The 58,068-nt window shown below is 43.9% G+C and overlaps 1 protein-coding gene and 1 pseudogene across 4 annotated transcripts; one reads left to right on the top strand and one right to left on the bottom strand.

Annotated features, from left to right (window-relative positions):
- Positions 1-12,077: 12,077 nt before the first annotated feature.
- Positions 12,078-36,329, top strand: ZFP1 (ZFP1 zinc finger protein). Of its 4 annotated transcripts, none has more exons than XM_034940710.3 (4): positions 12,078-12,330; positions 12,588-12,954; positions 16,608-16,665; positions 33,341-36,329. In XM_034940710.3, exons 2-4 carry the CDS (start codon positions 12,727-12,729, stop codon positions 34,420-34,422), a joined length of 1,368 nt encoding a protein of 455 aa, XP_034796601.1. In that variant the 5' UTR covers positions 12,078-12,330; positions 12,588-12,726; the 3' UTR covers positions 34,423-36,329. The 4 variants fall into 4 exon arrangements, with proteins under 4 accessions (XP_034796601.1, XP_008953141.1, XP_003829578.1 ...); XM_003829530.5 differs by lacking the exon at positions 12,588-12,954 and adding an exon at positions 30,391-30,517 and having other exon boundaries at positions 12,086-12,330; XM_057299971.2 differs by lacking the exon at positions 12,078-12,330 and adding an exon at positions 30,391-30,517 and having other exon boundaries at positions 12,888-12,954.
- An 18,706-nt stretch (positions 36,330-55,035) lies between these two features.
- Positions 55,036-57,335, bottom strand: LOC100973387 (small ribosomal subunit protein eS4-like; annotated as a pseudogene).
- Between the last annotated feature and the right edge of the window lie 733 nt (positions 57,336-58,068).

Raw genomic sequence — 58,068 nt, forward strand, 5'->3', positions numbered from 1 at the left:
AGTTGTTTTTTGCAGGGGTACTCGTCGACAGTCCTACTATGGCTATACATGTATACTGGAACAATAGTCAATAGGTGGTGAATGGTAGGAGCCAGGCTTCTCACTGGTTGACTGAAAATTTACAGTTCAGTGAGAAAGGAGGCCAGAATGATCCACATGATAATGAATTACAATTGAAGAATCAGTAACAACTCATGTTTAACTTAATACAGATACAGATAATTACATATAGAACTATTTATAGATATAGACTGGGCATTGTGGCTCAAGCTTGTATTCTTAGAACTTTGGGAGGCTGAGGCAGGAGGATCACTTGAACCCAGGAGTTTAAGACCAGCCTGGACAGCATGGTGAAACCCCATCTTCACAAAAAAATACAAAAATTAGCCAGCCGTGATGGTGTTCACTTGTAGTCCTAGCTACTTTGGGAGGCTGAGGCAGGAAGACTGCTTGAGTCCAGGAGTTCAAGGCTGCAGTGAGCTATGGTCATGACACTGTGCTCCAGCCTGGGCAACAGAGCAAGACCCTGTCTCAAAAAAGAAAAGAAAAGGAAAAAAAAGGACCCTGTTTGTAGATATATGTATATGCACACCTTAGTATGCATACATATATTTCTTTGCTCTGTCAGCCAAGGGGTTCTAAAAATAATAATAATACCCTAAGAAGCAAGGAGCCCACCCGGGGCCAGCATTTGTGTTTCTAATGCCAATCTCCAGTAAAGGAACCAGGGGTCCTTGGAGAAAGGGCTGATTTTAGGACAAGGGGAAGGAAATATATGAGATGGCCCTGGATTATCTTGTAATGTCAGAAAGTAAGAGAGTGTTCACACACACACTGATGGGGCGTGTCAAAGGGGCCCAGGAGTCACCTGAGAGAACTCCTAAGGGCCAAAGCTAGAACACTTTGATTGACAAACTAAGTAGAATAATATTGGGTTATTCCCCAAAGTTAAGTATTCATGAGTCCATAGTGATATATTAATAAGTAACTGAGGCTGGGTGCAGTGGCTCACACCTACAATTTCAGCACTTTGGGAGGCTTAGGTGGGAAGATCACTTGAGAGCAGAAGTTCAAGACCAGTATGGTCAACAGGGAGAGAGACTCAGTCTCTACAAAAAAAATTCTTTTTTTTTTTTTTTTTTTGAGACCAAGTCTCGCTCTGTCCCAGGCTGGAGTGCAGTGGCGCGATCTCGGCTCACTGCAAGCTCCGCCTCCTGGGTTCACGCCATTCTCCTGCCTCAGTCTCCTGAGTAGCTGGGACTACAGGCGCCCGCCAGCACGTCCGGCTAATTTTTTTTTGTATTTTTAGTAGAGACGGGGTTTCACCGTGTTGGCCAGGATGGTCTCGATCTCCTGACCTCGTGATCCGCCCACCTCGGCTTCCCAAAGTGCTGGGATTACAGGCATGAGCCAACACGCCCGGCCCCAAAATACTCCTTTAATGAGCTGCATGCAGTGAGGCTTAGGCAGGAGCATCACTTGAGCCCAGGAGTTGCAGGGAGCTAGGATTCCATCACTGTACTCCAAGCTTAGGTGGCAGAGTGAGACTCTGTGTCCAAATAAATAAATAAATGATTGAATACATTAGTAAATGGGGAAAAGAGACAAGCCTCACCTGCAGAATTCCAAATAAATTATTTAGATACCTCACCCTAAAGGCAGGGTGACATAACCTCCCACTTCCTTTTTTTTTTTTTTTTTGAGACGGAGTCTCACTCTGTTTTCAGGCTGGAGTGCAGTGGTGTGATCTTGGCTCACTGCAACCTCCACCTCCCGGGTTCAAGTGATTCTCCTGCCTCAGCCTCTCAAGTAGCTGGGACTACAGGCGTGCGCCACCACACCCGGCTAATTTTTGTATTCTTAGTAGAGACGGGGTTTCACCATGTTGTCCAGGATGGTCTCTGTCTCTTGAGCTTATGATCCACCCACCTTGGCCTCCCAAAGTGCTGAGATTACAGGCGTGAGCCACCGCGCCCAGCCAACTTCCCACTTCTTAAACGTGGACTGTGCAGAGTGACTTCCTTCCAAAGAGTACAGAATAAAAAGGACAAACAAAAGGAGTAACTTGATAGTGGAGACACACCTTCAGCAGGATGATCAAGGTCCATATCAACACTCATAAGCCATGTGGATAGCATGTACCTTTACTGGGTCGAATCATGTCCTCCCAAAGCTCACATCCTCCCTGCAACCTCGGACTGTGACCTTATTTGCAAATAGTGATTGCAGATGTAATTAGCTAAGATGAGGTCACACTGGAGTAGAGTGGGCCCTTAATCCAATATGGCTAGTGTCCTGATAAGAAGAGGTGAAGAGAAATGGACCCCGGAGGGGAGAACGCTACATGAGGGAAGTGATGCAGAGCCAGCCGCAGCAGCGAGGGAAATCCCTGGAAGGCAGGAAGAAGCATGGCAGGCTACCCCCTGCGGCTTTCAGCAGCAGCAGGACCTTGCCGACACCTTGCCTTTAGACTTCCGTTCTCCAGAACTGTGAAAAAATAAATGCATGGTGTTTTCAGCTGCCCAGTATGTGGTCCTTTGTGATGACAGCTCTAGGAAATTAATGCCAGATCCTTGCTATGATGACGTAATGGAAGTGGCACTTTACCTCTAGGATCTTCCTCCCCAAAACCCACAACTCCATTCTAATCACGAGAAAAACATCGGATACATTTCAATAGAAAAGCATCCTGCAAAATACCTATCTAGTAATCCCTCAAAACTGTCAGAGCTGGGCCCGGCGCGGCGGCTCAGGCCTGTAATCCCAGCACTTTGGGAGGCTGAGGTGGGCGGATCACGAGGTCAGGGGATCGAGACCATCCTCGCTAACACGGCGAAACCCCGTCTCTACTAAAAATACAAAAAATTAGCCAGGTATGGTGGCGGGCGCCTGTAGTCCCAGCTACTCGGAAGGCTGAGGCAGGAGAATGGCTTGAACCCGGGAGGCGGAGCTTGCAGTGAGCCGAGGTTGCGCCACTGCACTCCAGCCTGGGCGACAGAGCGAGACTGCTTCTCAAAAAAAAAAAAAAAAAAACCGTCAGAGCCAGTCGGGCCTGGGGGCTCACGCCTATAATCTCAGCACTTAAGGAGGTTGAACCAGGAGGATTGCTTGAGCCCAGGAGTTTGAGACCAGCCTGGGCAACAGAGAGAGAGACCCCATCTCTACCAAAAATAAACAAATAAGTTGGGCATGGTGGTGCACACGTGTGGTCCGAGCTACTCAGGAGACTGAGGTGGGAGGATTGCTTGAGGCCAGGAGGTGGAGGCTGGGATTACAGGCATGAGCTACTACACCTGGCCAGGAGATCCCTCTTGATAAGAGTGGCTTTGTTTACATGGAGGCCTTGGACAAGCCAGGTGGTTTATACTTAGAGTCAGCAAAAATCATAGAACCAGGAAGAAGAATGGTGATTGCCAAGGGCTGGGGAAGGAAGAAATGGGAGTTAGTGTTTCATGGGTAGAGTTTCAGTTTTACAAGATGAAAAGAGTTCCAGCGATGGATAGTGGGGATAGTTGCACGATATTTTTGTGGATGTATTTAATACCTCTGAACTGTATACTTGAAAATGGTTAAGATAGTAAATTTTATTACATATGTATTTTACCACAATAAAAAAAGTTGAGGCTGGCCAGGCATAGTGGCTCATGCCTGTAATCCTCCCATTTTGGGAGGCCAAGGTGGGAGGATCACCTGAAGTTGGGAGTTCAAGACCAGCCTGACCAGCGTGGAGAAACCCCATCTCTACTAAAAACACAAAACTAGCCGGGCATGGTGGTGCACTCCTGCAATCCCAGCTACTCAGGAGGCTGAGGCAGGAGAATCTCTTGAACCTGGGAGGTAGACGTTGCGGTGAGCTGAGATCACGCCATTGCACTCCAGCCTGGGCAACAAGAGTGAAACTCCATCTCAAAAAAAAAAAAAAAAGTTGAGGCCAGATGTGGTGGCTCATGCTTCTAATCCCAGCACCTTGGGAGACTGAGACAGGAGGACCACTTGAGCTCAGGAGTTCGAGACCAGCCTGGGCAACAGAGCAAGATCTTGTCTCTACAAAAAGAAAAAAAATTGAAAAACAATGCACTGTCCCCTCAACTCCTGCTATGACCTCCTTAGCAATGAACACCATCTGACATGCTATATATTTTACTCATTGTTTATTCTTTTTGTCCCCCCAACTACAGTGTAAGCTCCACCAGGACAGAGAGCTTGTGTCTTAGTCACAGCCGTGCTCTGGCATGGCGCCTGCCACCAGCAGCTGACAAACTTACCCAAGCATTGCAGCAATGCTGAATAAAGGAGTAGAAAATAAAAACAGTTGGGGGAGGCCGGGCACGGTGGCTCACGCCTGTAATCCCAGCACTTTGGGAGGCCAAGGCGGGCAGATCATGAGGTCAGGAGATCGAGACCATCCTGGCTAACACGGTGAAACCCTGTCTCTACTAAAAATACAAAAAATTAGCCGGGCGTGGTGTTGGGCGCCTGTTGTCCCAGCTACTTGGGAGGCTGAGGCAGGAGAATGTCATGCATCCGGGAGGCGGAGCTTGCAGTGAGCCGAGATCGCACCACTGCACTCTAGCCTGGGCGACAGAGCAAGACTCCATCTCAAAAAAAAACAACACTTAGGAGAAAAGTCTAAACTTGTCATTCAGAACCTCACAAAAATAATCATTTTGAAACCTGGCAAGGAGAAGAGAATCATTGCTAATATTTGGCCAAAAATTGTTCTTAAACATTGACTTTCTCCAAAAATTGTTCTTAAACATTGACTTTCTCTGGTTCACAGTGCAGAAGAAGGAACAGAAAATCGAGTGAAAAAGTTGATTATACAAATTGGATCATTCTTTTTTTTTTTTTTTTTTTTTTTGAGACGGAGTCTCGCTCTGTCGCCCAGGCTGGAGTGCAGTGGCGCAATCTCGGCTCACTGCAAGCTCCGCCTCCCGGGTTCACGCCATTCTCCTGCCTCAGCCTCCCGAGTAGCTGGGACTACAGGTGCCCACCACCACACCCGGCTAATTTTTTGTATTTTTTTTAGCAGAGACGGGATTTCACCATGTTAGCCAGGATGGTCTCGATCTCCTGAACTTGTGATCCGCCTGCCTCGGCCTCCCAAAGTGCTGGGATTACAGGCATGAACCACCGCGCCCAGCCCAAATTGGGTCATTCTTGTCATATCCAACTAAATCAGAGTTGAGAGGTCAGAAAAAAATGCACTTAGGGCACATAGCACTTACTCCAAGAAATAAATTATCTGTGTGTAGTGGCTCACGCCTATAATCCCAGTGCTTTGAGAGGCCAAGGTTTGGGAGGATTGCTTGAGACCAGGAATTTGAGACCAGCCTGGGTAGGATAGGGAGACCCTGTCTCTGCAAAATAAACAAATTAATTAAAAAAAAAAAAAGAGAGAAAAAGAGGCTGCACCATGGTGGCTCAAGTCTGTAATCCCAGCACTTTGGGAGACTGAGGCGAGTGGATCATTTGAGGTCAGGAGTTCAAGACCAGCCTGGCCAAAATGGTGAAATCCCATCTCCATTAAAAATGCAAAAATGAGCTGGGCATGATGATGGTGGGTGCCTGTAATCCCAACTACTTGAGAGGCTGAGGCAGGAGAATTGCTTGAACCCAGGAGGCAGACATTGCCGTGAGCCGAGATCGCGCCACTGCACTCCAGCCTGAACAACAGAGCAAGACTCCATCTCAAAGAAAAAAAAAAAAGAGGTTAGGCGCGGTGGTTCATACCTGTAATCCCAGCACTTTGGGAGGCCGAGGCAGGCGGATCACAAGGTCAAGAGATTGACACCATCCTGGCCAACATGGTGAAACCCCGTCTCCACTAAAAATACAAAAAAAAAAAAAAAAAAAATTAGCTGGGCGTGGTGGTGCACACCTGTAGTCCCAGCTACTCAGGAGGCTGAGGCAGGAGAATCATTTTAACCTGGAAGGTGGAAGTTGCAGTGAGCTGAGATCACAGCACTGCACTCCAGCCTGGTGACAGAGCAAGACTTCGTAAAAAAAAAAAAAAAAAAAAAAAAGGAAAAGAAAAATAAATTTTCTGTGAGGCCAGCTGCTGAAACGTCCTGCTGTAACCCTAAGACCAGTTGGACCTAGTAGCTGCTGAAGTGACCCGCCATGACTCTAAGACTAGTTTAATCTACTGTTGTCACTCACCAATCTGAGCTTGCTAGCTCCCAAAAGCGTCTCTAGCACCAGTGAGCTTCTTTCAAAACAATTCATAATATTTCTCTTGCTCATAAAATTCCCAAACTTCACTTAATTCTTCTGACATACTGAAGACTACCCAGTCTATGTGGATGCCTCATATTGCAATTCTTGCTTCCCAAATAAAACCTGTTATTTTATTTATATTTTTATTTTTTGAGATAGAGTCTCACTTTGTCACCCAGGTTGGAGTGCAGTGGTGCGATCTCAGCTCACTGCAACCTTGGCCTCCAGGGTCAAGTGATTCTCCTGCCTCAGCCTCCCAAGTATCTGGGACTACAGGTGTCCATCACCACACCCAGCTAATTTTTATATTTTTAGTAGAGATGAGGTTTCACCATGTTGGCCAGGCTGATCTTGAACTCTTGACCTCAAGTGATCTGCCTAGCTTGGCCTCCCAAAGTGCTGGGATTACAGGCCTGAGCCACTGCACCCAGTCCCCAAATAAAACATTTTACATTTAGAGATTCATTTCTATATTTTATTTGACTTTGACAATTGATATACAAAATTTAACATGGTTAGGAAAATCCAGACCATATAGAAATTCCTTAGAATAAATAACCCAGTGTTTTCAACAACTAAATGGCAAATAAAAAAAAAGATATAGAGGGGAAATGTATATATGAGAAGACATCAAACCATCTGAGTACGTGGATTCACTGGGCCTGAATTTTTTATTTTGTTTTTGTTTTTGAGATGGAGTCTCACTCTTGTTGCCCAGGCTGGAGTGCAATGGTGTGATCTCGGCTCACTGCCACCTCCGCCCCTCGAGTTCAAGCAATCCTCCTGCCTCAGCCTCCCAAGTAGCTGAGACTACAGGTGCATGCCACCAGGCCCAGCTAATTTTTTTGTGTGTTTTTAGTAGAGATGGGGTTTCACCATGTTGGCCAGGCTGGTCTCGAACTCTTGACCTCAGATGATCTGCCTGCCTTGGCCCCACAAAGTGCTGGAATTACAGGCGTGAGCCACTGCGCCCAGCCCTGTTAGTTTTTTATGTGTGTAATATTGTTATTACATTTAAAGTATGATCTACAGACCCTGGGGTCTCCAAGCCCTTTTCTGGGGATCCAGGAGGTGAATCTTTTTTTTTTTTTTTTTTTTTGAGACATAGTCTCACTCTATTGCCCAGGCTCGAATGCAGTGGCATGATCACAGCTCACTGCAGCCTCAACCTCCTGGGCTCAAGTGAACCTCCCACCTCAGCTTCAGAGTAGCTGGGACTACAGGTGCATGCCACTGCGCCCACCTAATTTTTGTTTATTTTTTTGGTAGAGATGGTTTTGCCATGTTCCCCAGGCTTGTCTCAAACTCCTGGGCTCAAGGGATCTGCCTGCCTTGGCCTCCCAAAGTGCTAGGATTACAGGCATGAGCCACCGCACTGGCCACCAGTGGTGATATTAATGTAGTTGTTTGATACTGTATAATAAAAGGTGTCAACATTTAGAACCTCTGCATGAGCTGGCCAGGTCAGCAACGTGTTTCTCAAAAACACCCGCTACACTTTCTCTTTATTTTTCAAGGAAAATTAATAGAGGACAATGTGGTTGTGAATTTTAGAAGGTCTTGAAAAGTACAGCCCACACACGTGGTGCTTACTCAGTGCTGTTACACATAAGGCGGTAAGGGGAATTTATCTTGTGTGTATGTGCGTGTGTGGGGGGAGTTCTCCATTCTCTTCGTATAGTTCAGTGTTTAGTCTTTTTAAAATATGCATAGTTTTTTACAAAAATAGGATTACGCTGCACATATTCTTGTGTGATCGGTATTATTTCAATTTCTCAATGAAATAACCCCCATGTGGGTAGTACACATTATCCTTTTTAGTGTTTCCCCAAATTCTCCTTACATATCACCACAATTTATTTTACGTTTACCTACTAAAAGATTTTTAGATCCTTCCCAAGGTTTTGCAAATATAAATGGCAATGTGAGGAACATTCTTGTATATACATCTTTCCATAAGATTATAGGTTATGGTAATTTATAATTTTTAAATGTTGGTATAATAAGATCTTCAGAAAAATTTGATGTATACACTCACATCAGAATGTTGTATATCCATCACCACTTTCTCCTTCCAGAACTTTCTCATTATCCCAAACAGAAACGCTATACCGTTTAAGCACTAACTCCCCATCCCTTTTTATTCCAGTCCCTGGTAACTCTGTTTTACTTTCTGTCTTTATAAATTTGCCTATCCTAGTTACGTCATATAAATGGAATCATACAGTATTTGTCCTTTTGTGTCTGGCTTCTTTCTTTTTTTCTTTTCTTTTAAGAAACAGAGTCTCATTCTACTACCCAGGCTGGAGTGCAGTCGTGCAATCATAGCTCACTGCAGCCTCGAACTCCTGGGCTCAAGTGATCCTCCTGCCTCAGCCTCCTGAGTAGCTGGGGCCACAGGCACATGCCACTACCTCCAGCTTGGCTTATTTCACTTAGTGTATTTTCAAGTTTTAATCATGTTGTAGCATGTACCAGAACGTCATTCTTTGTTATGGCTGAATAATATTCCACTGTATCCATTCATCAGCTAATGGACACTTGGATTGTCTCCACCTTTGGATATTGTGAATAATGCTGCTATGAACATTGGTGTAAACACCTTTCTATGAACCTGTTTGAGGATATTGTTTTAATTAAAAGCAAGCTGCTACCACTACATACCTATTAGAATGGCCAAAATTCAAGACACTGACAACAAATGCTGGTGAGAAATTGGAGCAACAGGAATTCTTATTCATCGTTGGTGGGTGCAAAAGGATGCAGCCACTTTGGAAGACAGTGTTGGCAGTCTCTTACAAAACTAATGATATGGACAGGAGGCAGGAGGGCGGGATTCCTGGTGAGGGTTCTTACCCTCAAGCTTGGACCCATGGCCCTAAATGAGAACAGGCATTCCTGTTTTCACGCCTGTACGTTGCCTTTTCCAAGACCATTGTGGCCCACCCTGCTCTCTATCCTGTGCCCATAAGAACCCCAAATCCCAGGCTCCACAAACAGAAGAGCGGCAGAGGGGCAGAGTGGCAGAGCGGCAGAGGGGCAGAGTGGCAGAGCAGCAGAGCAAGGTGGTGGAGAAGGAGAAAAGAGAAGAAGCAATTGAGCATTGAAGAGGTAGCTGGATGGTCAGAGAGGAATTTGGCCAGGGACAGCAGAACTCCAGGGGACGATTATCTTCCCACGCCATCCCCTTTCCAGCTTCCCATCCTGCTGAGAGCCACCTCCCTCACTCAATAAAACCTCTGCATTTACCATTCTTCAAGTCCATGTGACCTGATCCTTTCTGGATGCTAGACAAGGACCTGGGTATTAAGAGGGCAGGGTGTAAAAGGCTGTCACCCTCACTCTCCACTGAGCTGGTTAACGCTTAGCTATCCATGGATGGCAACTGCTAGAAGAGCATTAATTGTAACACACGCCTAGATGCTACCATGGGGCCAGAGCCCAAAGGTGCTCATCCTGGCCCTGGCACCCACTTGCCTGTGTGCTCCCCCTCCCATAAGGGGTTTTAGCACAGTGGCTGAGTAAGCTAGCCACAAGTCCCGCGAAGGGGTCCAGGGAACTCTCCTGTCTCATTAATATACTGTTACCACACAATCCAGCAACCATGCTAATTTTTTTTTTTTTTTTTTTTTTTTTTTTTTTTTTTTTTTTTTTGGAGACGGAATCTCGCTCTGTCGCCCAGGCTGGAGTTCAATGGTGCGATCTCGGCTCACTGCAAGCTCCGCCTCCCGGGTTCACGCCATTCTCCTGGCTCAGCCTCCCGAGTAGCCGAGACTACAGGTGCCCGCCACCACGCCCGGCTAATTTTTTTTTTTGTATTTTTATTAGAGACAGGGTTTCACTGTGTTAGCCAGGATGGTCTCGATCTCCTGACCTCGTGATCCGCCCGCCTCGGCCTCCCAAAGTGCTGGGATTACAGGCGTGAGGCACTGCACCCGGCCGCAACCATACTATTTACCCAAATGAACTGGAAACTTATATCCACACAAAACCTGAACACAGATGTTTAGAGCACCTTTATTCATAGTTGCCAAAACTTAGAAGCAACCAATGTATCTTCAGTAGGTGAATGGATTTAAAACACTGGTACATGCAGACAGTAGAATATTATGCAGCACTAAAACAAATTGAGGCTGGGCACAGTGGCTCATGCCTATAATCCCTGCACTTTGGGAGGCCAAGGCAGGAGGATTTCTTGATCCCAGGAGTTTGAGACGAGCCTGGGCAACATGGCAAAATGCCATCTCTACAAAAAACCCAGGCATGGCTGTGCACGCCTGTAGTTTTAGCTACTTGGGAGGCTGAACTGGGAGGGTCACTTGAGCCCAGGAAGTGGAGGCTGCAGTGAGCCATGATCGCACCACTGCACTCCAACCTGGGTGACAGAGTGAGACCCTGTGTCAAAAAAAAAAAAAAAAAAAAAAAAAAAGCCAGGGAAAGACATGAGGGAAACTTAAATGCATATTACTAAATGAAAGAAGCCAATCTGAAAAAGCAACATATGTATGATTCCAACTATATGACAACCTGCAAAAGGCAAAACTATGGAGACAGTAAAAATATCAGAGATTTCCAGGGGTTGTGGGATGGATGAATAAATGGAGCACAGATGATGATTTTTTGGGGGGCAGTGAAACTATTCTGTACAATACTGTAATGGTTACATGCATTTGTCAAAACCCATAGAATGTACAACATCAAGTGAACACTAATGTAAGCTACGGACTTTGGGTGCCAATGATTTTGTTTTTTAATTTATACTTTTTGAGACAGGGTCACCCAAGCTGGAGTGCAGTGGCACAATCTTGGCTCACTGAAACCTCAGCCTCCCAGGCTCAAGTGATCCTCCCACCTCAGCCTCCCGAGTAGCTGGGACTACAGGTGCGTGCCACCATGCCCAGCTAATTTTTGTTTTTTTTTGTTTTTTTTTTTTAAGAGATGAGGTTTCACCATTTTGGCCAGGCTGATTTCAAATTCCTGGGCTCAAGCAATCTGCTTGCCTCAGGCTCCCAAAGTGCTAGGATTACAGGTGTGAGCCACTGAGCCTGGCCAGGTGCTGATATTTAACTGTAGGTTCACCAATTTTAACAAATACACTGTTCTGGTGTGGGATATCGACTTTGGGGAGGTTGTGTGTGCTGGGGGGACATGGGTTATATGGGAATTCAATGTATTTTCTGCTCAAATTTTGCTGAGAACCTAAAACTGTTCTAAAGGATGAAAGGAACTGAGGGTGAAGGGAAATGGGAAGATGGTGGTCAAGGGGTACAAAGTCTCAGTTATGCAAGATGAGTAGTTCTGGGGAGATGCACAGCTATGTGACGATAGTTGACAATATTGTATACTTCAAATTTGCTAAGAAGATAGATCTTAAGTGTTCTCATCAGACAAATAACTATGTGAGGTGATGCACATGTTAATTAGCTTGATTATGGTGAATATTTCACAAATGTAGATATCGTCAAGTTGTACATCTTAAATATATAGATCTCAACAAATATATATACCTCAACAAAGTGGCCTGGGAAAAAAGGGAAAAAAGCTAGTTGCAGCACATGATACCTTATGGCCAGTTTTGTAACAACAACAAAAAAATCAAAGTGCGAACTTAATGTTACACGCAGTTAATCTTTAGAAAGGGAGATTATGGATACTTTCATTTTGTACATACATTCTAATTAAATACAGTTATAGATTATTTGTGTAATGTTTAAAAGCCAAGTTGTTGTATTTAAGCGGGAGGTGGTGAATTGTAATTCACGACCCACTCTGGGAAAAAAGAAAACAGTGCGGGCTAAGGAGATTATTTTGGTCGGTTCATCAGACCGCCTAACAAGGCGAAGACTTTCCTGAGAGTCCCTAAAGCCGCGGCCCCGGAGGCTTGTGGGAAATGTAGTCCCGAACGTGGATGGACCACCCCTCCGAGGACCCTGGGAACGGCGCGCGCCCCTGTTTCTGCGCATGTGCAGTGCTGCGAGCGCGCCGGTGGCCGCCCTTCCCCCACAACCAGCGGCGAGTGGGTGACAGAGCCCCCGTCTCCGCGCGTCTTCGCCTCCCTGCGCCGTGACCCGCTGTGGCACTGGGCCACGCGTGGAGGCTGCGCCCCTCCAGGTACGAGAGAGGCTTCCAGGTAGCTCCGTGCGGCCTGGGGCCGAGGGGAAGGAGATGAGGGATGGGCTCGTGCCCGCGCAGGGTGGGAGCCCAAACTTCGGCTACTCGTAGGCGGCAGTGACCCTCAGGGCGGCGTCCGGGGTTGCCCGGCGCTCGCCTCTGAACGGGGCCGGCGGGGCACGCCTGGCCGAACGTGCGGGGGCGGGGACGGCGGAGGGAAGGGCGGCTATGAGGCTTCGCCTTCTTCTCTTTGTCAGGAGATGCGCCTCCGACGGGCGGCGAAGGGCTCGGGCCGCGCGGGAGCGAGTCCTGGAGCCCCGGCGGGCGCGCGCGCGCGGGACGAGGCCCCGCCGGGGCGTGGTGGGGGTGTGGCCTGACACACCTGGCCACGCCCCGATGCCCGGTGCCTCGTGGGTGGAGGAAGGACTGGAGCCTGGTCAGTTGCCGGTGGTGAAGGAGAACCGTGATCCCTTTGTCAGAGGGTCTTCAGTGAGGTGTCCCCCTGATCCTGGCATCCACCCCGTGACTTCCAGCGTTATCATCTCCGTCGCTATCCCAGGAACACGGGAGGTTCAGAAGGGGAAAGTGATTTCCCTAAGGTCTCACAACCCGGTGGTACTTTATGTGAGCAGCAGATATTTTTTCATTTATCTTTTGATTTTACTCGCTGGTAGATTTTGCCATGTATACGTTTTGACGTTTTAAATTTCTCTCGGGTGGAATTTACTGTTTTTTCCGTTTGGGGCACCCAAAATTCTTCACTACTTTGAAATACGAAAGTTTTCCCATGATTCTGGTACAGTCACGCTCTGCATAACAGTGTTTCTGTCAACGAGGGACCTCATGTTAAATGGTGGTCCTATGTGATTGTAATACTATATTTTTGTATTGTACCGTTTCTTTTCTTTTCTTTTTTTTTTTTTTTTTTTTTTTTGAGACGGAGTCTCGCTCTGTCGTCCAGGCTGGAGTGCAGTGGCGCGATCTCGGCTCACTGCAGCCTCCGCCTCCTGGGTTCAAGTAGTGCTCTGCCTCAGCCTCCCGAGTAGCTGGGATCACAGGCGTGAGCCACCGCGCCGGGCCAGACACAATTTATTGATGTAACTGTTCCTCTAAATACTACTTTAACTACATCACTCAAATTTTTATATCTTGTATTTTCTTTTTTGTTGTTGTTTTTGAGACAGTGTCTCACTCTGTCACCCAGGCTGGAGTGCAGTGGCACTCAGCTCACTGAAACCTCTGCCTCCCGGGTTCAAGCAGTCCTCCTGGCTGGGATTACAGGCGCCCGCCACTACACCTGGCTGATTTTTTATTTTTAGTAGAGACTGGGTTTCACCATGTTGGCCCGGCTGGTCTAGAACTCTTGACCTCAAGTGATTCTCCCGCCTTGGCTTCCCAAAGTGCTGGGATTACAGGCATGAACCACTGCACCCAGCCTTTATATTGTGTTTTCATTACCATTCAATTCAAATTTTTTTAACTTCCCTTGTGACTTCATTTTTTACCCTTATTTATTTAGATTGTATTGCATAATTTCCAAGTTTTTGGAGATTTTCCAGATTTTTTTTTTTTTTTTTGAGACAGAGTCTCGCACTGTTGCCCAGTCTGGAGTGCAGTGGCAAGATCTCGGCTCACTGCAAGCTCCGCCTCCCAGGTTTACACCATTCTCCTGCCTCAGCCTCCCGAGTAGCTGGGACTACAGGCACCCGCCACCACACCTGGCTAATTTTTTTTTTTTTTTTTTTTTTTTTGTATTTTTACTAGAGACGGGGTTTCACCGTGTTAGCCAGGATGGTCTCTATCTCCTGACCTGGTGATCCACCTGCCTCGGCCTTCCAAAGTGCTGGGATCACACGCGTGAGCCACCGCACCCGGCCCAGATCTTTTTATATTATTGATGTATAGTTTAATTCTGATTTGGTCAGAATACTGTGTTACAAATTTCAATTATTTTAGATTTGTTGTGGTTTGTTTTTGTATTGTATTTTTGTTTCATTTTGTTTTAGTAGACTCCTGGTCTCAAGTGATCCGCTGACCTTGGCCTCCCAAAGTGCTTTACAGGCGTGAGCCACTGCGCCAGGCCTGTTGTAGTTTGTTTTAAGGTCGAGGATATGATGATCTCTCTGGGTAACTGTTTCGTGTGTATTTGAATAAATATTGTGCTGTTGATCGTAGAATCTTCCTTGATTGATTGATTGATTGATTGATTGAGACAGGGTCTGTCTCTGTTGCCCAAGCTGGAGTGCAGTGGTTCAGTCACAGCTGTCTGCAACCTCAAACCTTTTGCCTCAGCCTCCCGAGTAGCTAGGACTGCAGGTGTGCGCCCTAATCCTTTTGCCTCAGCCTCCCGAGTAGCTAGGACTCAAGGTATGAGCCACCACACTCGCCTAATTTTCTGTATTTTTTGTAGAGACGAGGTTTTGCCATGTTGCCCAGGCTGGTCTCAAACCCCTGGGCTCAAGCATTCCACCCACCTTTGCCTCCCAGAGTGCTGGGTTTACAGGCATGAGCTACTGTGCCTGACCCTCTTTTTCCATTCTTTTATCTTTTTTTTTTTTAATTTCCTGACTCCTACAACTGATCATCCTTTTACTTTGAATGTAGCTATGTTTTTATATTTAAAACAAACTGCTTATAGACAGCACATGGTTTGGTCTTACTTTTTTTATATAATTTGACCTCTGTTATTTAATTGGTGTGTTTATGCCAATTATTTATATAGTTGTGTTAAAATCTACCATCTTGCTGTTTTTTTTCTGTTTTTCTTATTTGGTCTTTGTTTCTGTTTACCTTTTTTTCTGTCTACTTTTGGCTTAAGTGGGTCTTTTTTATAATTACATTTTATCTCCACTGTTGTCTTATTGTATATTTGTAAAAATTTAACAGAGTTTTTGGTTGTTACCCTAAAGTTTAGTGGAACTTTAAAGATATCATACTGTTTTATGTCAATATACTTGGAACATTATACTCCCAATTTCATCCTCCCGTCTTTTGCATTATTGTTGTCATACATGTTGCAGAATATTGACATATGCTGTAAACCCACAAAACCTTGCTACTATTTTTGCTTTAGATAATCTTTCACAGTGATTAAAAGCAAGAAAAAATATCTATTGTGTTGATCCTCATTTTAACCATTCTCAAGAGATTTTCATTTATTTGTGTAGATTCAGGTTTTTGTCTGATGTCATATTTCTTCTATTTAAATAACTTCATTAAACATTTCTTCTAGTGCAGCTCTACTGATAATGAATTCGCTATGTTTTTGTTGTTTGAAAAAGGTTTTTTACTTCATTATCATTTTTGAAAGATATTTTTGCTGAGTATAGAATTCTTAGTTAATAGTTTTTTGCTTTAGTTGCTTTTTTGTTGTTGTTAAAGCACTTTAAGGATGTCACTACTTTGTTTTCTGGCTTAGTTTCTGATGAGAAGGTGGCTTTGATTCATTATCTTGATTTTTCTATGTATAATATGTCTTTTTTCCTCTGGCTGCTTTGAAGATTTTAACTTTGGTTTTCAGTTGTTTGGATACGATGTGTCCATGTGTGTTTTTGTTTGCGTTTAGTTTTTGATATTTTCCCTGTTTGGATAAATTGAGTTTCTTGGACCTGTGGTTTGATATTATTATTTTTGGAAAATTCTTGTCCATTATGCCTTCAAATACTTCTTTTCTCCTTTTGGAATTTCAATTACATGTTTATTAGACCATTTGATATTGTCTCACAGCCCTTGGATGCTCTATCCTTTTATGTTTTTCTTCCATTTCTCTTTGAGTTTCAGTTTGACCTATCTTCAAGTTTACTGAAACTTTTCTTAGCTCCTTTGTCTACTAATGAACCTGCTGAAAGATCAACTCTGTTACTGTACTTTTCTTAGCATTTCCATTTGATTTTTTCTTGCAGTTTCCGTCTCTGCTGAAATTCCCTATTTGTTTATTCATGTTGTCCACCTTTTCTAGTAAAGCCTTTAGTATATGAATCATAGTTGTGTTAAATGCCCTGTCTGATAATTTCAGCAGTTGAGGGTTCTATTGATTGTTTTGCCTCTTTTGATAGTGGATTATCTTAGTCTTGCCTTTATGGGTGTCTGATAATGTTAGATTGAAGATAGGTGCTGTTAGTATGATCTTTTCTGCCCCTTCTGAAGAGGCAAAGGGACTATCCCAGGAGGTGGTATTTTCCCAGGTGGTCTCTAGGGATTTCTAAACAAGTCATTCTAGGAGTTGTAAGGCAGGTCAGACCTTTAATAACAATGCCTTCCTTTTTCCTCTATTCCAGTTCTGCCTTCATAGTTCTCTGCCTTTGCCAAAAACTGCAGAAAATGAACAAATCCCAGGTGAGTTGTTTGTTTATTCCCCATTTTGCTTTTCAGTGCATTTAAGGAAGTTTATAAGGATCCAGAAAATGAAATAGAAAAGTATGAATAAGACACAAAGGAAACATAGCAAGAATAACTAATCAATACCAGCAGCCAAAAAGCAAATTGAGTTAATTAAATGTCTTGCATTGGTTATGAATACCAATTATTTGGTTCTGTACATTAGGTCTGAATAAATTTTATGGACCTTCATATAGATGGTGTTTTGGACAGCATCCCCAGAAACAACCAACTTTGAAAGGGTTATCACTTTATCTGTGGTTGTTTCATATAACATTCCTCAGTGCAAGTGCAGAAGATTATTGTATGTATTTGGTTTTTCCAGTCAGATTAGCCTAATGTCAGAGAATGCAGTAGATATGTGGGTTTGTATTTAAATTCCCCCACCCAAGCAGGTACCACTGTCATTACTTTCTTGTGTAGCTTTCCAGAGCTTATTTGTACATAATTACACGAGTACAAATAAAAGCACAAACGTAAGATAGCATGTTAATCATACTGTTCTGTTTATATGCATTCTGTTTTAATAGATTTCATTTTTTTTTTAGAGCAGTTTTGGGTTTACAGAAAAATTGAATGGGGAATGCAGTGTGTTCCCATATACACCCTCATTCCCAACCCCTACCCCCAGTTTCCTTTATTATTAATATATGCATTAATGTGTATATTGTTACAGTTGATGAGCCAATATTAATACTTTAAAGACCATAGTTTACAGTAGGGATCACTCTCTGTGTACATTCTGTGTATTTTGACCAATATATAATGACATGTATCCGTCACTATGGCATCATGCAGAATAGGTTCACTGCCCTGAAAATCCCGTGCTCCGCCTATGCACCTCTCCCTCTGTCTCCCTAAGTCCCTAACACCCACTGATCTTTCTACTGTCTCATCTCCCTAGTTGTGTCTTTTCTAGAATGTCATATAGTTGGAGTCATGCAGTAGGTAGCCTTTTTAGATTGGTTTCCTTCACTTAGAAATATGCATTTAAGGTTCCTCCAAGTTCAAGACCATCCTGGCCAACACGGTGAAACCCCGTCTCTAGTAAAAAAAAGTACAAAAAATTAGCCAGGCGTGGTGGCGGGCGCCTGTAGTCCCAGCTACTCGGGAGGCTGAGGCAGGAGAATGGCGTGAACCCAGGAGGCGGAGCTTGCAGTGAGCCGAGATTGCGCCACTGAACTCCAGCCTGGGCAACAGAGCGAGACTCTGTCTCAAAAAAAAAAAAAAAGAGAAGGTTCCTCCAAGTCTTTTCTTGGCTTGATAACTCATTTCTTCTTAGTACTGAATATGTCATGATGTGATGTACCACGGTTTATTTATCCATTCACATATTGAAGGAACAGATAAACTTAGTGGCTTCCAAGTTTTGGCAATTATAAATAAAGCTGTTATAAACATCTGTGTGCAGGTTTTTTGGGGGCATGTTTTCAACTCAGTTGGATAAATACCAAGGCCCCTGGATCATACACTAAGAATATAATTAATTTTGTAAGAAACTGCCAAACTCCCTTCCATGTGGCTGTACCATTTTACATTCCCACATTCTCACCAGCAATGAATGAGAGTTTTTTTTTTTTTTTTTTTTTTTGGTTTTAAGGAGCGGAAAGTTTAATAGGCAAGAAAGAAAAGAGAAGGCCGAAGGAAGAGGCTCCCCTGTACAGAGACAGAGGGAGGGGGGCTCCAAAGCCGAGAGAGGGAACCCCCTGAATGAGACTTTCTACGGCCCTGCATCCTCACCAGCATTTTGTGTTGTCAGTGTTCTGGATTTTAGCCATTTTATTTATTTATGTTTTTAATTTTTATTTTTTTTGAGATGGAGTCTTGCTCTGTCACACAGGCTGGAATGTAGTGGCGCGATCTTGGCTCAGTGCAACCTCCACTTCCCAGGTTCAAGTGATTCTCCTGCCTCAGCCTCCCGAGTAGCTGGGATTACAGGTGCGCACCACCATAGCCCGGCTAATTTTTGTATTTTTAGTAGAGATGGGGTTTCACCATGTTGATCAGGCTGGTCTCGAACTCCTGGGCTCAAGTGATCCACCCACCTTGGCCTCCCAAAATGCTGGGATTACAAGCGTAAGTCACTGTGCCTGGTTATGGTTTGTGTTTCAATCTCTTAATTATGTGATTTGATTTTGTTTTGTTTTTGAGACAGGGTCTCGCTCTGTCACCTAAGTGGGAGTGCAGTGATGTGAACACGGCTTACTGCAGCCTCGACTTGCTGGACTCAAGCAATCCTCCTGCCTAAATCCCCGCAAGTAGCTGGGACTACAGGCACATGCCGCCATGCTTAGCTAATTTTTTGTATTTTTTTGTAGAGATGGAGTTTTGCCCTGTCGCTCAGGCTCATCTCGAACTCCTGAGCTCAAGCAATCCATGTCCACCTCAGTCTCCTAAAGTGCTGGCATTACAGGTGTGAGCCACCGTGCTCAGTCCAATTATGTGTTTTTTAAATCATTCAGTAACATATCTTTGAAGTATTTCCATATCAGAGCATAGAGGTTGCTCATTCTTTTTTTTCCTAATCTTTAATTGTGTGACACATGTACAGAATAGTATATTAAGACATAACACTCTTTAAATGTGTTATAACAACATATATAACAAATATATATGCATTAAAGAACAATAATAAAATGGGTGCCCATGTAGGCACCCAAGTTAAGAAACAGAACATTATCTGTTCTTTATGACAAATTTTCTGATTGAATCCGCCTAGTAGATAGCCACTATCTTGACATTTTTCTTAATAGTTCCCTTGCTTTCCTTAAAGACTTTACCACTTAGATATATTCTTAATCTAATATTCAGTTGATAAACTATAACTGGGATTAATATCACTTATAGTCTTAATATAAAATTTAGTTAACAAACTATAACTGGAATTAATATTGCCTTGGTTTGCATAATCTTTTGTCTGATTGGTGGAGGTTTTTTTTTCCTTTCAGACATGTAAGATCTAAAAGATGCATCCGTGGGCCCTTTGCCAAGACTTAGGTTATCATTTATTTTTTAAATTACACTAGCTAGTGTTAGCTAAGAAGAAATGAAACCACTCATGTATTGCTGGAGATAGTATAGAATGATACAGCCTTACTGGGAGCAATGTGGCAACACCAAGCAAATTTAGCAGTGTAAAGCAGCTGTGTCTAGAAATTTGGCTACTGTTAGGGCCAGGTGTGGTGGGTCACGCCAGTAATCCTAGCACTTTGGGAGGCCGAGGTTGGTGGATCACTTGAGGTCAGGAGATCGAGACCAGCCTGGCCAACGTGGCGAAACCCTGTCTTTACTAAAAATACAAAAAAAATTAGTCGGGCGTGGTAGCATGCGCCTGTAATCCCAGCTACTCCGGAGGCTAAGGCAGGAGAATCGCTTGAACCCAGGAGGTAGAGGCTGCAGTGAGCCGAGATCATGCTACTGCACTCCAGCCTGGGCAACAGAGTAAGACTCTATCTCAGAAAAAAAAAGAAAAGAAAAGAAATTTTGCTACTGTTGGACAAAGCCTCCCAGGAAAAGATGAGCTGAATTGAATTTCCAGGTATAGCCTGGCTTTGACTTTCCTGAGAGTTTACAGAAGTCCCGTTTGGGGAGGTCATTGGCAAGGTCATGAGAAGCATAGGGCTCAACATAGTTGGGCCGTGTGACAGGGTCAGAGTGTAGACTAGGTATTGAATTTTTGGTACGAATATAATTAGAGGGAGTGGGATGCTATGCATTTTCTGCATCTTGGTTCACTGGTGAATAGCCACCACGCAGGAGTAGATTAAAGCAGAACACTTCTGTGACATGAAATGACTGTTCTCATCTGATCCAAGGCAGTCTGGTATGGAGGGGAAAGACAGATGTCATCAGAACATGTTCAAGATAAGCCAAACTAAGTACAGTTAAGAATCTGGGCCAGGTTCACCCAAGCATTCTGCCCTCAGGTTAATAAAAAGTTGGTACAGTGGCCGCAGGTATCTTGTTGATGACAACCCTCAAAATGCCAGCTTTTGAATCACTGTGTTCCAGTCCGTAACTACAAGTAACGTGGTGTCAGTAGAGAATCAGTGCTATTTCGCCATCTCCCACCGCTGTCTCCTTCCCACTCCTAGGGATTTCCTTCCTCTCTCTCATGTTGATCTTTTGTTTGCAGCCTCTCTTTTTTGGATTACTGTTGTTTTATTGAAGTACATGCTTCAGCAGCTTCTTGAGAAAGGGTTTGTGAGAGGTATGTTTTTTAGGCTGAATTTCTGAAAATGTCTTTTTTTTTTTTTTTTTTTTTTTGAGACAGTCTCACTCTGTCTCCCAGGCTGGGGTGCAGTGGTGTGATCTTGGCTCACTGCAGTCTCTACCACCGGGTTCAAGCAGTTCTCCCACCTCAGCCTCCTAAGTAGCTGTGATTACAGGTGTGTGCCACTACACGCGGTGAATTTTTGTATTTTTAGTAGAGACGGGATTTCACCCTCTTGGCCAGGCTGGTCTTGAACTCCTGGCCTCAAGTGATACGCCCTCCTCAGCCTCCCAAAATGCTAGGATTACAGGTGAGAGCCACTGCACCTGGCCTTCATTCTGTTCTGGTATTTGATTGATAGCTAGGTATGAATGTGGATTTGTCCATTCCTCACTTTAGTTCTGTCAGGCTTGATATGATTTGAAGCTATGTTAGTCATTGAATATATGGTTATGTATGTGTGCACACATATGATTCTGTCTTCCTGATGGACTTATCCTTTTATCATTTTGAAATGCCCCTCTTTATCCCTGATAATACTGCTTTTCTGATAAAAATAAAGCCATACCTACCTCTTCTGGGTTGGTTGGTTGGTTTGTTTTGAGACCGGATCTGGCTGTTACCCAGGCTGGAGTACAGTGGCTTGATCTTCACTCACTGCAGCCTTTGCCTCCTGAGCTCAAGTGATCCTCCCAGTATTTGGAACTACAGGCGCATACCACCATGCTCAGGGAATTTTTGTAGTTTTGTTTTTGGTAGAGATGGGATCTCGCCAGGTTGCCCAGGCTGGTCTCAAACCCCTAGGCTTACGGGATCTGCCTACCTCAGCCTCCCAGAGTTCTGGGATTACAAATGTGAACCACCATGCCTGGCCCATACCTCCTTTGTTTTATGATTAGTGTTATGGTATATATTTTATTTTTGCTTCAACCTATTTATGTTCATATGTTTATAGTATATTTCCCCTAAATAGCTTGTAGTTTGGTCGTGGTTTTGATCCAGCCTGTTTCTTCTTTTTTTGAGACAGGGTCTTCCTCTGTTGCCCAGGGTGGAATTTAGTGGCATGAACACAGCTCACTGCAGCCTCCAGTTTCTTGATCCAGCCTATTTCTATTTCTTTTTTTTGTTTTGCTTTGTTTTTTTTTGAGACAGGATCTCTCTTTCTCACCCAGGCTGCAGTGCTGGAGTGAAGTGGTGTGATCTTGGCTCATTGCAGCCTCAAGCAGTTCTCCCACGTCAGCCTCCTGAGTAGCTGGGACTACAGGCCTGTGACAGTTAATTTTAATTTTTTTTATTTTTTTGTCGTGATGAGATCTTGCCTCCCAAAGGGCTGGGATTATAGGCGTGAGCCACCATGCCTGGCCTATTTCTGTCTTTTAATTGGTTTGTTATTTTATTTGTGATTTTTTTTTTTTTACAGGCTTAGGTGAATTTCAGTGTGTCATTTTGCTATTTATTTTTAGTTGTCCTGTGTGTTCCTATTTTCCCTTTTATCTTTTTTTTAAGTGGTTGCTGTAGAGATTACAGCTTATAATCTTAACTGACCACCTCTATAATATTTTGCATATTACTTTACAGTTCGTCTGAAGTGTTTATGGGTTAAAACTAATATATAGGTACTGTCTACATCTGCTTCTTTTGGGTTGTTTATCTCTTGATTGTTTTTGTCTTGTCTTTTTTTTTTTTTTTTTTGAGACAGAGTCTTGCCCAGGCTAGAGTGCAGTGGCTTGATCTCCATTCACTGCAACCTCTGCCTCCCAGGCTCAAGTGATCCTCCCACCTCAGCCTCCTTAATAGCTGGGACTACAGGCACATGCCATTATGCCCAGCTAATTTTTGTAATTTTTGTAGACATGGAATTTCGTTGTGTTGTCCAGGCTGGTCTCGAACTCCTGGGCTCAAGCATTCCACCCACCTTAGCCGCCCAGTGTGCTGGGATTTCAGGTATGCACCACATGCCTGGCCTCATTGTTTTGGCTTGCTTGATTTCTCCTTCCTTCCTTCCTTCCTTCCCTTCCCTTCCCTTCCTTCCCTCCCTTCCCTCCCTTCCCTCCCTTCCCTCCCTTCCCTCCCTTCCCTCCCTTCCCTCCCTTCCCTCCTTTCCCTCCCTTCCCTCCCTTCCCTCCCTTCCTTCCCTTCCTTCCTTTCTCTCTCTCTCTCACTTTTCTTTTTTTTTTTTTTTTTTGACAGAGTCTTGGTTACCCCCAGACTGGGGTACAGTGACAACGCTCACAGTTCACTGTAGCTGTGACCTCCTGGGCAACCCTCCCACACCAGCCTCTTGTGAAGCTGGGTCCACAGACATGTGCCACTATGCCCAGCTAATTTTTGTACTTTTTTTAGACAGGGTTTTGGTATATTGCCCAAGCTGGTCTCAAACTCCTGGGCTCAATTTGTCCACCTGCCTCAGCCTCCCAAAGTGCTGGGATTACAGTCATGAGCCACTACACCTGGCCCTGGTTTTGCTTTTTCACATGTCTAGCAGTTTTGTTTGTATGCTGGATATGTTGTATGATACATAGCTCCTTCTAAAAAATGTTAAGTTTTGTCTGCCAGATAGCTAAATTATTGGCAGATGATTCTCATCCCGTTGGGGCATGTTTTAAGATTTGCAGGTGTGGGTCTATCGGTTTGGTCATACTCCTTTCTCCTAGGGTGTGCTCCGTCCTTCTAGGGCATGGCTTTTGTGGCATCTCAACTGTTTGTCAGTATCTCTATCTTGCTGGATTCAGACTGTCCCAGCTCCTCAGCACTATGCAACCTCTGAAATCTCTACTCAGCTCTCAGTCTCACAGTCGATGCCACTAGTTGTCTCGGAGGCTTGCCCTCCACCTACACATATTAGGAACTAGCCAAAGATCTGAGGTGAATCTTTATGCAGAATGTTAAGGCTTCTCTATGGCTTCCTTAGCTCCATCACCCTATGTCTTACTCCATTTTGTGCTGCCATGGCAGAATACTTGAGACTAGGTAATTTATAAAGAACAGAAGTTTATTTTCTTGGCTGGGCAAGGTAGCCATGCCTGTAATCTCAGCACTTTGAAAGGCCAAGGTGGGTGGATCCCTTGAGGGCAGGAGTTTGAGACCAGTCTGGCCAACATGTACTAAACCCATCTGTACTAAACCCCATCTGTACTAAACCCATCTGTACTAAACCCCATCTGTACTAAACCCCATCTATACTAAAAATACAAAATTTAGCCAAGTGTGGTGGCTAACCCCATCTGTACTAAACCCCATCTGTACTAAAAATACAAAAATTAGCCAAGTGTGGTGGCACTTGCCTGTAACCCCAGCTACTTAGGTGGCTGAGGCACAAGAATCACTTGAACCCAGAAGGTGGAGGCTGCAGTGAGCTGAGATCACGCCACTGCATTCCAATCCGGGTGACAAAGCGAGACTGCCTCAAAAAAAAAAAAAAAAAGGAAGAAATTTATTTTCTCACAATTCTAGAAGCTGAGAGTCCAAGATCAAGGTGCTGGTGAAGGCCTGGTCTCTTCTTCCAGGATGGCACTTGAAATGCTGCATCCTTCAGAGGGGAGGAGTGCTGTGTCCTGGCATGGCAGAAAGCAAAAGGGCAAAAAAGGAGATGAACTCCTTTCATCAAGCCCCGTTAGAAGGGCACCTAACCCCATTCACAAGGGGAGGAGCCTCTATGATCCAATCACCTCTCAAAGGCCACACCTCCCAATACTTAATTGGGGATTAAGTTTCAACATGAAATTTTAGAGAGTACAAAAATACTCAAACCATAGCATTGCCCCTAGATCCTAGTTGCTTTACAGACCCAAACACCAGTTTGTTTTTTTTTAAATTTATTTAATTAATTTTCAAGATGGAGTCTTGCTCTTGTTGCGCAGGCTGTAGTGCAGTGGCACCATCTTGGCTCATTGCCACCTCCGCCTTCCGGGTTCAAGCAATTCTCCTGCCTCAGCCTCCCGAGTAGCTGGGATTACAGGTGTGTGCCACCACGCCTGGCTAATTTTTGTATTTTTAGTAGAGACGGGGTTTCTCCACATTGGCCAGGCTGGTCTCGAACTCCTGGCTGCAAGTGATCTCCCCGCCTCGGCCTCTCAAAGTGCTGGGATTACAGGCGTGAGCCACCGCGCCTGGCCAACAACACTCACTTCTGCTTGGGCTTTGTTGTTCTGTGCCGTGGTTCAGCATGATTGTAAATGTGTGGCTCTCCTCATAGATGCCTTTTGGTAATTGTAGCCCTACAGTGATTGCTCTCCTGTGCTTGCAAGTAATTATTTATTTTGTCCAGTTTTTATGGTTTGCTTGTCTGATAATTTTGAAGATACTGCTTTCTGGTGTAGTCAAGAGGTCTGAAGGCTTTCAGTCTACTTACTTGTAACCTATTCTCTCCTGAAACTCACAGGCTTTTCTCTTTGCAGCCAGTGTTCTGAAATTTCCTTCGAATTTTTTTCTTCCATTATACATGGTAGATTATAAGATTTCTTTATTTCACAGAAATACAAATAAAGCATAGTAGTTTTATGAAATATACATATTTATATATATATATATATATATATTTTTTTTTTTTTTTTTTTTTTTTTTTTTTCTGAGACGGAGTCTCACTTGTCATCCAGGCCGGAATGCAGTAGCACGATCTCGGCTCACTGCACCCTCCGCCTCCCAGGTTCAAGCGATTCCCCTGCCTCAGCTTCCCAGGTAGCTGGGACTACAGGCGCCCGCTACCGTGCCCGGCTAATTTTTGTATTTTTGGTAGAGACAGGATTTCCCCATATTGGCCAGGCTGGTCTCGAACTCCTGACATCATGTGATCCGCCTACCTCGGCCTCCCAAAGTGCTGGGATCACAGGCGTGAACCACCGCGCCCAGCCGAAATATTTTTATGTATTAAAACAGTTGAAAGTAACATCAGTATGGTGCAGCTTTTGAGACAGGGTCTCACTTTGTCACCCAGGCTGGAGTGCGGTGGTGCAATCTCAGCTCACTGCAGCCTGGACCTCCTTGGCTCAAGCAGTCCTCCCACCTCAGCCCCCCATGTAGCTGGGACTACAGGCAGGCACCATCACGCTGGGCTTTTTGTATTTTTTTTTTAGAGATGGAGTCTCGCCCTGTTGCCCAGACTGGTCTTGAACTCCTGACCTTAAGTGATCCACCTGCCTTGGCTCCAAAGTGCTAGGATTACAGGCATGAGCCACTGCGTCCAGCCCAAGTATAGGTCAACTTAATTATCCACCTATTTTGCTGTCTAGTCAGTGCTTAACATTTTGACGTTTGCATGTATTGTGTATGTTGAAGATTTTTTAAAATATAATTTCAACTTATTTGAGATTTGGGGGTACGTGTGCAGATTTGTTACATAGATATTTTTCATGATGCTGACGTTTGGGGTATGATTGATCCTGTCACCAAGTAGTGAGAATAGTACCCAATAGTTTTCGCCTTTGCCCCCTCCCTTCCCTACCAGTAGATCCCATCTTTATGTTCGTGAGTACCCAGAGTTTAGCTCCCACTTATAAGTGAGGATATGTGCTATTTGGATTTCTGTTTGTGGTAATTCAGTTAGGATAATACCCTCCACCTGCATCCATGTTGCTGCAAAGGATATGATTTCATTCTTTTATATGGCTGTGGTTTTAAAATTTATATTACTTGTATTATAAGTGTATTAAAATGTAATTTTTCTGTTTTTTTTGGAAACAGTCTTGCTCTGTCGCCCAGGCTGGAGTGCAGTGGCACAGTCTTGGCTCGCTGCAAGCTCCACCTCCTGGGTACAAGCGATTCTTCTGCCTCAGCCTCCCGAGTAGCTGGGATTACAGGCGCCCGCCACCACGCCCGGCTAATTTTTGTATTTTTAGTAGAGACGGGGTTCACCGTGTTGGCCAGGCTGATCTCGAACTCCTGACCTCGTGATCCGCCTGCCTCGGCCTCCCAAAGTGTTGGGATTACAGGCATGAGCCATTGCGCCTGGCCAATGTTTTTTACATTACAAAAATCATACATTAATTTTGTCTCTTACTGTCTCTATCATATGAGGATCTGCCCTCCCCAGCATGCATTGTTGTTGGTTTTTTTTTTTTGAGTACATTCTTGCTCTGTTGCCCAGGCTAGAGTGTAGTAGTGTAGTGGCGTGATCTCGCTCACTGCAACTTTTGCCTCCCGGGTTCAAGCAATTCTCCTGCCTCAGCCTCCTGAGTAGCTGAGACTACAGGTGCCCACCACCATGCCCGGCTAATTTTTATATTTTTAGTAGAGACGGGGTTTCACCATGTTGTCCAGGCTGGTATCAAACTCCTGACGTCAGGTGATCCACCTGCCTCGGCCTCCCCAAGTGCTGGGATTACAGGTGTTGCCACTGCACCCAGCCTTTTTTTGTTTGTTTGTTTGAGACAGGGTCTTGCTGTGTCTCCAGGGCTGAAGTGCAGTGGCATGATCACGGTTCACTGCAGCCTTGACCTCCCAGGCCCAAGCTGTCCTCCTACCTGAACCTCCCATGTAGCTGGGACTACAGGTGTGCACCACCACGTCCAGCTAGGCGTTCTGTTGTTGTAGAGACAGGGTCTTGCCATGTTGCCCAGGGTGGTCTCAAACTCCTGAGCTGAAGCAGTCCTCCTGCGTCATCCTCCCAAATGCTGGGATTACAGGCATGAGCCACAGCACCAGCACTGTTTATGTCACCTCACTCAATCATAGCGCTAACCAGTATGTTTTGTGTGGGTGTACCCATGCTCTTTGTTTAATCACTTTTATATCATGAACAGGATTAGATAGAATTTTGGGTCATGTTATGTGCATTTTTTGGAATTCTGTTTATTGATGTTCCTGTGGACAGCTTCCTGTGCCTTTTGTTTTCAGTCTTTGTTACTTTGTTTATATTTTAGCTGGATCATTGAAGTTTGTGTTGTTTTTAAAATTTGCCTCTTGTAAAAATTGTATGTAGGTTTTTAAACCCTGAAGGTCTTAGTCTTTTAACAGACATTTATCCCATTTTTATTTTGATTACTGATTTTATCTGCTTTTCTTTTTCTGCTTATTTCCACCCTTTAAAGGTTTATATTTTTTCAGTACTTTCCTATTTTAAACAAAAGTTAATCAGAATTTTTCTTCCAAACATGGTACTTTCTTCCTGCCACAACTTCTAAGTTGATGACATCCAGAAATTAGTTTAAAACTTGCTTCCCCATTCCATATTTGCATACTTTTAATATGTTTTGCTGGTTTGCTATTGCTTTTTTTGCACATCCAACTGATTCTTGCTGGGCTTAATTTTGGTTTTGGTACATCTTTTAACAGTGGTAATAATGTCTGATACTTGACATCTATTATGTACTAGTCATCATTCTAGATCGGGGGTGTCAAACTCTGGCCCGTTGTCCAGATGGGCTGCTGCCTTGTTTTTATGTGACCCACAAGCTAAGAATGGTTTTTAATTTTAATGGTTGGGTGGGGGGGAATATCAAAAGAATATTTTGTGCTGTGAAAATGATTTGAAATAAAAATATGAAACTCAGATTTTAGTTTCCATAAGTTTATTTTTTTTTTTGAGGCGGAGTTTCACTCGTTGCCCAGGATGGAGTGCAATGGCACGATCTCGGCTTACCGCAACCTCCACTTCCTGGGTTCAAGCGATTCCCCTGCCACAGTCTCCTGAGTAGCTGGGATTACAGGCATGCACTACTATGCCCGGCTAATTTTGTATTTTTAGTAGAGACGGGGTTTCTCCATTTTGGTCAGGCTGGTTTCGAACTCATGACCTCAGGTGATCCACCCACTTCAGCCTCCCAAAGTGCTGGGATTACAGGCATGAACCATCGTGCCCAGCCTCCATGAATCGAGTTTTATTGGAACACAGCCATGCCTATTTGTTGACGTGTTGCCTATGCCTGTTTTTGTGGTATGATGGCCAAGTCGGTTTGTTTTAGCAGATACTACATGTAGCCTGAAAAAGAAAAATCTAGTTACTTGACCCTTTATAGAAAAAGTTTGTCAACCAACTCATTCTAAATACTTTCAGCCTTTTGAAGATTTGTCTTCTGACTTCCATTGTTTATGTTGAGAAATTAGCTGTCAGGTTTTTTGTACCTCTGAAGGCAATACCTGTTTTTTCCTCTGGGGTTTTTTCTGAGACAGAGTCTTGCTCTGTCACCCAGGCTCAAGTGCAGTGGGGCAGTATGGGCTCCCTGCAGCCTCCACCTCCCAGGTTCAAGCAATTCTCCTGTCCTAGCTTCCCGAGTAGCTGGGATTACAGGCGCCCTCTACCACACCCGGCTAATTTTTGTATTTTTAGTAGAGATGGGGCTTCACCATCTTTGCCAGGTTGGTCCCGAATGCCTGACTGTGATCTGCCCACCTCGGCTTCCTAAAGTGCTGGGATTACAGGCCTGAGCCTGGCCACCTCTGGGGTTTTAAATCAGTTTTGTTATATGCTGAGTGTTTTTTTTTTTTTAATGTACTTATTGTACTTGGGGTTGCTGGTTTTAAAACTATAGCCTGGTGTGGGGTGTGTTGGAAAATTCTCAGCTGTTATCTCTTCAAATATTGTTTCCACTGCATTTTGCCCCTCCTGGGACTCCTGCTGCAAGTATATTAGACCTTTTTAGCTTGTCCCACATATCTTTTAGGCTCCTTAATGTACCTTTTGCATTTCAGTTTAGATATTTACTGACATTTTTTGACTAATCATTTCTTCAGCTGTTCTGGCCTGTTAAATTCAACCATGTATTTTTTTTAAAAAATTTCTACCATTTTTATGGCTTGAATGAGGGGATGGAGGGACAGAGATCCTTACTTGTACCTGGTATTTTACAGTTGGAAGTTCATTTTCTGCCTTAAAGAGTTAAAACTTTGACTATTTAAATATCGATGTCACAGAAATAATGCCTATGTGAGCTTTATTAGCACACTGGTAACACTGAATATCTAATGTGCTTGTCTCACAGTACACATCTTGAGAGCAGAAACAGTGTTTATTTTTTGAGACAGTCTTACTCTGTTGCCCAGGTTGGAGTATAGTGGTGCAGTCTTGGCTCACTGCAGCCTCTGCCTCCCGGGTTTAAGCAGTTCTCCTGCCTCAGCTCCACCACGTAGCTGGGAGTACAGGCATGTGCTACTATGCCCGACTAAATTTTTTTTAGTAGAGATGGGATTTCACCATGTTGTCCAGGCTGGTCTCGAACTCCTGACCTCAAGTGATTCCCCCGCCCACCCACCCTCCCAAAGTGCTGGGATTACAGGTGTGAGCCACCGTGCCTGGCCAATAGTGTTTTATTAATCTGAGACACCTATCAAATATGACAGTGCCAGAGATATAGGGGAATCTGAATAAATCTCAACTATTTATAAAAATGTATTTTGGAAGACATGAACAAAAACAGTGAACAAGATGTATCGTTGGTGTAATATATAGATTTTCATGATGAATGACAAAGTTTTCATCTATCCTTTCTCTATCACCAAATGATCATCTTAGGATGAATAACAATATGCCATTTCAGGGATCAGTTTCATTCACGGATGTGACTGTGGACTTTACCCAGGAGGAATGGGAACAACTGGACCCCTCTCAGAGGATCCTATACATGGATGTGATGCTGGAGAATTATAGCAACTTACTTTCAGTGGGTAAGGACGGTTTTCAGGTACAGCTCACCATGTGCCTAGAGGTATTTATGTCCTGTCTCAGTGACCAGAAATGAGCTTCTGAATTACTAAATGTTTTTGGCCTAAGTCTTCAGGTGTTAAACCTGAGAGATCTTGCAGCCTTTAAAGCTCTACCTCCTTTCCTTTAAGGCTTCTGAAGTCCAAGCAATTAGGAGCTATGTCCCATTAGTAAATGGCTGTCAAGCCATATGCAATTTTCAAGTTGGAGCATAGAGAAGAGTTTTGGGTAGCATAGAGTTGTCAATTCAGAACGTTCTAAGGGAGATAGGACGGGAGAGAGGGAGAAGCAGAAGCCAGTGGAATTAGTATCCAGAGGAATATGAGCAGCTCAGTACCTTTGAAATACTTTTCAGGAATCTGTTTTTCAAATCCCTAACCCTTAAGTATAGCTGAGGACAGATGACCTGTACCTCAATCTCTGAAGCATACCTCCAAATATCTGTCTCTCCCTGCTTACCTTTTTCTTTTTTCCTGTTTAATCTTATAGATATTTGCCTGTCACACTTGAGCCCTGAAACTTTCCTAACATATCTTAAACTTCTGTTGTAACTAGTTGCTCTTTCATTAGCATTCTCACTTTGCCAGAATGGTAACGTTTGTATTTTCGCTCATAAGAATCGGTGTAGTGGCCTTAAGATGATAGATTTTTCAGTATGAGAGTGACAGTGTTGTCCTGGACAAAATGGCAGCAGGATCACAATAAGATAACCAGCAATAACGTAAGATGAAGGTCTAGATTGTGGCTGGGTAATTTTAAATTGTTTTCAGCTTTTTAGATTTAGGGGTACATAGGTGTATTCTGTGATGCTGAGGTTTGGGTTTGATTGATCCTGACACCTAGGTCGTGAGCATGGTACCCAGTAGCTTTTCAACCCTTGCCTCCCTTTCCCACCAACCAGTGTGTCTACTGTTGCCATCCTTATGTCCGTGAGTACCCAGTGTTTAGCTCCCATTTGTGAGCCTCGACGTTACTGAAAAGGACACGATTTCATTTTTTATGGCTGAGTAGTATTGTGTCTTGTACATGTACCATTCTTTTCCAGTCCACCAGTAATGGGCACCTAGGTTGATTCCATGTCTTTGCTATCATGCATAGTGCTGTGATGAACCTACGAGTGGGCATGTGTCTTTTTGGTAGAATCTTTGAGACAGGGTCTCATTCTGTCACCCAGGCTAGAATCCAGTGGTGACATCACGGTGCACTGTAGCGTCCACCTCCTGGGCTCAAGTAGTCTTCCCACCTCAGCCTGGAGTAGCTGGGACCACAGATACACACCACCATGTCCTGCTAATTATTTTTTACTTTTGTAGAGACAAGTTCTCTGTAGAACTCCTGACCTCAGGCCAGGCGCCGTGGCTCATGCTTGTAATCCTAGCATTTTGGGAGGCTGAGGCGGGCAGATCACCTGAGGTCAGTTCAATACCAGCACCAACAACATGGTGAAAACCCCTCTCTACTAAAAATACAAAATAAGCTGGGCATGGTGGCATGTGCCTGTAATCCCAGCTACTCGGGAGGCGGAGGTTGCAGTGAGCTGAGATCACGCCATTATACTCCAGCCTGGGCAACAGAGACCGACCCCATCTCAAAAAAACAAAAATAAGACCTCCTGACTTCAAGTGATCCTCCTGCCTTGGCCTCCCAAAGTGCTGGGATTACAGGCATGAGCCACTGTGCCTGGCCAGATGATTTTTAATGGGATTGCTAGGTGAAAGGGTAGTTCTGAATTATTTGAGAAATCTTCAGACTGTTCTCCACAGTGGCTGAACTAATTTAAATTCCCACCAACAGTGTATCTTAGCCTTGCCAGTATCTGTTGTTTGACTTAATGAACCTGGGTAACTTTATCCTTAAGATGCTGAACACATTGAAAGAAGTAGGCTGGGCATGGTGGCTCATGCCTGGAATGTTGAGAGGATCCCTTGAGCCCAGTAGGTCAAGGCTGCAGTGAGCTATGATTGTGCCACTGCACTCCAGCCTGGGCAACTGAGGGAGACCCTATCTCTAAATAGAAATGGAAGAAAAGTAGGATATGATAGTGAAAACATGTTCACTCTCCCAGCAACTTCAGTAGAAAAAAAAAAGCAATAAAACCAGCAGCAGTCAGTGATCCTGTGGTAAGGGTTGTGTATCTCTTAGCGAATGAGGTTCCGGATTTTACCTTACCATTTGCAAGATTCTCACTTAAGAGATTTGGAGCTCTGCTATCTGGTTGTCACTGCAAACCTGTGAGAAGTGCTGTTCTCTGGAAATCATTTTGGTAAAGATGAACAGTAGAAAAAAAGGAGAAAAAGCTTAGAACTATGCAGACTGGTGCTGGTTCTACCATAGTAGTCCGAGTTTAGCAAATAATACCATTAGTCGAGATCTGCTTAGGTGTTTCCCTTTAATTCCCTCATCTGCTTAATTTCTCGGTCTCTGTGCTAACTGCAGTGTCCTTAAGAACACTATGAATCTCCATCCCTGGCATTGCCAGCCTTCTCATATTGTGTTCTGTTTTCTGTCTCATTTCACCCTCTCTGCCCACTTTAAGGTCATTTTGTCATCTGGCAATGCTACTTGTATTGATTTTGGTTTTGTTTTGTTTTTTTAACCGCAAGCTATTACCTTTCTCTTTCAAAGTTTGAAAGGAAACATTTGCGCTGGGAATTTTTTAATATTGGGAGACTGGGTCCCAAACTAAAGAGTCAGCCCTGTGATAGAATACGTGTGAAGACTTCCCATTCGGTAACATTACAGCAGAGGCATTGACAAGGTTCTTTTCATTGTGCTCTCTATCCTAGAAGTGTGGAAGGCTGATGACCAGATGGAGAGAGACCACAGAAACCCAGACGAGCAGGCGAGGCAATTTTTAATTCTTAAGAACCAAACCCCAATTGAGGAAAGAGGCGATCTCTTTGGAAAAGCACTTAATCTGAACACAGACTTTGTTTCTTTAAGACAAATACCTTATAAATATGACTTACATGAAAAAACTTTGAAATATAATTCAGACTTGCTTAATAGTAATAGAAGCTATGCAGGAAAGCAGACTGATGAGTGTAACGAATTTGGAAAAGCACTTCTCTACCTGAAGCAAGAGAAAACCCACAGTGGAGTAGAATATTCTGAATACAATAAAAGTGGAAAAGCCCTCAGCCATAAAGCAGCCATTTTTAAACATCAGAAAATAAAAAACTTGGTTCAACCTTTCATTTGTACTTACTGTGACAAGGCTTTCTCCTTTAAGTCACTCCTCATTAGTCATAAGAGAATACATACTGGAGAAAAACCATATGAATGCAATGTATGTAAGAAAACCTTCTCCCATAAGGCCAACCTCATCAAACATCAGAGAATTCACACTGGGGAGAAACCTTTCGAGTGTCCAGAATGTGGAAAAGCTTTCACCCACCAGTCAAACCTCATTGTACACCAGAGAGCACATATGGAGAAGAAGCCCTATGAGTGCAGTGAATGTGGAAAGACATTTGCCCAAAAGTTTGAACTCACCACACACCAGAGAATTCATACAGGAGAGCGACCCTATGAGTGTAACGAATGTGCAAAAACCTTCTTTAAGAAGTCAAACCTTATCATACATCAGAAGATTCACACGGGGGAGAAACGCTATGAGTGCAGTGAATGTGGAAAATCCTTTATCCAGAACTCACAGCTCATCATACACATGAGAACTCATACAGGCGAGAAACCCTATGAATGTACTGAGTGCGGCAAAACTTTCAGCCAGAGGTCAACTCTTAGATTACACTTGCGAATCCACACAGGAGAGAAACCGTATGAGTGTTCCGAATGTGGGAAGGCCTTTAGCAGGAAGTCCCGACTCAGTGTCCATCAGAGAGTTCACATCGGGGAGAAACCCTGAAACTCCAGCCAGGTTGTACTGTGGAAAACTCCTGCCAGAACTCTTCAAGCGGGTGAGAAACCTCATGACAGTATTGAGGGAACATGGGAATTCATACTGAGATGCAATCTCTCAACTCAAAAATGTATTAAAAATAGGATCCCATGAGAACATTATACTGGAAGTTACATGTGATACCCAGCTAAAGAATACATATCAGAATATATCCAGTTGTAAATAGCCATACCCAGTTGTACTACAATGAGCTTTTTAAAATCTTGAATGAATTGAGTATTCTAGACAGCAGCATAAGAAATATACAAACAGTATCCTATGAATTTAGTGGTTTTATGTGGATATGCCACAAAACACAAGTGGTATGCTTTAGATCTGCACGTGTGAATTTAGCATAATCACTGGGAATTTGAAATTCTTGTCCTCTGTGATAATTAGGACATAACAAGATTTTCCATACTAAACATCACATGTGTTTTTCAGTATCTCTGCAATCCAGTATGCATTCCAAATGAAATGTGTAACACATTTAAAGTAGCATGGAACCTACGTCTTTCCCTACTGCTTGCTGGCATATATCAGTTGGTATGAACATTGTTCTTGAGCTGCCTCTTAGGAAACAGAAGACAGTGTTGAAGTTTTCCCTGCTTCTGGTTTGCTGAAGATTTTCTAGAAGCACTATTTACACAAATATGCAAATGTGAAATAACTGATCAATAACATGAAGGAGGCAGACATGAGCTGTACTACTCAGTATGCACCACAGAATAGGAGTTTGCCGTGTAAAGACAATATCCCCATTCATCATGCTCTTATTTTCCCATGGGATATTTGCATACAAATGCATGTCTGTTACCAAAATATTGTGTAACACAGACAGAAACCACCTGTTTTTGTCTTTCCTTGTTTCCCTTAATATTTCATGAATTGTCTAGCAAAAATGGTAGGATGCTTCTGTAGTTCACAAATGTTACATTTCAGAGACTTTAGAGGAAAAATTATTTTAAATAACTGTCAACTGTTTCATTGCTTTTTAAATTTTTCATGTGCATAACCCCCTTTAGAAGTGAATTTTTACACTATTTTGTTGTTTAAAGGAGGCATTTCTACTTCTTTGAGTTTTGCTGTTGCCAACCTAAAACATTTCCCTTTAGAACATGAGTTATAAGTTATTACTTTTCCTTTAAATGTTTACACTTTTATGTCAGATTTTTCAGTGGTCTCTCCATATATTAACAAGAATTGTTGTGTAACTCAAAGATTTGCTTTTATAGACTTGATTTCAAATTCTTAAGTTCAGCCTTTCCCTATCAATCACAAATCATGTATTGGAAATTATAAACGGCAACCAAAAACTGGCTTTTAAAAAATATTTTTGGATATCATTGATGTGCTGTCACACTATATATTAATTTGAGTGACTTTCTGAACAAATTTATCCAGAACATCCATAGCCCAATAAGCTTTTGTCTAAGTTGTCATCTTACTTACTCACAAAGGAGGGGAAAACGTTATTTTCATAGCTGCTTTTAGAAATGTAAATTGTAACAGCCTCCTTGGAAAACATTGTGAGTCTGTTTTAACATTAATATACTCTTACAACCTAGGAATCTCCTGGGAATCTATCCCTAAGGAATAAAAAGTGCCAGTACTTAAGATTATATGTTTACTAATGTATATTGTATTTTTTGGTAAGGACCAAAAAAAAAAAAAAACAAAGAAAAAAGACCATCAGTAAGGGAATGGATGAATAAATTGTGGTAAAAACATACCATGGCTGAATGGTATTTCCTTGAAAAGAATGTGTGGGAACAAACTCCAAACTTCTCTAGGTCAAATGAGGAAAGCAAGAGAGGAGAGAGAGAGTGTATGTGTGTGTGTAGCAGTTTTTACAAAATAAAGATAAACCCTTATATATGTGTGTCTTTGTATATGATTTTATGGGCCTGGTGAATAGAATTCCTTCCATTTTTAACCTGTGGACCTCACCAGCTTTATCAGTGAGGGCTTTAGCAGTAAACTGAATTAGCGCCATATGAAAGGATGACTTGGAGAATGAGAGAAGGATTAAGGGAACAAACAACGGATGGTAAGGAATCCAGAGACCAGCGGTGCCAAGAAGCTGTTGTCTCCCTAGGGACAAAAGGAAGAAATGGTGTTTCAGAGCCCAGTGAGAGCCAAAATGTTGGAAAGTCTCTTTCCTGTAGGAGATAGAAAAATAAAAAGGAAGAGTGTCTCTTAAGTGGATGTTGAAGCTCTACAAAGATGCAGCTACTGTGAGAAACACAGAACTGTCAGGAAAGGGAGCAGAGGGGGAAAAGCCTCAGCTCTTTATTGCTGTCTCCTGAAGATGCCTCCATCAACTGAACCTGATCAGAAGCCCGGGTGATGCCGTCCTCCTGGGATAAAGCAGGGTAGCAAGATGGAGGATGGACCAGGAGGGGAAACAGCACAATCAGCAAATCTCCCATCTCAGTTTCAGCCTTGCTAGTCCGACTGTAATGAGGCTTTCCCAGAAGGACCCTTCCTCCCCTATGGTCATTCCAAGTGGCAACTGTTTGTCTCATGCCTCTTATGCGTTTAGAGGTAAGATGACTCTGAAGGCCAATTTCAGAGGAAATAAAAATTTGGGAGTTGTCACAGGGATAATATTTTAAGCCATAAAGCTAGGTGAGATTACCTAGGAAAAAAAAGTATAAAGAATGTCAAGGACTGAGCCCGGAGCACTCACCCCAGTGTTTGCTGGGCAGGAACTGGCAAATGAAACTAAGAAGGAACCACCAGAGTTAGGGTGAAAACCAGTAGAGGGTGGTATCCGAAGCCAGTTGAAAAACTTATTTTGAAGTAGAAGAGTGGCCACTATATCAAATACTAATAATTTGTATGAAGTTGGATATATGCTGAGATTAACCATCAGTGAGGTCATTTTGATAAGAACAGTTATAAAGGAGTGGTCAGGGTAAATCTAGGAGGATTCAAGATAAACTTGGAAACAGGAGCTGTGAATAAGGGGCCAAGTGTTAAGGACTGAAAAGTCTGAGATTTTGTCCTACTTGCAAGGTAACAAGTTAAGCTACCAGTTTCATGGATACTGGCAGAAGACATACTGTACTGACCTCGAATACACATTTGCTGGGTGGAGTTACAGGAGGGGAGGTCCAAGTTTAGGGAGCCTGAATCTTAAACAGTGGTCTAGAATTAAACCTATCAAACCTTTGTCTAGAAGGAAGACATATTATACTGGATGCTAAACAAACTGTTGCTCTGGAGAACGGATTACCTATCTAAGGCTATTCATCCTGAAAACAGCCTGTAACAAAAGCCATCACCATATGTACTTGTAAGATAGGGAGAAACGTGAGAAACCCATGGAGAATTGTCTCCCAACACAGAGAAATGGATGGGTAACTGAAGAGATGGGGGCTTTTGAGGATTTTGGTGTTTTAAAATATTAGAAATTCTAGGATAAATTTATATACTCACGGGAACGATAAGTAGAAAAATTGACGCTGTAGGAGAAGAGGAGAAGGAGAATGGACTAGAGCAGAGCCTGAGCAGGTGAAGACACTGGGATCCAGGGTACTAGTGAAGAGGTCAGACGCTGGAGCACCAACCAGGAGGAAGGCAGAGCGTGGGCAGAGAAGATGCTAGAGCTTGTGAGTGTTCTTGTCTGATTGCTTTTATTTGCACTGTTAAACTGAAAACATGGTTATTAGCTGAGAGGATGGTAGAGGTGGTGTGAGACGTTTGGGGGATGGGGAAGAGTGAAAAAATTAAGGAAATGTACGATACACTAAAGGCCCACTTGAGGTTAGTGGTCATGAGTTTAACATAACATCAATTGTCAGGGTTGTATGTTTTGTTCCAGCCACATTCAGCAGAGTTGGATTTAGCCTGGATTGACTGGTATGAAATACATGAACCATGGGACTTAAGCTGATTAGGTGAAGAGTCACAACTTCAGAGAGGGAAATCAGCGGGAGTGGTTTCAGCAAGATGGCAGAATAGAACTTTCTAGCACTTGACTCCCTGCAGAAACATCAGTTTGAATAGCTTTCCATGCACAAAATTACCTTCACAAGAGCTAAAGAAACCAAGTAAGAGATCACAGCACCTGGGTATAGTATAGAAATAAAGGATGCGGCCGGGCGCAGTGGCTCACGCCTATAATCCCAGCACTTTGGCAGGCCAAGGTGGGTGGGTCACCTGAGATCAGGAATTCGAGACCAGCCTGGCCAACATGGCAAAACCCCGTCTCTACTAAAAATACAAAAATTAGCCGGGCATGGTGGTGCGTGCCTGTAATCCCACCTACTAGGGGGGCTGAGGTAGGAGGATCGCTTGAACCTGGGAGGCTGAGGTTGCAGTGACCTTAGATTGTGCCACTGCACTCCAGCCTGGGCAACAGAGCAAGACTCCATCTCAAAAAAAAAAAAAAAAAAAGGATGCATTGAAGAGGGCAGGAAGGACAGTGTTACATTATTTTCATTACCTCTTCCCCAACCCCAGGCACCATAGTGTCAACAGAGACACCCTCCATACAGGGGAAAGAGAAGAAACTGAACACTGGACTTTGCCTCCATCCCAAACACCTTCTCACCTGGGTAAAACTCAGAGCTGGGCAGGCCCCCACTGCCCTAGACCCCAGGCCACTACCCACAGAGAACTTCCAGGCCGACCCCACCATGAGGTTGAATCCCATAGCCCCAGGCCAGCACAGCAGACTTGGTCTGCTCACCTCACCTCCAGACCAACCTCAGTGGTCCAGGCTCACCCCAGCTTCAGGTCTGGTCCCACAGTCGGGTTCCAGGCCTGCAGATGCAAGGCTTCAGGTCTGTCCTGGGTTCTAGACCAGCCCCAAGCCAGGTCAGCACCCCTGGCCTCAGGCTCCAGGCCGGCCCTTGCCTCACCTCAGTCTACAGGCACTGACATGGTGCCAAGGCCTGCCCAGGTCTACCCTAGCACACTGTACACAGCCCGGGGCCTACCCCAGCACCATGTAAGCCCCCATGGAAGAAGAGTTCAGGCCAACCCAAGAGGATACAGTTTCCAGGCTTACCTTCAAGGACCCAAGTTCCAGGGTTACCCCTATGCACCCAATCAACAGGTCCACTCCAGGAGATCCAAGCTTCAGGCCCAGTTCTATAGACTCAAGCACCAGGTCTGCCCATCTGCTGATACAGGTACCAGGCCATCCTGGCTGAGGACTCCAGCAGCAAACTCACTTGCAGATCACACCAGATGGCCTCCCCAGAATCTCTGGACAGGTTGACTGGTGAAGAGCTTTCCCAGACAATGCCAGTCTGCAGACTGGAATACTTATTCACTATTTCTTCAAATGCCCAGATATTAACACACTAGAAGGATCAAGAACAATCAGGGAAATATGACCCTCCGAAAAAGGAACAACAAAAAAAGCACCAGTAATTGACCCTAAAGAAATTTAGAAGATTTGGATAATGTATGAGCTGCCTGACATTTCAAAATAATTATTTTAAGGAAGCTCAGCATATTAAATTTTCTTAAGAAAATAGAGAATTTGATTAAATCAAGAAAATGACCGCCGGGCGCAGTGGCTCACGCCTGTAATCCCAGCACTTTGGGAGGCCGAGGCAGGCGGATCACAAGGTCAGGAGATCGAGACCATCCTGGCTAACACGGTGAAACTGCGTCTCTACTAAAAATATAAAAAATTAGCTGGGCTTGGTGGCAGGTGCCTGTAGTCTCAGCTACTCGGGAGGCTGAGGCAGGAGAATGGTGTGAACCCTAGAGGCGGAGCTTGCAGTGAGCCAAGATCATGCCACTGCATTCCAGCCTGGGCAACAGAGCAAGACTCTTGTCTCAAAAAAAAAAAAAAAAAGAAAGAAAATGACCAACATTAGAAACTTAACATAAATTATAAAAATAAAAAATTCTGAAGTTAAAGAATATAATTAATGACATGAAAAATGCAATAGAGAGCAGCAACAACAGAAGTGATCAAGCAGAAGAAAGAATGTGAGCTCAAAGACATTTTATTTCAAAATATCCAGTCAGAGGAGAAAGAAGAATGAATGAAAAGACTGTAGCATTTATGGAATGCCATCAAAAGAACAAATGTTTGACACTCAGAAGTTCAAGAAGGAAAGAGAGACAAAAGGGCAGAAAGGTTAAATAATAGGGCCAGGGTGGGGGTGGTTCATGCTTGTAATCCCAACACTTTGGGAGGCCAAGGCAGAATCATTTGATCCTAAGAGTTCAAGACCAGTCTGAGAAATATAGTGAAACCCCCATCTGTAGAAAAATACAAAAAATTAGCCTGATGTGGTGTTATGAGCCTGTAGTCTCAGCTACTTGGGAGCCTGAAGTGGGAGAATCCCTTGAACCAGGAGGTTGAGGATGCAGTGAGCCATGATCATGCCACTGTATGCCAGCCTGGGTGACAGAGTGAGACCCTGTCTCAAAAACACAACGCAGGAGGGAGGAAGTGGGGAGGGAAGGGAAAAGAGGAATAGGAAGGGGAATAGGGGGTGGAAGCAGGGGAGGAAGGCAGGGAGAAAGGAAGATATAAACTGTACAAATCTGGGAAAATATGTGAATATCCAGGTATAGGAAGGTGAAAGGATTGAATCTGACTGGAGACCTAACAAGACTACAGGAGTACATGTTAAACTGTCAAAGAGAAGATCCTGAAAACAGCAAGAGAAATAAAGCAAATGACTTATGGGAGCCTTCAATAAGGCTAGCAGTGGATTTCCAAACAAATCTTACAGGCTATGAAGAGAGTGGGATGACATATTCAAACTGCTGAAGGAAAAAAAAATGCTGACCAAGAATACTGTATCCAGCAAATCTGTCCTGAAATAAAGGAGCAATAAGAACTTTGCTAGACAAACCAAAGCTGAGGAAGTTCATTACCACCAGACCTATCTTTCAAGAAATACTAAAGGGAACTGGGCACAATGGCTCATGCCTGTTATCCCAGCACTTGTAGGAGGCCAAGGCGGGCAGATAACTTGAGGTCAGGAGTTCAAGACCAGCTTGGCAACATGGTGAAACCCTGTCTCTACTAAAAATACAAAAATTAGCTGTGCATGGTGGTGCATGCCTGTAATCCCAGTTACTTGGGAGGCTGAGACAGGAGAATTGCTTGAACCCAGGAGGTGGAGGTTGCAGTGAGCCAAGATTGTGCTACTGCACTTCAGCCTGGGTGACAGAAACAAACTTTGTCTCAAAAAAACTAATCAACAAATAATAGCTATAAAATGTTGAGGGATACACACTATAAAAAGACGTAAATTGTGACATTAAAAACATAAAATGTGGAAGGGGTAGAGTAAACATGTAGTTTGGTTTACAATCAAAGTTGTTATCTACTTAAAATAGCCTATGATAACTATATTTTCTGTAAGCCTTATGCTAACCACAAAGCAAAAAATCTATAGTAGATACACAAAAGATTTTTAAAAAGAAATCAAAGCATACCACAAAAGAAAATCACGTCATTACAAGTAAGAAAGCAAAAGGGAAAGAAAGGAACAAAGGATCTAGGAAAGAAGCAATTAACAAAATGGCAGTAGTGGGCCCTTGGCTATCAGTAATTACCTTAAATACAAATGGATTAAATTCCTTGGTTAAAAGAGTGGCTGAGTAAAATTTTTTAAAGACCCATTTATATGCTGCCTATAAGAAACTCACTTCACCTTTAAGGTCATATATATACTGAAAGTGAAAGGATGGAAAAAATATTCCATGGAAATGGAAACCGAAAGAGTAGGGATAGCTATACTTAAATCCGATAAACTAGATTTTAAGTCAAAAATTGTGACACAAAGGTCATTATATGACAAACGTGTCAATTTATCAAGAAGATATACCTCTAAATTTATATACATTCAACATCTGAGCACCTAAATATATAAAGCAAATATTACTAGACCTGAAGGGAGACAGAGAGACTGTAATATAATATCAGTAGAAGACTTCAATACCCTACTTTCAGCAACAGACAGATCATCCAGACAGAATCAGTAAGGAGATGTAAACTACAGCTTAGACCAAATGAACCTAAGAGACATACACAGAATTTCCATCCAATAGCAGCAGCATACACATTCTTCTCAAGCACACAAGGAACTCCTCTAGGATAGGATGTACATTAGGCCACAAAACAAATCTTAAATTTAAGATTATATCAAGTTTTTTTTCCTACCACAATGGTATAAAAACAGAAATCAATAATAGGAAGAATTTTGAAAAATGCACGAATATGTGGAAATTAAACAACATGCTCCTAATCAGTGGGTCAGATAAGAAATTTAAAAACATCTTGAGACAGGCTGGGCGTGGTGGCTCACGCTTGTTATCCCAGCACTTTGGGAGGCTGAGGCGGGTGGATCACGAGGTCAGGAGATAGAGACCATCCTGGCTAACACGGTGAAACTTCATCTCTACTAAAAAATAAAAAAGTACAAAAAATTGCCCAGCGTGCCTGACACATGCCTGTAATCCCAGCTAGTTGGGAGGCTGAGACAGGAGAATTGCTTGAACATGGGAGGCAGAGGTTGTAGTGAGCCAACATCGCGCCACTGCACTCCAGCCTGGGTGACAGAGTGAGACTCAGTCTCAAAAAAAAAAAAAAAAAAAAAAAAAAATCTTGAGACTAATGAAAACAGAAACACAACATACCAAAATTTATGGGATTCATGCAGTGAGCTGAGATCGCACCACTACACTCCAGCCTGGGTAACAGAAGGAGACTGCATCTCAAAAAAAAAAAAAATTTATAGGATTCACTAAAAGCAGTTCTAAGAGATGTTTATAGCAATAAATGCCTATATCAAAAGAGAACAAATAATGCTATACCTCAAAGAACTAGAAAAAGAACAAAGCCCAAAGTTAGAAGAAAATATCAGAACAGAAATAAATTATTCATGGATTTATTCATTCATTTCTTAGAGAAAGACAACAGGAAAAAAAACCTTAAGAATTTTTTAAGATAAAATTGGGAAACTTTTAGGTAGAGTAAGAAAAAAGACAACTCAAAATCAGAAATGAAAGGGGAAGTGTTACAACTGATACCACAGAAATACGAAGGATTAGAATACCATGAACAATTACACATCAACAAATTAGAGAACCTAGAAGAAACGGATGAATTCCTAAACACATACAAACTACCAACACTGAATCATGAAGAAACAGAAAAACCAATAGGCTGGGCATGGTGACTCACGCCTGCAATCCCAGCACTTTGGGAGGCCGAGGCGGGTGGATTACTTGAGGTCAGGAGTTTGAGACCAGCCTGGGCAATATAGTGAAACCCCATCGCTACTAAAAATACAAAAATTAGCCAGGCGTGGTGGCGGGCACCTGTAATCCCCACTACTTTGGAGGCTGAGGCAGGAGAATTGCTTGAACCCAGGAGGCAGAGGTTGCAGTGAACCAAGATCGCACACTGCACTCCAGTCTGAGCAATAGAGTGAGACTCGGGTAGGGGGGTGGGTGGGGAAAAGGCCAGGCACAGTGGCTCATGCCTGTAATCCCAGCACTTTGGGAGGCTGAGGTAGGCGGATTACCTGAGGTCAGGAGTTCAAGACCAGCCTGGCCAACATGACGAAACCCTGTCTCTACCAAAAATACAAAAACTAGCCGGGCATGGTGGCGGGCATCTGTAATCCCAGCTACTTGGGAGACTGAGGCAGGGAGAATCATTTGAACCCGGGAGGCAGAGGTTGCAGTGAGCCAAGACTGTGCCATTGCACTCTAGCCTGGGTGACAGAATGAGACTCCATTTCAAAAACAACATCAACAACAAACTCAATAAGAGGCTGAATTACAAATCCATCACAGAAAAGCGCAGGACTTAATGGTGTCACTACTGAGTTCTACTTAACATTTAAAGAACTAATACCAATTCTTTTCAAACTCATCCAAAAAAATTGAACAAGGGCGAACACCTTCCAACTTATTTTATGAAGCCAGCATTACCCTGATACCAAAGCCAAACAAGGGCACTGCAAGAAAAAAAAAAATTACAGGCCAGTATCCCTGATGAACATAGATGCAAAAACCCTCAACAGAATACCAGCAAACCAAATTCAACAGCACATTGAAAGACAATTCACTATGATCAAGTGGGATCTATCCCAGGGATGTAAGGATGTTTCAACATACACAAGTCTATAAATGTGATCTACCACATTAACAGTACGAAGGACAAAATCTATTCTGATCAGCTTAATAGATGCAGAAAAAACATTTGACAAAACTCAACATCTTTTCATAATAAAAACTCTCAAAATAGGTATAGAAAGAATGTACCTCAGCACAAGGCAGGCCATATATGACAAGCCCACAGCTAACATACTTAATAGTGAACAGCTGGAAGCTTTTTATCTGGCTGGGCACAGTGGCTAACACCTGTAATCCCAGTCCCTTGGGAGGCCAAGGCAGGCGGATCACTTGAGGTTAGGAGTTTGAGACCAGCCTGGCCAACATGGCAGAACCCTGTCTCTACTAAAAATACAAAAATTAGCCAGGCGTGGTGGTGCAGCCCTGTAATTCCAGCTACTTGGGAGACTGAGGCAGGAGAATTGCTTGAACCTGGGAGGCAGAGGTTGCAGTGAGCCAAGATTGCGCCACTGCACTCCAGCCTGGGCAACAGAGTGAGTCTGTGTAAAAAAAAAAAAAGAGAGAGAAAAAGAGAAAGCTTTTCATCTACTATCAGGAACAAGACAAGAATGTCCACTCTCGCTACTTCTATTCAACATAGTATTGGAAGTCCTAGCCAGAACAGTTAGGCAAGAGAAAAAAATGAGGCTTCCAGACGGGAAAGAAAGAAGGTAAATTGTCCATGTTTGCAGATGCTATGATCTCATATAGAAAACCTTAAAGAGTCCACCAGAAAACTTTCAGGACTAATGAATGAATGAAGTTGCAGGATACAAAAATCAATGTACAAAAATCAGTAGTGTTTTATATAAACAATGAGCTATCTATACAAGAAATCAGTAAGACAATCCCATTTACAATGGCTACAAAAAGTTACACACTTAGGAATAAATTTAACCAAGGAGATGAAAGACTGGTACACCAAAAACTATAAGACGCTGATAAAAGAAACTGAAGATACAATTAAATGTAAAACTATCCTGTGTTCGTGGATTGGAGGAATATTGTTAAAATGTTCACACTATCCAAAGCAATCTACAGGTTCAATGCAATGCCTATCAAAATTCCAATTATATTTTCCACAGAGATAGAAAAAACAATCCTAAAACTTGTATGTAACCACAAAAGACCCCAAATACCCAAAGCAGTCTTGAACAAAAAGAACAAAGCTTGAGGCTTCATACTACCTGTATTAGTGCGTTCTCACACTGCTATAACCAACTACCTGACACTGGGCAATTTATGAAAAAAAGTTTAATTGACTCACAGTTCCACAAGCTTAACAAGAAGCATGACTGGGAGGCCTCAGGAAACTTATATTCATGGTGGAAGGCAAAGGGGAAGCAAGCAGCTTCTTCACATGGTAACCGGAGAGCATGCTAGCAAAGGGGGAAGTGCCACACACTTGTAAACCGTTAGATCTCATGAGAACTCACTATCAGGAAAGCAGCAAGGGAGAAATCCACCCCCATGATCCAATCACCTCCCACCAGGCCCCTCCTCCAATTCGACATGACATTTGGGTGGGGACAGAAATCCAAACCATATCACTACTTGAATTCAAAATACACTACAAAGGTATAGTAACCAAACAGCATATTAGTATCAAAACAGACACATAGACCCAAGAAATAGAATAGAGCTCCCAGAAATAAATCTACGCATTTACAGTCAACTGATTTTTGACAAAGGTGCCAAGAACACATAATGGGCAAAGGACACTCTCTTCAGTAAATGCTGGACGTTCACATATAAAATAACGAAATACAGAAAAATAAACTAAAGACTTAAATGTAAGACCTGAAACTGTAAAACGACTAGAAGAAAGCAGGGATCCATGACATCGATCTGGTCAATTTTTTTTTTTTTTTATCTGACTTCAAAAGCACAGGCAACAAAACCAACAACAGACAAATGAGATTACATCCAACTAAAAAGCTCCTGCACAGAAAAGGAAACAATCAACAGAGTGAAAAAGACAACCTTTGGAATTGGGAGAATTATTTGCAAATCATAGTCTGATAAGGGATATCTAAAATATAAGGAACTCAGACAACTCAATAGCAAGAAAACAAATAACCCAAGTAAAGAGCAAAGGACCTAAATAGACACTTCTCAAAAAGACTTACATATGCCTGACAGGTATATGAAAAAATGCTCAGTGTCATTAATTATCAGGGAAACGCAGATTAAAACTACAATGAGATATCACCTCACACCTTGTTAGAATGGCTATTAGCAAAACGGTGAATAAATATGGACCAAGTGCGGTGGCTCACGCCTATAATCCCAGTACTTTGGGAGGCCGAGACGGGTGGATCACCTGAGGTCAGGAATTCGAGACCAGCCTGGCTAACATCGTGAAACCCCGTTTCCACTAAAAATAGAAAACATTAGCCGGGCGTGGTGCCCTGCACCTCCTGTAATCCCAGCTCTTGGGAGGCTGAGGCAGGAGAATTGCTTGAACCCGGGAGGCAGAGGTTACAATGAGCCAAGATCACAGGATCGCACTCCAGCTTGGACAACAAGAGCGAAACTCCGTCTCCAAAAAAAAAAGTGTGTGTGAGGATGTGGAGAAAAAGGAAGTCTCACAAAGTTGATGAGAATGTAAATTAGTACAGCCATTATGGAAAATAGTATGGAAGCTCCTCAATAACTTAAATAGAACTACCATGTGACCCAGCAATTCCACTACTGGGTATATATCCAAAGGAAACGAAATTAGTCTGTCAAAGAGATATCTGCACTTTCATGTTCATTGCAGCATTATTCACAACAGCCAAGATATGAAATCAACCTATCAATGGATGAATGGATAAAGAAGATGTGGTCTACATACACAATGGAATACTACTGAGCTTTAAAGAAGGAAGCTCTGGCCAGGTGCAGAGGCTCATGCCAGTAACCCCAGCACTTTGGGAGGCTGAGTCGGGTAGATTGCTGGAGTCCAGGAGTTCAAGACCAGCCTGGCCAACATGACAAAACCCTTTCTCTAAAAATACAAAACAAAAATTAGCCAGGCATGGTGGCACATGCCTGTAGTCCTAGCTACTTGGGAGGCTGAGGCAGCAAGATCATTAGAGCTTTGGATACAAAGGTTGCAGCAAGCCAATATTGCACCATTATACTCCAGCCTGAGTGACAGAGCAAGACCCTGTCTCAAAAAATAAAGGAACTTATTTGCAACAACATGGGTGAACCTAGAGGACTTTATGCTAAGTGAAATAAGCCTGGCATGGAAAGACAAATACCACATGATCTCACTTATGTGTGGAATCTAAAAAAGTTGAACTCATAGAAGCAGAGAACAGAATAGTGATTACCAGGGGCTAGGGGTGTGGGAGGGGATAAGAGAAATGTTGGTGAAAAGATACATAATTTCAGTTTAATAGGAGGAACAAATTTAAGAGATCTATTGGCCAGGCGCTGTGGCTCAAGCCTGTAATCCCAGCACTTTGGGAGGCCGAGGCGGGCGGATCACGAGGTCAGGAGATTGTGACCATCCTGGCTAACACGGTGAAACCCTGTCTCTACTAAAAATACAAAAACAAAAATTAGCCGGGTGTGGTGGCGGGCGCCTGTAGTCCCAGCTACTCAGGAGGCTGAGGCAGGAGAATGGCGTGAACCCGGGAGGCAGAGCTTGCAGTGAGCCATGTTCGTGCCACTGCACTCCAGCCTGGGCGAGAGAGCAAGACTTTGTCTCAAAAAAAAAAAAAAAGAGATCTATTAAGAGAGGAAGTCTCACTACGTTGCCCAGGCTGGTCTCAAACTCCTGGGCTCAAGCAATTCTCCCACCTCAGCCTCCTAAGTAGCTGGGACTACAGGCTGTATCACTGTGCCTGACTGTAATATATTCTGGAAAAATCAGTGAGAGTAGATTTTAAATATTCACACCACAAAAATACATGTAATACATATGTAAATTAGTCTCATTTAGTCATTCTGCAATGTATACATTTGTAAACATCATGTTAGATACAATAAACATACTTTTTTTTTTTTTTTTTTTAAGACAGTCTTGCCCCGTCACCCTGGCTGGTGTGCAGTGGTGCAATCTCGGCTCACAGCAACCTCCATCTCCCAGGTTCAAGCAATTCTCCTGCCTCGGCCTCCCAAGTAGCTGGAACTACAAGCGTGCTCCACCATGCTTGGCTAATTTTTGTATTTTTAGTAGAGATGGAATTTTGCCTTGTTGGCCAATCAGGTGATCCACCCACATTGGCCTTCCAAAGTGCTGGGATTACAGGCATGAGCCACCACACCTGGCCCCAGTAAACACAATTTTAGAAGTCAGTTTTTAAAAGTTAATGAAAAACAAATCTAAAGAACTTGAGGGGATAAAGGAGTGTGAAAAGTGGTAGACTGAAACGACTGTATGTTTCCATGGGGTAGGATTGTTAGGGTACTAGAGAAAATCTGGTTGAGCGAGGAATGCATGAAACATTACAAACAGGTTGCTATTACTAGTAGCAAGATTAATGTGTCCGAGAATAACTGGCTGAAGGAGGGAGGAGTACGGGCTCATTGGAAAAGTGGAGATGAAGAAACTGAAAAGCCAAGTATTAAATCTACATAAGCATTAAAATTATCAATTCAGATGGTAGTGTTAGAGTGGGAACTAAAATTTAAGAGATCCAGGGATCAGAAGATGACTGCTTTAAGTATCAAGTGGTACGGTCTAATGGCCTGAGTGTCCATGCCGTGGGGTGTCAGAGAAGATGAAAGGAGAATGGTCTGGAAGCAGCGAGAAGGACATCTTCCCACCCCCAGGACCAGTGGTAAGGGTGATGTAGAAAAGTATAGGGAATGTTCATTAATACATAGGAAATTCTGGCCGGGCACGGTGGCCCACTCCTATAATCCTAACACTTTGGAAGGCCGAGGCTGGTGGATCAGTTGAGGTCAGGAGTTCGATACCAGCCTGGCCAACATAGTGAAACCCTGTCTCTACTAAAAAAAAATACAAAAATTAGTCAGGAGTGGTGGTGCATGCTTATAGCCTCAGCTACTGCGGAGGCTGAGGCAGGAGAATCACTAGAACCTGGGAGGGGGAGGCTGCAATGAGCCGAGATTGCACCACTGCACTCCAGCCTAGGGGACAGAGCAAGACTCCATCTCTCTCTCTTTTTTTTTTTAGACAGAGTCTTGCTCTGTCCCCTAGGCTGGAGTGCAGTGGTACAATTTCGGCTCATTGCAGCCTCCGCCTCCCGGGTTCAAGCGATTCTTCTGCCTCAGCCTCCCAAGTAGCTGGAACTACAGGCATGCACCACCACGTCCGGCTAATTTTTGTATTTTTAGTAGAGACGGGGTTTCACCATGTTGTTCAGTCTGTTCTTGAACTCCTGACCTCGTGATCCACCCACCTCAGCCTCCCAAAGTGCTGGGATTACAGGCGTGAGCCACCACGCCCAGCCCAAGACTCCATCTCAAAGAAAAAAAGACATAGGGAATTCTGCCCTAACCTCTGTGGTGAGTTCCAGAGGGCACAGAGGAAGATCTCTAGAAGTTGGGGAAAAGCAAGAGATGGACTCAGAAAGGGATATAAGTGGAGGAAGTTTAGAGTGGGATCAGGCAGGGGGTGACCCAGGAATCCTGAGCCTCTTATAACTGAGCAAATAAGGACAAAAGCTTTAATGAGATCAGACCTGATAGTCTCAGAAAATGGTGGAGAAGCTGGAGTCTTGGGAGGAGGGAAGGGTAGGCATCTTGCCAAGAGCACCCAGAGTTCTGGGCCCTTCTTCACTCCTGCTAATAGAAATGAGGAAGCCTGGGGAGGTGGGTCTGACTTGGAGCACTTGAGGCTCCTTCTTGATCCTTGCCACGAGGTCATATGAGGAATATTTGAATACCATATGGTTCCTTACATATGGTGGATACCATAGAGCTCCTAAGAGTGAAAGTAGTCAGACTAATTGTGTTGACCTGGAAAAATGTTTGATAGAGTTTTAAAAGCAAGTTGCCAAAAATGTATGTATACACACACAGACAGTTGGCTTTCTGTATCCATGGATTCTGCATCTCAGGATTCAGCCAACCTTGGGTTGAATATTCTGGGAACGAAGAAAAAAATGGATGGTTGCATGTGTATTGAACACGCACAGACCTTTTGTCATTATTCCCTAAATATAATGACTATAGAGCATTTACATTGTATTAGGTATTATAAGCAGTAGGGATGATTTAAGGTATACTAGAGGGTGTGCATAGGTCACAAATACTATACCATTTTATATCAGGGACTTTAGCTTTTGGATCTTGGTTATCTGCATGAGGTCCTGGAACCAGTTCTTCATGGATTATCAAGGGACACGTACACATAAATACACATACACACGGAGGGGGAGAAATGAGATGGAGGAAGGAAAATGTGACAACATACAATTGGCAAATCTAGATGAAGAGTGTATGGGTGTTCATTATACAGTCTGTTCTATAGAAAATTCTAATTTTCTAATTTTGAAAGAATGTTACAAGATATTATGTATAGAATTTTTTATAGAATATGTATATACATATGGAAGTATGTTATAAACTTAGACAAAAGCCAGGACGTATAACTGCCTGACATGTTCTCCTTGCCCACTGCCCAGATACAGCCAATTTATCAAGACAGGGCAATTGTAATAGAGAAAGAGTTTAATTCATGCAGAACTGGCTGACCAAGACCGGAGTTTTATTACTCAAATCAGTCTCCCTGAAAATTTGGAGACTTGGGTTTTTTAAGGATAATTTGGTGGGTAGGGGGTCAGGGAGTGGGGTGTGCTGATTGGTTGGGTCTAGAGATGAAATAAGGGGTCAGCTGGGGGCGGTGGCTCACGCCTGTAATCCCAGCACTTTGGGAGGCCAAGGCAGGTGGATCACCTGAGGTCAGGAGTTTGACACCAGCCTGGCCAACATGGTAAAACCCTGTCTCTATAAAAACACAAAAATTACCCAGGTGTGGTGGCTTGCACCTTAATCCCAGCTGCTCAGGAGGCTGAGGCAGGAGAATCGCCTGAACCCAGGAGGTGGAGGGAGCAGTGAGCCAGGATCATGCCACTGAACTCCAGCCTGGGCAATAAGAGTGAAACTCCAGCCTGGGCAATAAAAGTGAAACTCCATCTCAAAAAATAAATAAAGAAGAGGTCAAAGTGGGTTCTTGCCATCTTCTGTTCCTGGGTGGGATCACAGAACTTGTTGAATGACATGACCAGATTACCATTCTGGGTGGCACTAGCTGGTACATCAGAATGCAGGGTCTGAAAGATATGTGAGCACCAATTTTATATTTTACAATAGTGATGTTATGGGGAGATTTGCAATCCTAATTGCAAAACCTAATCCTAAACCGTAATTTCTAATCTCATGGCTAATTTGTTAATCTCACAAAGGCTGTCTAGTCCCCAGGGAAGAAGGGGGTTTGTTTTGCAAAAGGGCTATTGTCTTTGTTCCAAAGTTAAACTATAAATTCCAGGCCGGGTACGGTGGCTCACACCTGTAATCCCAGTACTTTGGGAGGCCAAAGGGGGCAGATCATGAGGTCAGGAGATTGAGACCATACTGGCTAACATGGTGAAACCCCATCTCTACTAAAAATACAAAAAAAATTAGCCGGGTGTGGTGGCGGGCACCTGTAGTCCCAGCTACTTGGGAGGCTGAGGCAGGAGAATGGCGTGAACCCAGGAGGCGGAGCTTGCAGTGAGCTGAGATCACGTCACTGCACTCCAGCCTGGGCGACAGAGCAAGACTCCATCTCAAAATAAATAAATAAAAATAAAAAATAAATAAATTCCTCCCAAAGCTAGTTCAGCCCATGTCCAGGAATGACCAAGGGCAGCTTGGAGGTTAGGAGCAAGATGAAGTTCGTTAGGTTAGATCCCTTTCATTGTCACGATTTTCTCACTCTTAATTTTTGCAAGGTAGCTTTAGAAGGACTTAGAGCAAGGTGTAACAGCGTTTACCTCTGGGATAAGGATCTTTACTACCAAGCTGGTATGGTTTTAAATAGAGTAGAGCTGTAATGGTGGCTTCTACATTGATATATTTTCTAATAAATATTTAGAAGATAAATCAGTACAAAATGTTGTACCGTATTAACCCAGTTTTCAGATAAAGACTCCACACATGTATATGGAAAGTAAGCAACGAGGAAGGGGTCTCCTTTGGGGGAGAACAATTATTCCAAGACATAGCTCATCACAGATAACCTGCTGGCATGTTCCCAAATACCTCACTCCCCATGTAGCCCAGCAGCATGTCGTTCCTGCACAACCCAAGACTTCCCTCTAGCCCCTGTCTGTTTGCAGACAGCCCCTCTGCCGTGCTGCACATTGTACCTTTGCAACATATCTTCATGCTTTCCCTCTAATAAATCTGCGTTTTTTCCCCCCTGACTGTCTTAGTAAATTCCTTTACCGCCTGCCACACCAGCCGTAGCCAGTTGTACCCGTGACATTTTGATGGCCCGTATGGGAAGTGCTCGCGGACTGCTTAGGGAGTCCTCCCCTCCTCTCTCCCTTTCTTCTCCAACTCCAGCCTCTCAGTGGACAGCGCCCAAGCCTGGAGACAACTGAAGGTCCCCAGCCAGGTCTACTCCCTAGTGGACCAGAAGGTCCCGGTGGAGAGATGCCTGACCACCCGACCACCGACCACCGCTGCCTGATTCAGTAAAAGTTTACAGCACCTTTTCAGTTTACAGCTTTCCTTTTCCGTCTTCCCGGGGAAACACTCTAGTATCCCTCTGACAATTCATGCCACTGGCTAGGGCCACTCCTTTGTGTAGCCTGGAGGCCAAGGAGTAAACAGGTTTGGCTACCTTGCTGGGAAGGGAGGAAGGCCCCTCCTATCCTTTCTGGCCAAAAGTTCCAATTCCTACGTGTAGTGCCATTGGCAGCAGAAGCTCAACCAGGGCAAACCTACACACACTTTGGGGAACCCGGACCCCCTCTTTCTCACGCTAAATTCTCCTGTGAAGACAGCCAGCCACCCTGCTCCGGACATCTTAAGCCAGGTGATCCCCAACAGCACTGGGACGAATTCAACAGTTTCACCTTCAAATGATGCTGCGGATGGAATATCGGTATCCCTGAGGATGCTGGCTACCTTTACGAGTCTCCCCTGGATGCAGCTGGACATGAGTTTCACCTTGATAGGCTCCCCTCCTCTAACAAGTCCCTTGTCCACCAAGAGCCAACATCCCAGGCCTCACAACCCGGGACAGTGACCCACAGGGTCTCCTGACAGACCAACAGGCATAGGTAGGGTCAACTCTACGCCCCAGGCCAGCAGGAAGTAGCTGCAAAATGAAACTGCCACCCCAGTGCCAGAGCTTGGGCGTTGTTCAGTTAGAGGGGGAATGTGGAGTCCTGATAAGCTGTGCCAGGAGCAACAGGGAAGGGGTCCCAGGTGAGGGAGAGCAACTGTTCCAAGAGAAGGCTCATCAGACAACCTGTGGACACAACATCCCATTTGCTCCGCACACAGCCCCCTCCGGCATGACCCTGTAAGACGTCCCTCAAGCCCCTGCCTCTTTGCAAGCAGCCCCATCTCTGCTGTGCTGCCCATTGTACTCTTGCAGCATATCTTCCTACTTTTGAGAAAGGGTCTCGTTCTGTCATCCAGGGTGGAGTGCAGTGGCACGACCTCGCCTCACTGCAACCTCTGCCTCCCAGGTTCAAGTGATCCCCACCTTAGCTTCCCAAGTAGCTGGGACTGCAGGCACGAGGCACCACTCCTGGCTAATTTTTTAATTTTTGGAAGAGGAGGATTTTTGCCATGTTGCCCAGGCTAGTCTCAAACTCCTGAGCTCAAGCGATCTGCCTGCCTCAGCCTTCTGAAGTGCTGGGATTACAGTTATCAGCCACCATGCCCAGCCCATACTCTCCCTCTAATAAATCTGCCTTTCTATTCCTGCAACTGTCTTGAATTCCTTTATTGTTTGTGATACCGGCCCCAGCCAGTCACACCCAAGACAGTATGTATATTTGTATATATTTACACCATTTCTAGATATATCTCCAGTTATTAAACATTTAATGATGGCATGGTGGCTGACACCTGTAATCCCGGCTCTTTGGGAGACCAAGGCAGGTGGATTGCTGGAGCCCAGGAGCTCAAGACCAGCCTGGGCAACATAGTGAGACTCCCCCGTCTTTACAAAAAATATAAAAATTAGCCAGATGTGGTGGCACATGCCTGTAGTCACAGCTACTCAAGAGGCTGAGGTGGGACGATCACTTGAGCCCAGGAGGCAGAGACTGCGCCACTGCACTCCAGCCTGGGTAACAGAGTGAGAACCCCGTCTCAAAAACAAGCAAAACATAAAAACATTTAAGAAAACTTTGTGTTGTGCAGTCTGATGTATTTTTCACCTACATTGTCCTGCTTTAAAGGGGTAATTTGTACATTAAACCCCTCCTAGGATGAATTCTCCTAAGTGGAGAATATAATTGCCATTAATTCTGGTGGAAAAATTAGTATGCACACCTTAGTCCCTAAATACACTCATTTATCCTAAAACACCATAAACCCATTAAAATGGACACAGATAATTGACCTCAGCTAACACAGCACAACACAAGCAAGGTCTCTTAATTACCCTATAAAATGGCTGTCTACATACATTAAGCTGTTTGTGCATTGTTATAAATACCTGAGGTTGGGTAAATTATAAAGAAAAGAGTTTTTTTTTTTTTTTTGGTTGTTTTTTTTTAAGATGGAGTCTTGCTCTGCCACCCAGGCTGGAGTGCAGTGGCATGATTTTGGCTCACTACAAACTCCACCTCCCGGGTTCCAGCGATTCTCCTGCCTCAGCCTCCTCAGTAGCTGGGATTACAGGCACCCACCACCATGCCCAGCTAATTTTTGTATTTTTAGTAGAGACGGGGTTTCACCATGTTGGCCAGGCTGGTCTCGAAATCCTGACGTCAGGTGGTCCACCTGCCTCGACCTCCCAAACTGCTGGGATTACAGGTGAGAGCCACCACACCTGGCCACGAAAAGAGATTTAATCGGCTCATGGTTCTGCAGACACCTGCTCAGCTTCTGGGGAGGCCTCGGGAAACTAGCAATTATGGCAGAAGGGAAGGGGGAGCAGGCACATCACATGACAAAATTAGGAGCAGGGGGAGGGGATGCCACACGCTTTCAAATAACCAGCTCTCACAAGAAGTATCTTGAGGACAGCACCATGCCATGAGGTGTCCTCCCTCATGACCCAAACACCTCCCACCAGCCCCCACCTCCAGCATTGGGGATGGCATCTCAGCATGAGACTTGGACAGAGACGAACATCAAACTATATCACTATACTTCTCCAGCTGTTTCAGAGCTGCATTGTACCCTTGAGACTATACTATCAAAGAAACATATTTGACATCCATCGTTCACATAAGAGAACCCTTTATACAAAAAGGTAATGTAGTAGAGGCAGAAAAGTCAATGGAAACAATGGAAGGAGTGCCAGGGTTGCCCCTACAAGCTAGCAAGTTACAAATGCTGAGAACTTTGCACACCCCACTCTACAACTAGGAAGGTGACCACAGGGGTTACTCTCATTAGCTGCATGTTCCCAAGGCTCTAAAAATCCAGATCACATCTCTTTTTTTTTTTTTTTTTGAGATGGAGTCTCGCTCTGTCGCCCAGGCTGGAGTGCAGTGGCGTGATCTCAGCTCACTGCAACCTCCAACTCCCAGGTTCAAAAGATTCTCCTACCTCAGCCCCCAAAGTAGCTGGGATTGCAAGAGCGCACCACTGCACCTGGCTATTTTTAGTAGAGACGAGGTTTCACCATGTTGGCCAGACTGGTCTGTAACTCCTGACTCTCAAGTGATCCACCCACCTCTGTGTCCCAAAGTCCTGGGTTTACCGGAGTGAGCCGCCACGAATAGCCTCAAATCAGAACTTTTTTTTTTTTTTTTTTTTTAGAAACAAGAGTTCACTATTTGAGCAAAAAAAAAAAAAAAAAAAAAAAAAAAAAAAAAAGAGAGATATGCTGCTACTGCAATTTAGCCACTGCTGTTTGGTGACCAGCCTCTTCTCTCTCTTTTCAGCAAGTCGGGTGCCCTTTCCCCTGGGCAGGGAAATCCAAGGTTTACTGCCATTGGCAGTGACAAAAATGTTGGAAAGCCTCAGGGCAAAGCTGTTGCCATTGGCATCCCTCACATGCCCCACATTTAAAGAACCAGGATGTCCTTCCCTGTTGGTCACACCAACATGACGGAGGCTGGCTCCGCCAATCACCATACACGCATTGCCTGTGTGGAATTTGCTAAAGTTGATTATCTTGCCAGTCCCTAAATCAGTCTGCACAGTATTGTTCACCTTGATGACAGGATCTGGGTAGTGGATAGTTCCAGTATCATGAGTCACCAGGCGTTGGATTCCCTTCATCCCCATAGTCACCTTCCTCACTTTGCACAGGTTGTACTTTGCCTCTTCGACTGTAACGCGATCAACAGCAGAACAGCCCTTGGGTCACAGACCAGGCAGAAATGCTCACCTGTCTTGATGCCGATGACATCCGTGAATCCAGCAGGGTATGTGATAGCCACTCGAACCTTGCCATCAATCTTAATGAAGCATTGCATACGTATCTCCTTTACGTCATCTCCAGTCAATGCATACTTGAGTCTATTCCTGAGGAAGACGATCAGGGGAAGACATTCCCTCAGCTTGTGGGGACCTGTCGATGGGCGAGGTGCAAATATACCCTTTAGTTTGTCGAGCATCCAGTGCTTCGGCACTGCAACACGCTTCAAGTGCTTCTTAGGGCCCCAGGCCATGGTGAAACCCTGCGACGGAAGATCAGAGCTCTTTTGAAGTGCCTTGTAATCCTCATAAACCACAGTGCTTTTAAATGAAGCTCCTCTTAAAGACAAATTCTTGCAGTCTGGGCGTATCTCAAGATGTAACTGTACTTCATTTAATCCTCACACAAGCCTAGGAGGCAGTGGTTTTTATCCTACTGGTGAGGCAGCCAGCCAAAAGCAGCAATGCCAAGAACAACAAAACCCAGCTCATGAGGTGTATTTCCAGTTGGGACTTCTTCCTGTTCAACTCCGAGTCCGTGCTCACTGTATTTGGCCATATGGCCCATTTTTATCCTGATATTTTAGAGATCTTTTTCCACTTCCATAGATATTTTTCATAACCGAACTGCGTATTGGGTTATGTCTTTATTTGTAAGTCTGAAGTTGGGACTCACCTACTTGGCCTCCAGCTATTCAGGAATCTGGGGTGGGAGGATTGCTTGAGCCCAGGAGGTCGAGAACCATGTTCCTACCACTCCACACCAGCCTGGGAGACAACATGAGACTCTATCTTTAAAAAAAAAAAAACCAACACCACACACACACACACACACAAAGAAAAGAAAGGCCCAGAACCACATTCCCCAAAACCCACTTGGAGTGGTTGCACAGGCCGCCCCCGGGAGGGCTGGCAATTCCACTCTGTGGGGCTGATGCTGAGTGTGAGAAGACAGTGTCCCTGGAGGCCTGTGTCCCTGCAGATTGCTAAAGC

Source organism: Pan paniscus, chromosome 18, assembly GCF_029289425.2.
Source record: "Pan paniscus chromosome 18, NHGRI_mPanPan1-v2.0_pri, whole genome shotgun sequence".
NCBI lineage: Eukaryota > Metazoa > Chordata > Mammalia > Primates > Hominidae > Pan > Pan paniscus.

Coding starts and splice junctions, on each gene's coding strand:
- ZFP1 (XM_034940710.3), top strand. CDS start 12,727: ATGCCCGGTGCCTCGTGGGTGGAGGAAGGACTGGAGCCTGGTCAGTTG. Junction 12,955..16,607: donor ACAACCCGGTGGTACTTTAT/GTGAGCAGCAGA, acceptor CCTCTATTCCAG/TTCTGCCTTCATAGTTCTCT. Junction 16,666..33,340: donor AGAAAATGAACAAATCCCAG/GTGAGTTGTTTG, acceptor TCTCTATCCTAG/AAGTGTGGAAGGCTGATGAC.